The sequence below is a fragment of the Sipha flava genome, unplaced genomic scaffold, assembly GCF_003268045.1.
Source record: "Sipha flava isolate LNK unplaced genomic scaffold, YSA_version1 32_pilon_pilon, whole genome shotgun sequence".
NCBI classification, from domain to species: domain Eukaryota; kingdom Metazoa; phylum Arthropoda; class Insecta; order Hemiptera; family Aphididae; genus Sipha; species Sipha flava.
The window spans coordinates 3,103,959-3,176,047 of record NW_020273018.1 but is presented as its reverse complement, the minus strand read 5'-3'; the positions used below and the strand labels follow the sequence as shown (position 1 = coordinate 3,176,047).

General features: G+C 28.5%; 3 protein-coding genes across 3 annotated transcripts; 1 reads left to right on the top strand and 2 right to left on the bottom strand.

The window, feature by feature from the left end:
- Window positions 1–22,680: 22,680 nt before the first annotated feature.
- LOC112687015 lies at window positions 22,681–25,289 on the bottom strand. Its single transcript, XM_025559523.1, has 2 exons — window positions 25,135–25,289; window positions 22,681–24,558 (listed from the first exon to the last, which is right to left on the bottom strand). Exon 2 carries the CDS (start codon window positions 24,154–24,156, stop codon window positions 23,467–23,469), a length of 690 nt encoding a protein of 229 aa, XP_025415308.1. The 5' UTR covers window positions 24,157–24,558; window positions 25,135–25,289; the 3' UTR covers window positions 22,681–23,466.
- Window positions 25,290–26,587: 1,298 nt separating this feature from the next.
- Window positions 26,588–60,748, bottom strand: LOC112687013 (uncharacterized protein KIAA2026-like). The gene is made up of 13 exons (XM_025559520.1): window positions 60,660–60,748; window positions 46,975–47,099; window positions 44,619–44,671; window positions 31,794–31,906; window positions 31,559–31,727; window positions 31,407–31,495; window positions 30,263–30,450; window positions 29,921–30,187; window positions 29,664–29,801; window positions 28,973–29,122; window positions 28,836–28,908; window positions 28,456–28,776; window positions 26,588–28,151 (listed from the first exon to the last, which is right to left on the bottom strand). Exons 3-13 carry the CDS (start codon window positions 44,663–44,665, stop codon window positions 26,692–26,694), a joined length of 3,015 nt encoding a protein of 1,004 aa, XP_025415305.1. The 5' UTR covers window positions 44,666–44,671; window positions 46,975–47,099; window positions 60,660–60,748; the 3' UTR covers window positions 26,588–26,691.
- Window positions 45,158–57,652, top strand: LOC112687016 (pickpocket protein 28). Its single transcript, XM_025559524.1, has 8 exons — window positions 45,158–45,256; window positions 45,318–45,521; window positions 46,666–47,149; window positions 47,205–47,475; window positions 47,568–47,627; window positions 49,300–49,495; window positions 56,636–56,727; window positions 57,424–57,652. Exons 1-8 carry the CDS (start codon window positions 45,177–45,179, stop codon window positions 57,540–57,542), a joined length of 1,506 nt encoding a protein of 501 aa, XP_025415309.1. The 5' UTR covers window positions 45,158–45,176; the 3' UTR covers window positions 57,543–57,652.
- Window positions 60,749–72,089: the final 11,341 nt, after the last annotated feature.

The following is a 72,089-nucleotide window of genomic DNA, read 5'->3' as shown; positions in this document are numbered from 1 at the left end:
TTTAGATATATTATAGATTAGTGTTAGAACTGTTAGAAGTTTTGTAAATCTATTTTGCATTTGTATGCATTTTAAATTTAAATTTGTATTATAAAAATAAAGTTTTTTATTATAAAAAATATTGTAAATTGTAGCGTTTTACTTAATGCTCCTAACAATGGTTAAAGTTTTATTTTATTATTGATGAATCAGTCCCGGTTCGCGCTGCGCCCGACGCACACGTATTTATTTAACTCCGTTAAATCTCGTTTTCGTTCTTGTTCATCGCAACCGTTTATGTCCAAAGTGATATGTAAAAATTGCTAACTTTAATTTCAATCCAAATTATTAGTTTAATTTTAACTTGTAAGTACGCCGTTTCGTGTGCTTTACAAAATGTAATTTTATTTTAACATATACTAAAAGTGCGATTATCTAACAGTCGCGCCGTCTTAGATAACGCGTTCGCGTTATCGCGGCATCGAGTGCGTCGCACAGCGGTTCGTGACCTTGCTCACGTAAGATATGCCGACCATTCCAAAATCAAATCGTGCACAAAATAAAACAATTAATTGTAATACCAATAAAGTAAACAGCACTATACAGCCTGCTCGCTTATCAACTTCTGCAATTTCTAGTAATTCCATTAACTCTAGCCGCAGTACTCAAAGTAGTAATATGAACCGCCAAGCAAACGATGGCTGGCAAACGCAGACATCCAAATCCAAAAGAAATTTGTCAAGTTCCTCATCGGACACTTCTTCCACCAAAACTTCGCCTACACTCGTAGGTCCACAAAACAAAAAACTTTTTACTACACGCAACCGTTACGAACTTCTAACTCAAAATGAACCGACAGTCATGGATACCGGTTCAACCGCTGTTACCGGTTCACCAGATGTTGCAGAAGAACCAAATAAAGATATACACATCAAACCACCTCCCCCGATATTCATGAAAGGTATCTTAGACTATCCGACCTTCTGCTCTGTACTAATCGAACTAATTGGTGTCGATAACTTCTTTTGCAAGTCTGCTGGTGACCGCCTAAAAATTCAAACCGCAAACCCGGATTCCTACAGAATACTTATTCGCTATCTTAAAGAAAGCAATGCTGAATACCATACATATCAGCTACGAGAAGATAAACCTTTACGTGTAGTTATTCGTAACATTCATCAGTCTACACCTACACAACTAATAAAATCTGAACTCGAGATTCGTTGTTTTGAGGTCAGACAGGTCTCGAAGGTGCTACATAAAACCACCAAATGTCCACTCCCTCTATTCTTTGTTGACTTAGAACCGACTGACCATTCAAACGATATCTATAAGCTCACCTCTCTCCTTCACACCAAAATAAAAGTTGAAGAGCCTTTCAAACCTAAAGTGATCAGTCAATGCACTAACTGTCAGGAATATGGTCACACTAAAACCTACTGTGGCTACCACTCACGCTGCGTCCGATGTGGTGATCATCATCAGTCTTCTTCATGTCCAACCTCACGCTCAGACCCACCAAAATGTGCACTCTGCTCTGGAGATCACCCTGCCAGCTACAAGGGATGCTCAGTGTATAGGGAGCTTCAACGCGGCAGGAAACCTACCACCAAGAGTAACTTTTTAGCAGATAATATTAGAAATCAGAATACAAATGTTAAAGACAGCCACCCACTAACTAAAACTTCAATAAATCAACCCTTTAACCACGTACCCACATACGCTCAAGCCACCTCTGGTGAATCTACCAATACAGATCCTAACTCCACTTCTGAGCTCAAAAATTTCATTGGTGAGTTCAAATCACTTATTGAACCTCTTATCACTCTTCTCAATAAATTAATCACAAAATTACTCGATAAAATATAAATGTCTGCTAATAATATCACTAACATATCTACCCTTATCCTTCAATTCAATGCAAATGGCCTAAAAAATCATATTAACGTTCTTGAAACTGTATTATACAATAAACGCATAGACATTGCTCTTATAACCGAAACACATTTCACCAAATATACGCACATTAACATTCCTGGTTACAAAGTATTAAAAACAAATCACCCTGATAACACAGCGCATGGTGGAGTTGCCATAATAATTAAATCTTCCATTGTCTATCAACCTCTTCCAAATTTTTGTCAAGAATATCTTCAATCATGTGCTTTAGTTACAAAAATTAATAATGTCCCCGTTACCATAGCAGCTGTCTACTCTCCCCCTAAGCACAAAATTACTAATCAAATTTTTACAGACTACTTTAACTCAATTAACAACAATTTTATAGCTGGAGGTGACTATAATGCGAAACACCTGGCCTGGGGATGTCGTGTTAATAATCCACGTGGAATAGTCCTCCAAAATTTCATATCAACTAAAAATTACAAAATTCTTGCTCCTCCTGGCCCAACCTATTGGCCGACTTCAACACGCAAAAACCCCGATATCTTAGATATCTTTGTGACCAAGATACCTAGTAACTTAAACTGCTACACCGAAAATCTCCTTGAATTAAATTCTGACCACTCCTCAATCCTGTTAACTATAAGTGCTGCTCCTCTAATACGTCTTGAATCTCCTAAATTATTTAAGCCCTCTACCGATAAAAACAAATTTCATGATCTTGTTAACCAACAAATAAAATTAAATGTAAAACTAAAATCAACTAATGACATCGATCATGCTGTAAATAATTTTACAAAACTTATTCAATCTGCGGCATGGTCTTCTACCCCAGAAACTCTAACTTCATTTCACAACCCTCTTCTTCCAGAATATATTCGCTGTATAATAGTAGAAAAACGCAGAGCTAGAGCTATTTTTCAACGAACTCGTCTTCCTTCTCATAAGCACAAATACAATAAATTAACAAATTATCTTAAAAAAGTTCTGGCAAAACATAAATCTGAAACCTTCAATAATTTTCTTTCCAATCTCTCACCAAAAGATGGCAGTCTTTGGAGAGCGACTAAAAACATTTGTAAATTCAAAACCTCCAATTTGCCAATTAAAAATCCGGACGGAAGCTATGTCACCTCTGACGCTGATAAAGCTGAACTTTTTAAAGTACATTTATCTGATATTTTTCAACCTCACCCTGATATTTACTCTCAAACCAATACTAATATTGTGGAAGATTTTCTTAACTCCCCACCGTACTTGCCATCTAATCCTATTAAACATTTCACACCCAACGATATAAAATATGCCATAAATAAATATTCCCTTAAGAAATCTCCGGGTTTTGACCTGGTTACTGCCGAAGTAGCTAGGTGTTTACCTAATAAAGCCTTTATCCATCTTTCACATATTTTTAATTCCATTATTAGACTATCATACTTTCCCATGCTGTGGAAATTTTCTATCATCATCCTAGTACCCAAGCCTAATAAGCCACCTGACTCAATAACCTCTTTTCGACCTATAAGTTTACTCCCTTTTTTCGCTAAAGTTCTAGAGAAACTTATATTAAAACGTATCCTTCCATCTATTACTGAAAAAACCATCCTTCCTGATACACAATTCGGTTTTCGCTCTTCTCATTCTACCGTCCAACAGGTTCACAGAGTCGTCGACGCCATTTCTTATTCACTAGAGAAAAAAACTATACTGTACAAGCGCTTTTCTGAATATTGCTCAGGCCTTTGATAGGGTATGGCATGATGGCCTCCTGTATAAATTAAAAAAGTTTCTTCATCCTATTTACTTCGCTATTATTAAGTCGTATCTCTCCGATCGCCACTTTCAAGTTCGTGTCGGTGACGAATTTTTTTCCATAGGAAATATATCAGCCGGTGTCCCGCAAGGTGGTATCCTCTCCCCTACCCTATACAATATATTTGCCTCAGACCAACCAACGACACCTAATACACTAGTCGTCGATTATGCAGATGATAAGGCAATCTTTTCGATACACTCTGATCCCGTCATAGCTTCTCAAAATCTCCAATCTCACCTCAATCTCATGGAGAAGTGGTACACTGACTGGAGATTCAAAATAAGTCAAACTAAATCGGTACATGCGACGTTCACCCTTAAACTCACCCCTTGCCCTGATGTCTTTATTTATAATACTCTGATTCCCAGTGCTTCGAATGTTAAATATCTTGGCTTAACCATTGATAAAAGACTGACCTGGGCACAGCATATTAAGTCCAAAAAAATTAATCTAAACTTACGCCTTCGACTACTTAAAAACCTCATCAACAATAATAAATATACTCACATCAATACCAAATTACTAATTTACAAATCTCTACTAAAGCCTGCTTGGACATATGGCCTACAGCTTTGGGGAAACGCAAAAAAAACTAACATAAACAAAATCCAAACATTTCAAAACATCGCACTCCGCAAATTAGTAAATGCCCCTCCCTATGTCTCTAATTACACTATACATACAGATCTTAAAATGCCTACAGTCTCAGAAGAAGCTAAAGCATATTATAAACGTTTCCACTTCCGCACTTTAACCCATCCCAATCCTCTTGTCAGAAATCTTGCCAATCCTACTATCCCTGGTAACCCGCCGAGACGGTTAAAACGGAAATGGTGTCGTGATCTATTGTTGCCTAATATTAATATAAATATTAATTGAAAAAGCTGAAAATATAAAAAAAAAAAAAAAAAAAAAAAAAAATATAAAAAAATTTAAGGCAAATTAAAATGTTACTAATGGGTGGCTGCTTTTCTCAAAATTTTTCACGTCTTATGTACAAATTTTATTAAGGATACGATGTATTTTTTTTAACTATCTGTATATATACTAATCTCATTCACATCTACTTATTGTGCCACGTGGTATAGATCGTAGATCGCATTTAAAAATAAAAAAAAAAAAAAAAAAAATTATTGATGAACGATGGTTTATAATTAATAAAAATTATCGTTGTAGGTTTTTATTCAAATCCAGTGAACAACCATTGACATTTTTTTCAAAGTAGGCTAAATAACTTCAGGCGAAAAAAATAGTCTAAAAATTAAAATGGATATCCACTACTATTGTCTATATATTAAATATTTAGAGTAGGTATTTTGGAGGGGTATTGTAACTTTTTCATCTATTATAGGAGCGGCAAATTTTTGGTGCCTATAGCCGTAAAAAAGATAAATCCGCCTCTGGTAAGGCTGCCAAATAAGAACATTTTAGGTAGATTTTGTCTTCGACCGTATAAGTATTTATCATTTTTTTATTTTTTTTTAATTCTTCGAATTTTCTTAAAAAAAAGTCCCTTGTATTATTTTTATACTGAGCATGACTAGTTTCCATGAGTCTAATGAGCTTATTTGGTTTTAGTGATGCATTTGCTAATGTCATACCACAAATAACACATTGAGGAACATCCTTTCCATTCTCGTTTAAGTATGTAAAGCCATATTCAACGTAACTATCTTTATATTTTAATATTTTTACCTTTTTGAGTGATGGTTCATCAACATTTTGAGTAGTATCCAAATTATGTTTTTTTGTAATATTTGAGTTTTGATTATCAGAAGTCGATGTATTGTGCGGTTGTTTGAAAAAGTTCGTCATTTGCGACTGTTTACTCATATTAGAAATATTTTATAATAATACATAAAGTCAAATAAAGATAAAGTGTATAAAAATGTGAAATACAATATAAAAATGCAACTTATTAACCTATATTTTACAACGGCGCACGGCACGGCGATGTTAACGATGAACTGTGACATAAATATATAATAACATAATATGTGCAGTGTGCACTGCGGCCGCGGCGGTGGCCTTATCTTAGGTACTTGATACTTGATACTTGATAATCTATATTCGACGTTTATTATAGATTCTTTAATAGACGTCATAGAGTAATATCGCTTTAAAAATGATAATAGTGTGTTTTCCATTTTAATATAAATAATCTATACTCGTAATAGGTATGTAATATAATAATATTTTATTGATTTTATTTTTTTATTATTTGAGCTTTTAATTTTCGCATTGATTTAAATCATTCGATTGCGACCCCCAGGTTGAGAAACACTGATCTAAACCATTATACAATTTCTTGTTACTTAGTTTTGCCTACCGGTCAAAAAATTATGAACATGGAAGAACATATCGCTATTAGAAACCATTTGATAGACCACAACTATATTTTGCCTGATGGGTTTGAAAATAATGTTGAGGAAGTAGGTGTATCATTGGATGAAGATGTCGAAGTGATTGCAGTGCCAGAAATATATCAAATCATTCCTGGTGTTCAAAATCGAACACGTATTTATGTGGATAATTTAGGATAAAAATATTATAAACGTTATGCACGTGGTAATCGTGTATATCTCATATGGGGGGGAGACAAAAATAAGATTAATTAATGAATGCTTGTGCATATTATTATAATATTAAATTCTTAAACCTTTTTTGCGCTTATTGTACTGGTTCTCATAACTGCTGTCTAGATATTAGTATAAGTAAAGTCTTTACATTTTTTAATTAGTTTTCAATTTATAGCACATATCAAGAATTTATGCGTTAAATATTTTATTTTAAATAGGTAATTTCAAATACTTTAATAATCCTAGATGGTGACAGATATATAAATAAATAATATAGATATTGCTTAAATACTTGTGAATCATTTTTCGGCATATAACTACATGGAATTAATGATATTGATTCTAAGTATATACTGGAACATACATCTCAACAAAACTATGATACACTGTCAATTGTATTATTATACTGTGTTATAAACTCAAATACTCATATGATGATGAATTATGATTGAACATGCCTAGTCAACTGTGGAGAAAACTAAGTTCAACATTAGAATATAATATTGGATATAAACAAATATAAATACAAATGTTCAAGTGGTGCATATATATTTATTTATTTAAACAGAACATTGTAGACATTTTAGATATGGAAATTAATTATTTAATTTTAATTTTAAATTCTTTCAACTACTAAGTCAGTATGATATCCAGCCAGTATTAAGTCAGGCCATGGCTTGACTGGCCTGTAGTTTCATTTATGGATATAAATAATGTATAAATCATATAAAATGGTATTTTATGTATGTACTTTGCTTTACTTTATAATATATTTTATTTCATAGTCTAAAAATTATTTTACTATTATAAAACAATTAATAAAGTATATACCAATATTTTGATTAGGTGACACTGATACTGATGCTCTCAAAAATATATTAGTGTCTCTAAATGTATTTCAACAAGTATTGTGGACCTTATGGTGATAGCTGATTTGATGTTGCATCATGCAATAGTTTTCTTTTCTGTTAAAATTATATCTTGTGCAAGACTATAAATTCTGAATGAAATGGATTTTATAGGACTAGGTATAATACTAGGTATTAGTATGAATGTGATGTCAATTTTAGTCATATTTGTTGAAATACTTTGGCATTTTACTAACTTTATTCACATGTTAAATTGTTTTAGTTTTGAATGTTCAATATTTATCTATTACTGTTACACATGTTATTCATTTTTTTTTTAAATATATATTTATACAATGTATTCTGTTCAATAAAAATAACTTTGGAGTGGTGTAAATTGTTATGACTCTTATTTGAATTATTAACTGTATTATTATAATAAAAATGTTTATACATAGATGATGTGTCAAATAAAATAATTACAAATTTACTTTTTTAATAAATACTTAATACTTATACTTGTATTTTTTATTTTTTTGAAGTTTTCATTAATAAATTTCCAGAATTTGGATGGTTGATGTTTGAAATCTTCCTGGATATTTTTTAAATAATTTTGGTAATTTAATTTAGAGAGAGCTTTACACTGGCCACGTAAATTTAAGAATTTATTATAATCATTAATGGCACAAGAGTTTTTAAAGATTTTATGATAATTTACTTTTTAAATATTAAATTTTTTAGTTCAAAACTAAACCATATAGGATATTTTTGACGAGTTATAATTTTTTTTGGAACAAATATATCAATAATTTCATAAATAATAGAATAAAATAAATTTGTAACTTCTTTTAAAATTTGAAGAAATTCCGTGAAGAATCTCCGTGACTGGTACAATACAACATCAATTGATTTATTTCGGGCATCACTTGATAGGAATAGCGTAAACTAATATGATATCCAACATCCGGAACGAATAGGAACTCACAGAAGTAACTTCATTTACATTAAGATTTGAAAATATTTCAATCCAATTTATTGAGCCTAAGCATTTAATGATATCAGGGTAATTACACGAGTAAAAATCTTAAGTAAATAAATTATAATCAATAGGCTTATAAGTATTATTAGGAATAATTATAAGATGGATGATGAACATCACAAGGAACAAGAATAATCGTAAATTTAGAAACTATAGTATTATCAATATTAGAAAGAACTAGATCAAGAATGGTGTTATTTTTATTTAAAACAGTATTGAATTGGGATAAATTTATAAATGAAATTGAAGATAGAAAGTCTACTGACAATTGATTTAAATTTAAATAGTTAGGTGAACAGGAAGGAGAAATGAATTGCCATTTTAAGTTTGGCGTATTATAATCACCTACTAAAATTAAATTTTTAACGTAGGGATAGGAAATTAATAGATCCCTAATAATATCGAAGTGTTTGTTGTATTACGTTATTGGTGACCGAGGAGGAAAATAAGCAATACCTAAAATATATTAAACGAAATTAATTTTGACAATAACAAATAAATGTTCTACGGAACAGGAAGGGTAACATACGAGAATAGTATTTATTATTTATTACAATTAGCACACCACCACCTCTTGAACAATCGCATATTGTATCTCAAATACTGTTTAATATAAATACTACGCCTGAGTTATGGCTTATAGGCTTGATCTTTTTTCCATTTATAGATATGTAAATATAATGGATGATATGGTAATAGATAAGTTTTTCAATAGTGGTAAACTGGTAAAGCTAGACGACTAAAATTAAAAATCTAATTTAGTTGTAGGTTTAGTTTATGGTTTTTTAATTCATATGTTAATGCTATTATAGTTTTTTTTTGTAATGTAATATGTAGCTGATTAGTGCTCCACTAAAAAAATAACTGGATATGCCACTGAATGTTATATTAATGTACTAGACTCCATATTTCCAACTAAGATTTGCTTATAGGGAGTAGGTTTTAACACAAATATTATAATTTATATTTAAATATTATGTATGTGATAATATTAAAATATCAATAAATCAAATCAAATTTTATCCTATTTTAATACTTTTTCATAAAATAACATAATGTTCATATTTTTTTTCTTCATCTTCTTAGTTTAATATATATTCATGATTTTTACAAAATATTTTCATAGACTGAAGTTAATTAGTTGATGAGTTATTTCAATTACCTACCTTATTATTTTATTTATGTTATTAATCATTTTTTTTTTTTACAATTTTATGTAATTGATACATTTAAATGGTTCTTATTATTGTTTATTAATAGAGCCATTGTATTAAATGGTTTATGTGATTTTACTTTTGTAGAAGCACTGGTGTATTTCTCTCGAAAATATTAATAATTTCTAATAATATCCAAGCAGATGTGAATAATTTCAGTGGAAATTTAATTTATTTTAACAATTTTCTTTTAAATTTGACAAACAATTAGAAATTTTACATTTTCATACGTGTTTTGTCGTACCTGATGACCTTACGAACATTTTTCACATAGATCTACTTATAGTATTTTACAGTATGACCTGTCGTATACACCACGTAAAGGCTTGACATATATAACAGATATATTTCGATTATTGAGCTCAGACCGTCAAAGAGTAAATATCGATACCCTTTGGATAAAACTTATTTAATTCTCCTTTTGGTGACCACGATAACGAGTACTGGACAAATTAACAAGTACCACAGGATTTATAATTTATAACTCTAGGGCGGGGGTCTTCAACCTTTTTATGCAGCGGGCCACATATTATTTTTTTTAAATCTTGCGGGCCGCATTCGTTGTAAAAACATGTATTATATGTATATAAAAATTCAGTTTTATTCTTACAATTTTTAAAATTAGGTAGGTACATTTAAAATTACAAATTAGTAAATTTAATAATTTAAAAAAATTGCTTTTGGACCATTTTTCTTGAAAAACGCGTTTTTCATCCGAGATATTACGTTTTTTACTCACTGACATATTGTACAAATATTACGAAGAAAAAGTATGAAATTGATATTTTTACACATAAAGGAGAATATTGTGCTTGATGCTGTGCCGCGACCGCTCCTACGAACACGGCGGTTGTCGGCCGCGACTCGCGGGGTGTTGGGATAAGGTTACCCTTGTTTCACAATAATAAAATATAACAATAAGATTTAGGATTGCTAAAATGTACATATATTATACTAAAAAAAAAATTGGGCGTCTTTACATATACAAAAATAAATACATAGACATGCGCTGCAGACGCGCTAGTCAATATAAATAATAATAATAATAATAATAAAAATCTTTCGCGTCAGCACGATATTAATGTACTTTGACGTAGCCCCAGACCGTGCGGTTTCATCCACGCGACCGTGTTAATACACGTGTGACGGACCGGAGACTACCGGAAGTCTTCTGAGATATGCCATCAAAACACCGACTCCAAGTGAAATCGCTCGTTCGAACTTAGGACGTCCGCGACAGCGTCGAAAGATGGCGAGCTATGACAACGTGATCGTCCAACGGGCGTAAAAGTGACGGAACTGATAAATTGTCGACGATGAAAACACGCTCGAGAAAAGCCCAGACGACTCGGCAAAATGATAATAACAAAACAAGTTTTTGGGCATGACAAAAACGGCACTGACTCCAAAGGAAAACGGAAAGCACACAGCAACAATCCCGAAAGCGTCGTGTCATCGAAGTGAGACCACGATTATCGCGCGAGGGAATCAAAGGTAAGCGAAACACGCGTCACCAAAGCGGCATTCGTTGATGGAACCGGTCTTCTTGTGATGGGTAGGTGGGAGAGGGCGCGCCACGAAACTTCTCGAAGCTTCGGGAAGCTCATGGCGCAAATGACATGCGTTTGGCGCACATTTTTAAAATAATGGCGAGCCCGAACATTGCTCGTTTCATAATCGACTACGAACCAACAGACAATAATAATTATAGTAATTATAGTAATTCAATTTATATTATTACATATTTCTGATAGCGATAGCTTAACTGTTATAATTTTATTGAACTAGAAAATGTAAATGCTAAATTTAAAATGTGATCGCGGGCCGGGGGTTGAAGACCCCTGTTCTAGGGTATTTTTACTCTCGAACAACTGACTACGATAACGAGTACTGAATGATAAAATATATACAGAAACATCTTGTTACTTTATAAGTGTTTTGTTGCCACAAACGCTTCTGTACACACACTATTTGATACTCGCAATTTACTAAGAAAATAATGAAAAACAAACATTTTATAGTTTAAAACCAAATTAGATTATAATAACTTTAAAGTCTCACAATAAAAGACACAATTTACTTTTAAATAATAACTTGTCGTTAGCCACGACACCCCGCGACTGCACGATCACCGTTGCTGTTGCCTTAAATAGGTTTTGAAATTTATATGATGGCAATCATTTATTTTTGCCTCGTATGTAATTTATTACGAACTATTAAGTTTCAAGATATAATATTTTGTGACCATTCATATATGGAACAATACAACAGACCCATTTTTAATTTTTTCAAAAATATTGGTTTTGAAATTTGAATTTGAAAATAAATAAATTTGAAATTCAGGGATTTTTTTTTTATTATGTTAATGACACTGTAGAGATTGGATTGGTGAGAATTTTTTTTTTTGACGTTGGGACTAAAGAATTTGGAAACTTGATTTTTATTTCTTATCAACGAGGAGAACTGACCCAAGCCCCGGCGACGACGACGCGTCGTCGTTATCGGTAGACAGTGATGTTATATAAATAATAATTATTACAGTTCGAAGAAACAACCTGAAATAAGATAATCCATTATCATCAATTGATTTTATATCATTCACACTATTTTATGCTGTCCATTATAATTTGCTATTATTTTGATATTCACAAAATATGAAATCACACGTAATTCAAGTACTCCAGAAAATTATAATAAATAATAATATACTATATACATCAATACTAAATTCTTATGTTTTTTTTTAAATACTAAGTAACTACAGGGCAGTACAGTAGTTAACTGATATTTCGCCGGAGCAAAATTAATAATATGTCAATGTTATCTAAAGATTGGACTACTTGGTTTTCTATTGGAATAATAGTCCAACGCTTAAAGTTTTTTACTAGTTATAATCTGCTAAAACTACCTTTATAGGTTTCAACACATAAAAGAAAACAAAAAAAAATTCGTATTGCTATTACAATGTTTGAACACGCCTTATGAAGTCCACGTTTAGTAATAAAATTTTATATTTCAAAATTTAAAGCGTTAGATAATTCCTTAGCACTTAAAATTATTTAAATTTTGAAACTTTTTATTTCTGATTATAGTTCAAAGGTATCCAAGTCTCAGTGGCGTGCTCACGGTGGAGGGATCTGGGTGTCATATCTCTACTTTGGATTTTTTTGTAATGGTATATTATTTACATGAAAAAAAATGTAGGGTTTGTGACAAGTCAAAAACGAATATCCCCCCTCTTCAAAAAAGCTGAGCACGCCACTGCCAAGTCTTGTTAATATTTTAAAGCCAAATCAGCAGCACATTGGTTATTTCTTACAGGCTAAAAGCACTGCATCAGTTCAAGCAGAATTGATAAAGACTGCTATTGCTATGGCTTATAAATCAGGATTAAAAGTATGGGGTGTACTTGTGATGGCAGTTCTACTAATTTATCCACAATGAGTCAACTAGGCTGCAAACTTAATGGTTATTATGATGATATTGTAGAATGGTTTTATGTACCTGATGTAGAATCTAAAGTATGTACAGTAATATGTAATTATTGAATATAATAATTTAAAAAATGTATATTCTATTTTATTTTTATATAGCTCAAGAAAATGTTGGTTTAAATTTAGCCAATAAGTTAACTGCATCTCATGTAGATTGGAAAAAAAATATAATGAAAGTAAAACTTGCTGCCCAAACATTGAGCTCCTCAGTAGCTGATGCTCTAGAATTTTTCAATCAATTTAAGGCTTCTGAATTTAAAAACTGTTAAGTCTAATAATTTATTATTTAATATATTTATTTCTCTAGTTTGTTAATTATTCTACTAGAAGGCCAAGAAACAATCATTTTTATTAGGACAATTGATCAAATATTTGATTTTTTAAATTCTCGAAATCCATTTGCCAAAGGATTCAAAAAGCCATTATATCTGAATGATATAGAAAAACAAAAATCTAATGTTCTTCCATTACTAGAATATTTGTTAAAATTGACTGATGTTAAAGGCACGCCACTTTGTCTTACTCCAAGAAAGACCTTTGTGATTAGTAAATTGATAAATAATAGTTCTACTAATAATATTATTCTTGTTTATCGTTATCATGCGTAATGAATAATATTTATTATTAATGTTTTATTATTTTTATTTATTGGTAATGATCTCTTTTGTTAATAGGTTTTGTAGTTGCAGTTAAATCAATTTTTAGTATTGCTCATGAACTCTCTGAAACTTCTAAGTACAAATATTTACTCACATATAAATTTTCCCGAGACCACATTGAATTATTTTTTTCAAAAATTCGACATCGCTTTGGTAATAACAACAATCCTAATGTAATTGAATTTAGAACAGCAATGAAAAAATTGTTACTTAAAAATTCAGTTTAATCGTCTTATGCTAATAACTGCATTCTTATGTACAGTACCAATACTAATAGTATTTTTGAAATTCGTTGGACCAAAAAAAAAAAAAGATTCTATAGATACTGAAGATATTATAGTTGATGAAGTTATAGATGATGCATTATTAGACTCAATTCCAAATGACTATGGTACTAATTTAGTGAAGGATAATATACTATATTACATAAGTGGATTTATAGTTAGAAATATTTACTTGAAAATTGATTGTGATACATGTATAGAAAGTCTTATGCATGTTTCTTCTGATTATAATTATTGTCATGAATATTCATTTTCTGTTTTAACAGATGTTAAAAATAGGGGAGGACTGGTAAAAAGCTCAATAGATGTAATTAAAATTATAAAATTTGTTGAAATTACATTGTCCAACATTAGTAATAAGTTATTACTAATAACTTTACAATTATGAATTCTTGCATAAGTTCTAAAATAATAATTTATAAAAAAAATTATGTGTTTAGTAATAATATTTTTCGTAATTTAAATTGCTGTGACAATTTTTTGGAAAGCCATAAACTTAATTTAGCCACTCTAATATGTAAACAGTACTTAAAAATTCGCTTACATCATCTGGCTAAATCAAAACTATCTAATATAGTAAGTAAACATCAATTATTTACAAAGTTGATTTTGTTCAATAATCAATCGTAATAATTAAGTATTAATTACACAAATAAGTACATTTGTTTGATTACTAAAAGTAATCATAAATACCTTCTATTAATATTGGTATTTTATACATTATAAATTGTATTGTTTATTATTTATTTGATTGTATATGTATTATATATTGTTAACTTATTTCTAAGTATATTAAATGAGAAAGTATAAAATACATACTTTTCTATTTTTATTTTTTCCAATTGTTCAAAATGCCTGTCCTGTTCCGTCTCCATTAATTTTTTTAATGATGGTTTTTTCTTTTCAGAGACAAACAAATGGTTTTTTTTCTAGTTTTAATATGATATATGTTTTTATTTGTCTTATATATTCCATTGGTCATTTTTACCCGTTTATAACTCCTTAGGTTTGAATTTTGAAAAATGAGGTTGTGAATGGATATTTTATTCATTATATGACAGAGTATGCATGTTAAATTTGAAAAGAAGCCGACCGAAAAATAACGCTTTTATTTTTACTCCTTTTAATCCCCTTTGGGTTGGAATTCGCAAAAGCTGTTCTTAGCAGACATCTACATAATATATACTACCTACCTACCAAATTTCAGGTTCCTAAGTTAAATAGTTTACGAGATTTAATCGAAAATACTATTATACTATATATACATTTATAGAAGACGTATTTTTATACGTTTTTTTTTTTTTTTTTTTGAGACAAAAGGTAGTCTAAAACCTGCTTAGCAATGTTCTTTTTAATTCAAAAAAAGTTGTGGTGATTGGATAAGTAGTTTTAGAGATCATGCGTGACAAAATTCGAATTTTCACATTTATGTATAGAAATAAAATTGTATTATGCCAACCGACATAATGGCGGCAAGCTGCTACGTGATCTTCACTGATAACAATGTAAATAATATACAAGTTCCTTATCTAGTGTAGTATAGAAGTCTGTGGTCAAATAGTGATGTCAAACTGTGAAAAATATTTATCATACTATGATATTGCTACTGTGATAAAAAAAAAAAAAATACAGTGAAAATAACAGTGATTGCTACTGTAAGGCGCCCACCAAAGTAACATAACGAGTGATATGACAAGTAACGTGTTAATAATGTGTCATTCGTAAAATTTTATTTATAATCAGTGTTAGGACTTATCTAGATAAATTATCTTTTATCTTATTTAAATAAATAACGCTAAGTTATCTAATTACTTATCTAGAATAACATTTTTAATTATCTATATAATTTTATCTAGATAATTGTCTGTATTCTTGCCAAGATTAGAGTTATTTTTATTCTTGTACTGAGACGAACCCAGAAAAATCAGAGATCATCAAAATTGGTCCAGCCGTTCTTGAGTTATAAATTCTATAAATAACCTGACTTTCTTTTATACATATAGATTTTGTATTCATAAACATAATTCGTGTAATATTAATAAGTAATTATTATTTCTTGGTATGACATTTTGTTTGTATTTTCATGTCGACTAAATATTTTTGGTATTTTTAAATTTAATTTCTTATTTTTCCATGAAAGTTCCAAATATAGTAGGTATTTAATTTTGGTATACACATGTAACTCATACGCTGAATAGTCATTACTTCACTCTTGGAACCCGTAAAGTCGTAACTACTTATAGAATAATGAAAATCATCAAATTAATCAATGCTAAATCTGAATGGCTAATCATATAATGTTATTTTATTTTCGAATATTATGTTTTCTCATGGCACTACTATGATGATTGCTGAATAAAGTTAAGTTTAAAATGTTAATTTTAAGTAAAATAATTATTCTTTTCAAATAATAATTTTTCAGAAGCAACTCAAGCACACTAAGGAACATTATTGATTTATTTTATATTTAATCAATGAGAATATAGGTACCATAGTTGATTTAGGATCTAGCAAAATATTTTTATTTTAAACAAAACAACTTAAAAACTTACATATCCATCTAAAATTATTGATAGTAAATTTTAAAAAGGCTGTGGTTTTACACTTTTACAAAATTAATAAACACATAGATTCATTATTTTATAATCAAAAATTATAATAAAAGTAAACACAGGTTGGAACAGATCTAAAATCTTGATAATAAATCATAAATTTAAGACAATAACAATTTTAAATTAAAGTATAGTATAGATAATGTAAATATAATTATTATATTTTACGTACTTAAGAGCGACGTTTTACACGTATTGATCAGTATTACAAAATAAAACGTTTTAAATTTTTGTTTTGTTAAAAATAAATAGTATATTTGAAAACTATTTATATACTGTGATAACGAGTTAATACCCATTTATAACACATATACAGCACATAATATTCATAAATAGTAATATCGTCGTTTTAATAGACTAAATATGAATTAACCAATGGCAATATTAAAAATCTATTTTACATTATAAATTGTACACTTATATTATCATGCTTAATTCACTCATTGCGTTAAATTTACATATTTGCAATTTTGAATTGTGTCGTTAATACAACATATAACCTTTTTTCGAAAATTGTCTAGTAATTTTGTTATAGGTAACAGCTAAAATGATCATATATTAATTAAAAAATGCTCAGCCACGTTTAATTTATTTCAATCTGAATAAATTCTTAAGATATACTTAGTCAATAGTCGTATTGTAAAGATAAATAATATAAGAAAAAAGTCTGTTGTACTTTGGATTCGAAATCGGAACCCCTGGGTTCAAAGCCATATAATATGACCACTGAACTACAAAAATAGCGCACTCTGATATCTAGCTCCCATACTACTAGATTTCTGGCTCCCCGGTCGGTTATTGGGAGCTTCCATACATTATCATTGTATGGGCTATCTATGTATATTTAATCAATGATTATATGGAAAACAATATTGTTAACTTTATGTATTCTGTATTCATCCTGATACGTACAGAGCAAATTTCATTTTCTTTTTTTTTTGTGTACCATTTTAGTGATTAACTACCATTATATATTCTACATTATATATTAATACTGCTTAATGGTACACTACATTACTACAATAAACATCAAACACCTAGGTACCTATTGATAATAATGATTATAATTGAGTCTTCATAGATATTATTAGAATATGAAATATTGACCAAAAAATAACATTTTTTGAAAATATTTTTTTTTTTATCTAGATAAAAATGAAATTATCTTTTATCTTTATCTAGATGAATTTGGACATATTATCTCTCATCTTTATCTAGATAAATTTTGCATTATCTATTCCCAACACTGTTTGTAATTATAACGGAAAATCACTTATTCGCGCTCACCAATTCGACATGTCATATCATGTGTAATATTTTTGTTATTTGTCGAGCATAATAATAGAGTTTGTACTACTTTTTGTCATTTGTCACGTAGAGAAGTGCATAGACGTCGATAGGTTGACGACGTGTGCTACGAAGTAAAGTCTTTTTTTCTGAATATCTGGTCCAACTAACCTAAGTAACTCTTCAAATGTCGATTTTTCCATTCTATAAAAACTTTTAAAACGATCAGGATCGTCTAGCTCTTTAAATACGGAATATACACCACGGGGATAGCAATTTTTACGCCAAAATGGATGGACCCAATATTTGCAAACAGTAGAATCTTGATTGTAATTGCGACGTCTCAGTACAGTAAGTTCTGTCGAGCGCCCGTTGACGATTATCTTTAAAAATACATGGGTCGCCAACCAAATACCGAGACCCTTTTTGGGGTTGGAGTAAATGGATTTAATATCGTGGTCAGTTAGACTATATTAATAAATAAAGGAAAAGGATTAATGAAAAAAAAGATATTATAGAGAAATATAAATATATTATAATAAAACTTTTACATGGTGGAGGAAAGCTCGTAAGGGCGTAAAACCTCCACCTTTTCATAGTATGAATTTAAAAAACAGAGAATTTTCCACACGCGGATTTATAAGATTAGAAATGGTGTATAAAATAACACTGACGAATACCGGCCAAGGTATAATAATAATAAGAAAATAGTTTTGATTTTTAATTATAATACATTACCGACCAATCGGACAATTGGTCGTCGTCCCAAGACGCACCGGCATGGTCCGGTCTACTCGTGCATGTTGTGGACGACGGAACATCTACACAAAAAGTGAGCCAGTATAATACTTTTCAGAAATATACGAAAACTGGCTCATTGAAATAATAATAATAATATTATTATTTAATTATAATAATTGGCCGATACTCGTTATCATGCAATTATTACATGACCACCCACTAACATACCACACACAAACGGATAGAGAGGTGTGCAATTACAGAGGTTGGAGGGAATTCCAAATGTGTTTTCGTCCATCGATGTTATAGGTGATGAAGTAGTCGCGCATTTATTTAAGATGGTTATTACTTATTGAGGAAAACCAAACACGGACACTAATCTATTTTGATCGTTACATAATTTAAATAATTTACAAAATGTATTGCAACAAGAACGTCTTCATCCTTAGACGACATTTTGGCAAATGAAAAAAAAACATAGAAATGACTTGTCATTAGAAAATCATGTAATTTTGATGCGAGTCACACAAATCACTTGTTACTTATTGGTCATATCACTCGTCAGATCACGCATCATGTTACTTTGATAAGCGCTGCACCTAACTGCTATTTTCTATTTTTCACGTACCTATGGTGAATCACATGTTTATACTATCAGAATATCACAGTAATCCATAGAGTTAGAATACTACTCTATTTACTATTTAGTCGTGATATCAGATAATATTTACCTAATGTAAATGTGACATAATATTAATCATTATTCATTAACTATGAACAATGACTAATATAATAAATTAACAAATGTTATACCTAATATCAATAAATATCTAAAATCACGAATTTGTATGTTTTTTATGTGTAATTTTAATGAATGGTATTTTATCTAAAATATATTATCTATTAATAAAAATATTACATTATATTTCAATCCATGTTATAATTATTTATTAATAGTAAATCATGCTCTATGTAGTAAACTATTTCCATTTCCCACTATTTTTCGTATCTACAGTCTTAACTTCAATTTATCTACTCTGTTACTATATAATGCACACAAGTGTATAGTTCTATTGTAACAAGTAGCAAGTAGCTACTAACAATGGTCGCATATCACTATCTCATAAATCACAGTGTTCAATATTTTTCATAATTAGACAACTTAACAGATTTGTGATATAATTACAGTGTGATAAAATCACTGTTAGATTATGTATGTGTAGTAGTCACTGCTATTGCTACTCATTTGATTACTGTGAAAAGTAGCAGTGATTGCTACTTTTTAACATCACTAATGTCAAACGGTACAAGAGTTGACATTGACAATCACGGGGTGGTTCCATATTCACCATTGCAGTGTAAAATCTACAAAGCACACATTAACGTTGAGCTCTGCAGTTCGGTGAAGTCCATAAAATATATATACAAATATATCCATAAGGACAGTGATATGGCTGTATTTGCTGTTCAAAATGTTAACGAAAACGATGAAATAACACGATCAGGCACCAGAACCGTAACCGAAAAGAACTGGTTAACCTGAGGTAATTTGTGATTTATTATACGGTATACCTTAATGTAACAATATGGTTCAACCAATCAGAGATAATTATTTTAGAGAATAGTCATATAAAAAACGAGTGCTTCATGCCAGTGAATGTGGTTGGCATCCGCGTTACTGTGCATGCATTAGAACTAGATAATCCGCGATTCGGCACCATCAGTGCACACGCAATCATTATCTCATATCACATAATTTCATCATAATTATCATTATTATTTTATTATTTATGAAGTTTTGATTATATACTTAACTAATGTGAGTAATTTGTTTAAAATTCATTACGGATCATGAATGAAGAAAGTTGGTGAATGACCAAATCTCTGGGGACAAATAAAATTAATAGAACTTGTCCATCAAAAATTGAAATTACGACTTTGGAATCTGACGGAATCTTAACTATAATTATCATTATTATTTTATTATTTATATTATTTAAAAAATAAAAGATTCCTCATTAGTTTTCCTACATTAAATTGGAAAGTCAAACAATTTTTTATGAGCGTTTGAAGTTAAAATTTTTTTTTCTAATAGTGTTCTAAAATGTAATACTGACACAACTCTAAATATTACTGTTTTAATCAACATATCACACTCTAGTCAGTGGTTGAATTGGGGGGGGGGACGCAGAGGGTCTGAGCTACTCTTCATTTTTCTTCATATTATAGCGTACCCCTTAATTTAATTCATCAAGGAACGCAGGGGACGCAGCGTCCTTCAACAATTATATGAATATGAATTTGTTTCTAAGAAAAATTAAATAAATATGAAAAAAAATTGGAAACGATTAATATTTTATTTAATTTTTGGTATTAGTTCGTAATCTGTTCATTATTATTAGCACATATGTATATTAGGAACGCAATAATAACATATATAATAATGTTATATAATTTATGTAACACGTTTCAAGTGTTTCCACTGCGTATTAATTCGTGGTATAAGCTGCAAAATTGCTAAAAATATAATTATTACGAAAACTTCCCTGGGTGTACCGATATAACGATCCTTAGTAAACCATTGACAATAATAATATATTGACTCCGTATTTTGAGAATCCGTCCGTTGTTTTAGTTATCGACGATTAACAAATGGTGATCGTTTTCAAGGAAAATTAAATATTATTTATATTTTATTTGGAAACGAGGTGCGCCACGAATGAGTAATCGGTATTATGTTAGCTTGTCGCGTACTCGCGTATGTAATTTATAAATTGTAATTTTGTTGAAAATAGTAAACACCTCAACCGCACTCCTACAGTCCTACATGTCACGTCAGCAATAAACAAATAAATATGAATAAACGTCAAAAATTGTCCATATCGGACTTTTTCAATAAAAAGAAAAACAATAACCAAGGTAATTAAAACACTTTAATTTAATAATAAATCATAGACGTGCGCAGATTCCTGTTACCGGTGTACTTTTATTTTTTTTTGATAATCCACCCTCATAAATCCCGCCTTAAAAAAAAAAAAAAGTAGAAATAAAATTTATTAGAAAAACTGATGTACAATCTGATTATCAATCAACGTCAGTCCCGGCAATTTTTATTTTTTTGTAATTTGATAAAATTTATAAAAAAAACTTGATTTTTCAAAAAAAGTTATTAGCCCTTTTTACTTAAGTACCTAGTACCTACCTAAAAAAAAAGTTAATAAATACAGTTAAAAGTTCCTTAAATTTTTTTGGTCATACATTTTAAAGCAATACTTATACATAACTATGATAAAAATAATTATTATTTAACTCTCAGCAAATCTTAGTCCTAAAAATAATGTGACGGGATGAAATAAATTATTTGACTAATATTAAACTTCAAATATTAAAATTAATATTGACAAAAAAAAATTAATATACTAATTAAAGAGTAACATTTATAATCTATAAATTTAATATTTACTTTTTGTAGGCAACAGTAAAATACATGAATTATTTTAAATTGAAAGTTAATTGATTAATTAATTTTATCATGTGGCTATATATTTACATTTTAGATTTTAAATTTGCTAGACGTGTTGCTGTGTTGATAGAATTAATACAAATAAATACCTATTAGTATTGTTTATTATTTGTTATAGATATCTGTGTTAATCATTAGATATATTTAATTATATTGTAGATGCATTTAGGTGGTGGGGGGGACAAAGTCCCCCACGGTTTTTTTTAGATTAATTTGCTTTGGAACGCTAATTGTTCAGCTACATTTAGAGTCCACCTTTATTTTTTTTTCCAATTCAACCACTGACTCTAGTTAAATTTATTTAGTGCAAAAACATCACAAATTGAAATAAGGCAGTCTTGAATTTTTACCTTTTTGACTGAATGAATTAAAAAAGTAAACTACCATAAAATAAATATGGCTTTCTTGCTTTGAAAATTAGCTACAAATTTAATAATACAATACTGACACATAATTTTAGTGGCTATATGAAAAATTATATTAATAATAATAAATTAATATTATGCTTACATGTTTTAAGCCATAAAACATATAAATCTATATAAAAAATAAGTATAAGTATATTATTTTAGTTTTAATTATATGTGCTTATTAATTATGCTTATTTAAAAGTTGTTATTTGCATTTTGCAGCTCATATGTCATCTAAGGAAAGTTTGAAATATGTATGAAATAAATTAAAATCAGTTTTATTATAATACCACATTATTTATTAATTATTGCATTAAAACCAAAATAATTGTATTTGGTGATTGACCAAAATTTTATTGTTGATCATAAATATGATCAAATACACCATGAATGTTAACAGCATGATTGTCATCATCGAGCCCTTCTCGGATTCCATTTACTTCATGGAGTGAAGGCTTTTGGAGTTGATTTTTTTCAATTCTTTTTTTCTTTGTTGAATACAATTTGTGTTGAAGATCAATATTTTTTCTAATATTTATTTTTTCTTCAGTCTTATAATGGATTCTATCAGTTTTATTCAAAGTTTTTAATATATCATACATTTTCTTTTCAACTAAATTTGCGTCTTCTTTACTAATCTGTCTTGCAACACACAGTTTTTAGATGAGTCCTAGTTTTGAAATAATATTTCCATTTGTTTCAGGTTTGCATTCTTGAGAGACTTGTATAAATGACAGTAAATCTTCTTTCTCTTCTCTAATATTATCTTCTAAATGTATTTTATTATCATTCTTCTTGTTATTATTAACATTAGTTTCATCGTTATTATTACTAATATTATTATTGCATATACTGCCGACTACTTTATAAAATTCTAGTGCACAAGAATGTATGTGTTTACAGATATTCATTTTTATAATATTATCTGTGCAAATACATATGAAAGTATGTACACAAATTCTACATACTGGACATTTCAAGCAAGAACTATTACAAATCCCTCCAACTTTAGCAACATAATATTCTTGAGATTTATCCGATACTGATTTAACAATCCATAATTTTTTATTTTCAAGAACTCAAATTGAACTTGTTGTAATTGATTCACCTCGCGTATGACTTTCACAAATTTTTTTCTCTTTAGATGTCATAACATTTTTCGATATTTTAATTAATCTTTTAAGGATTATGTCTCTATTTATCTTCATAACAGAATTTATTATCTTATCCAAACGTTGACATTTTTTCCCTTCTAAATAATGCTTTAAAACTTTATGAAAAGATTCAAGATACATATTTGTGTTGATACCTTTTTTTAATCGATAGCAGTAAGCCCAAACTTCAGATCGTTTTGAGTAACTGTCTTTAAAATATATTCCAAATGCATGAGTATCTTCATCCTTTAATAAGTCATTTATAACTTGATCTTGACATGTTTTAAATTCATCAACTGATGTTATTTGTAATAAAACCCGCAATGTCTTATATACGAGGAATTTTTTTTCGGCCCTCCTTTTAATTTTACACAAATGTTTTCGCCAGTTTCGGTCAACGTGCCATATACACAAAAGTCTGTGTGGAACATCTCCCATGACGATACTCCAAGCATTGTAATACGCAGGTGCATCATTACACATGAAAACTTCAGGTTCAATTACACCTACCTTTGATTTCATTTGGCTGAAGAATAATTTGAAAATCGTCTCATCAGCTCGATTAGAAAAGTAGTATGCAACAGGGCATCCAGTTCCATATTCGTTCACAGTCATGAATGTATGAAGTTGAAAATCATATGCATTGGTGCCATGCGTACCATCAATATATATTTTATCTGGACCAAATTTAATGATTTGCTGAGCCTAGAATTTACTCATTATCATAAGGGCAAAGTCTTTTACTTCTAAACAAGAATTATCATCATCATTAACATCTTGTGCTTTATAATAAATTATCGGTGAATCTTCCCCAAGATTTCTCATTTCATCAACCCATAACGACACGCTGACAGCATCATCTATGTGTCGTTTTGTAGAATATGTGATATTGAAGTCGCGTGAAATGTTACATAAATTGACGCTCTAGGAGGAACAACCGTTGCTGTGTCTCAGAAACTATTCCATCACGAATATCATCTAAAATATGGTCCCACGTGACCCCTTGTTGTAATTTGCCTAGTGATAAAAAAAAATTAATTAAAAATGAATCAAAAATAGTTTTAAAGAATATTATTTCGTCCCTCTCGTGTCGATTTATTTGTCAAGTAAGGAAAATTAAAAAGGTGATTTAAAAACCGGGAATGTTCAAGGAATTTGTTTCTTTAAATTTAAGAAATCGTATAATAGAAACAAACATTAATTGTAATACAATCAATATTACTAAAAACAACTAGGTACTTTTACATTTAAAGAATTTTATTTTATTAATTTAATACATTTTATTATTACTGTTAACATTTTATGTTAACATGTTTTTAAATTCATCAATATTTTGGTTGTATAAATAAATAAAAAGGTTGACGAAAAATATTGACAAAACGATAAATCATTTTAAATATGTATCTAAAAGTATAAAATGAAAGAAATATGCCCTAAAAACTAAAAATTAATATTAAATTAAATTTTAAATTTGGAGTTCCTGATTTGTACATTCCAGATTTGTGCAATTCAGGTTTGTACATTCCAAATTTTTAAATTCTAGGTTTATACAGATCCCCTTATTTTATTCAATTTTAAAACTCTCATTCTTACTTGCGATCATTGTTTTTGTTTCTTTATCCAATCGTATACGCCCAATATCATGTGCATGACCACAATGAGTACCTACTCCAAAACTTGACTTTTATAGTTGAGACTCTGTCAGATTCCAAAGTCGTAATCTCAATTTTTGATGGACAAGCTCTATTTATTTTATTTGTCCCCAGAGATTTAGTCATTCTTAAATCCTTTCCTTTCTTACGATAATGCCATTAACGATGACAGAAGATATGTTTTTTAGTACTACCATCGGGTAAATCTCTTTCAGCACTATCGAGTACATACATATTGACATTTGTAATTTTGAAACTTTGGTGCAACAAGTTCAATACTATGAAACTTCCTGAAGTGAGCACATAAGCTCTTTTTCAAACTAAATGATTTATTACATTCCTTACACTTTAAATTATTATCCATTTTAAACAAATTTTAAATGAATTTTAAACAAATTACTCAATACTTAGGTATATAATCAAAACTTTATAAATAATAAAATAATAATGATAATTCGCGGTAGCGCGTGAAAAAGGGGTTAAGTCAACATTTTGTGTAAAATGAGTTATTTACATCAAAAAATGCAGAAAAAAAAACTACGTACATTGTGTCAAAATATATGTCATTTTGCATTATTGAATGCGTTATTTCAATGTGCGTTTAGTGTTAACTCAATTACTATGTGCTACAAGAGTTATGTCACCAATAGGTACATATATCTTTTAACACCGAATTTTTTGTGGTGCACGAGGAGTTAAGTTTGGCATAAACCTTTATACACGGAATAATATTGATCACTGTTAAAGATAAGTCAGCTGTTTAAAATAATAATACCAATATTACAGCAAAATAATAATGTTAAGTGGTTACATTATGAAAAATCTTCTCCACATACTTTGTATTATAAGAATGAATTAAATAGTGAAACATAAAAAAATATTTTTAGAAGTAAAGCTCAGTAGAAAAGTAAAAAAACCTGTTTAACGTTTACATCTCAGAAATGCTTACAACGAATCTCTTCCGATTTCGGATGAGAAAAAAAAGATTTGATGGACATGCTACCTTATATATCTTCAGTCTACCAAGTAGTAGTAGTAAGTAGTAGTAGATAAGTAGTAGTCCATAGAATTTAGAACAAATTTAAATAACAACAGCAGAATAAAAACAACAAACATTTAGATTTAATATAAAATATATTAATTATAGCACCTTGTTTTATTAAAATAATTATTATTTATCATACAACTCGTACAAAAAGTTAGTTTTTAATAAAAATAGTCATTATTAACTACATAAATTAGTATAGGAAATGTTAAAGTTAAGTAATTCAACATAGATTAAATTTGATGAAACTAATTTTGTTTAATAAAAATAATAATTTAAAATTAATCAGCACAACAAAATCTAAAATTTAAACATAGAAAAATCATATAATAAAATATTATAACATTTGTAAGATCTAGTATATTTATTTGATTTCTAAAATAATAATAATAGTAAAATAGAGATCATTTGTAAAACAGGATGATACTATAAATTATGTTTTTATAACATAACTTAGACAAAACCATATTCTTTTGCTACCTCTACTGATAAAGGTACCAACCAGTAATCAGGTAATCTGTTATTATGCTCCTTTAAGTATTGATTCATCAACTCATCAGATACAGGATGATATTTACCATTTGGTAAATCAATATAAAACTTTACTTCACCATCATAATTTGATTTTGTTATAACTTTACATTTTACATTAACAGTTTTAGAATTATTCTGATCACTCTTAGACCCAAAGTTTTTTTTGGTAGAATTAAAATACACAGGCATTGTAGTTTGTTTCTTTACCACAGTGACTTGGATATCTTTAGGTAGATGAATATTAGCTGGTATTATAGAAATATTTGGTGAAAGCTTTGGTATATTAGATTTTGTAAGTGGTGCTTGGCGTTTAACATAATTGGTATTAGTAGTATAAGTGGTATTAGTTATTTGCTTTTTTCTGGAAATACAATTTTGTGATCTGTTAAAATTATTCCTTAATCTTGAAGGTTTATTAATATCTAAATTCTGAGTTTTCATAGAGCACCCAATAAACTGTATATCATCATCATCATCATCGCTAATAAGAATTTCTTCATCATCTTCAATTGAAATAACTTCATCATTTTTGTTAGATTCAACAGAATTGCTTATTGTAGAAATACCTTTTTCGTTATTCTTGCTAAGAATTTCACAACTGTACAAATTATCATCATTTAATGTTATGATTTCTGCATCTTTTAAATCACCAATATTAATTTTTTTAGTATCTGTTTCTTCTTTATTCGTACTGCTATCTATTTTACGTTTTTGTTTATTGCTAGCAAGTATTTGATTATTTTTTTCTTTCTCGCTGTCAATTAGTAAAATAACTTCATTACTCGAAACATCATTTTGATCATTTTCAACAATATGATTTGGCTTATTGCTTACAATTATTTGATTATCTTCTTCTTTCTTACTATCAATTAGTAAAATAACTTCATCACTCGACACATCATTTTTATAATTTTCAACAATATGATTTGACTTATTGCTGTCAAATATTTCTTTATCTTCTTCGTCCTCACTGTCAATTAATAATATATCGTTCATATTCTTTTCATTAACCATGTTATTTGAACTAAAATAATCACATTTTTTATTTACTAACTTTTTTTTAACTGAATTTAGATTTTTTTGGAGTTCAGTAGGTTCAACTTTTTCGTTGATGTTTGACAATTTCTTTTCTTTTATTAATTTTCTTTCGAGTTCTTCAAGTTTAGTCGCTTGTTTAGTTATATTAGTCTTAATCTGATTTATAAGACCCCATTCGTCCTCAGAGTCACTATAGTCATTATAAGATTCATTTGTTTCACTACATTCTTCATCAATTTTACTTTCATATTCATCAGAATAAAGTATAAAATTATTACTATTATATTTTGGTTGAACAATAGATCTTTTTCGTTTCTCCGAAATGATTTCTTTATTGACAACTAAAATTTAAATGTCAAAATGTCATGTTATATTAAAAAAACTTATACATACAATGCATGCAGTAGTGTTTTTAAAACAAAAAGTATGCATAAAAAAAAAAACTTTGTTGATAATTTTAATTATTAAATAATATTGATTTTATCAATCTATAGTTATATAGTAATACTTAATTTACTTTAAAAGTTTTATATCCCAATAGTATAATGGAATTAAATGTTAACCAAACATATTTTTCCATACATTTATTTATAGAATAAATTGGCTTAAAAAAACTAATAAAAATAAATAAACTATAATAATTACCTTGAGATATTGATTTTGATTCTTTTTTTTCCCAACTTATTGCTTTATTCTCATCATTTTCATATCTCTCTGAATAAGATTTCCATTCTTTATACAATTTTATTTTAGAGTTATTGTTTAAAACAATTAGATTACATTCTTCTGGTTCAATTTCTCTAATGAATTTTTCTAAAGCACTTATTAAGTTATTAGGGACAGATTTATTTTCAATATCAAGTTCATTTAAGAATGCTCTTAAACCTTGAACAGAATCGGCTATAATTTTAAAATATTTTCCATTTGGTTGTACTCGTAAATTAGAAAAAAAAATATTAGGAATACCTAAAAAAATTGAAGTAATTTAATTCAATATTTTAAATTATACGAAAAAAATTTATTACTAGATTTGGACAATAGTTCTTCATTCTTTGTGTCTTCTTTAATTTTTTCTGTTTGAAGAAATTCAAGATTTGGCTAAAAATAAATAAAATAATTTTAATTAATAATAATAACAATAAATAATTACTAAAGTCATTACTTGATCATATGGAATAAAATAATAATATATCCTCAAATCAGGCATTGATTTAAAATAAAAATATTCTTCGGTTTCCAAATCATTCTTCCATATTGTACATTGTCTTTCATTGCAATTTAATATAATATCATTGATGGTCTTATATTTATTCTGAAAAACAAAAATAATAGTTTGAATTATGACTATAGCTTCTAATATAAAATCATTATAACTCTAAAATCAAGGCCATATCTGGGAGTGTCCAGAGTGTCTGGATACCCCCGAAATTTCTTCAATATTTTAAAAATGTTTAAAATAATTATTTACTTTTAATACCAACATAAATATTTTCAGCCAAAAATGACTTAAGCTCCAATTAATCATTGACTGTTTTTAGATATTTTTATAGCGTCTAATAATAATAATCACAGACTTCTAACCAACGCGCGTAGTATATAGAAATCTGACGTGATAAGATGGCAAAGTAATTTTGTTTATTTAATTTTATTATATTTTAATAAAAAAAGACTAATAAGTCTTATTTTTAACCAAATATCATAAGTCATCTAAATTCAATATACATGTTTTGGATTACCCTTGAAAAAATTTCTAGATACGGCCTTGTCTAAAAGAAATAAATAACTTAATACAAATATAATTTAAAATCAATATTTTAAGGATTTTATATTTATTTAATAATTGATGAACTTACAGTAACATAATCACAGAGTCCTTTTACGAGCCAAACCTTAACCAAATATGATAGTTCACAATAATCGTTTACAATTAGAGGATTTTCATCACCTACAACAGCCCAAAAATCTGGATGGATACCCAGCAAATTCATAACCTAGAATATAATATATTTTTACTATTTGCATTACTACAAAAATTTACAACATAATATTTTAAAATAAAAGTATTTAAAAACTATTAATTTATAACATTTTTTAAATGAATAGTTCTTACATTTACTTTATTTCGTTCTTTTGCATGATATATTTTATACCATTCTGATAATCTGTTGCTAAGTTTTTCAGACCAAACTTTATAAGGCATAATTTGATCACTAGATTTTATATTTTTTTTAGTTGGCATTAATAAAAAAGACATGATTTTGCTCATAGTTGTTGATTCTTTAGGCATTACAAACATTCTTTCAATTATACCTTGATTTATTATGTCAATATCAAGTTCTTTAAATATAATTGCCAGAAAGTTACCTATTTCTGGTAACTAAAACATTATTTTTTAAATTAGTTCAGATTGACACAAAAATATAAGTTTAGCATATATTAAAAAAAAGTTTACCTCCCACATTGAACTAATATATTGATAATGATCAATAAAATAAATTTCTGTTTCCCAACCTGTTAGTTCTTCTAATACATGGGCATTATCTACACCATTAGTAGAACACAATATTTTATAATTTTCGTTTTTTAATCGTTCAGGGTGACAGTGTGCTACTGATTTCAATAATATCGAATCATAACAATCTAAAATACAACATTCCATAAGTTCTATGAATCAGTGGCGTATTTAGGAATTTTGCTAGGGGGGATGAAATATATAATAATACATCCTAACACCCATAAATTCGTACATAATATACATTTTTAAAATCCCTTAACTTGTTACCTATTGAGGTTAGTGTGGATCAAGGCAAAATAAGAATTAATCTTTATAATTACCTCATCATTTTCCAAACAAATTTTTTTATTTGTACTAAAATAAGAAAATAAAGTTTATTTTTGTTTTTGAGTATTACTCATATTGTCTTAAAACTTCACAGTTACAACTTACAAGACGCAAAAAATAAAGTCGAACAATAGTCAATTCGGCAGTAAGTCAGTACTCGGAATGGCGCGGCGTCGCTATCCGTCAACGTCCAACGACCGTACATATCTACTTTTAACGAATCACAATATCATACGATAAAATATATATATATATATAGCTATACATTAGCCATAAATCTACTAGTAACAAATTTTCTAAAAATAAACCCGCCCGGCCGCCTTATGGTTAATCCACGGTCCTCATGGTCATTTTGTTTTGTTTACCGATTGCTTATCGGGTTTATTATAAACACTCTTGCATGAAAAATAATTCGCAGAAACGTACAAAATACAGTACTCCATAATATAGGTATAGTTTTTGTTGCCTGATAGTCGTACATGCCGCCAACGATAAACGATTAGTGGCGATTAGTATATCAGACTATCAGAGCGGTACAATTACCACGACTAGAACATTTAGAAAACAGAAAACATACATGCTTGAAAGTAATATCATATTAAGAATATTAGAGAAAATGAGACAACTTATAGCTACCTAGGAAAAAAAAAAGGTCAAGGGGGGGGGATCTATCCCCCATACCCCCCCCCCCCGTAAATACGCCACTGCTATGAATTAATCAAAAGCAATAAAAATAATATTGTATACTACATACCTTTTGGGTACTGGACAATGGATATTGGTTTTTCATCTAAGTCAAGCAATTTGAAGGTAAGTTTAATATCAGCTAATGCTCTGTAATACCTAAAAGCAATGATAGAATAAGTAATTTGGATATAAACCCTAGAAAATAAAAGAAGTAATTACTCATTTAGGCAACTAATTTCTTTTTCTAATAGTTCTTCAAGTTCTAATGATTTAATTGTATGATCACTTTCAGTACCATAAAACTTGTAACAATTTAAAAACACAAGTCTTATATCTTTAACTACATCAGTTATTGAACAGTACTTTTTATCTTGAAAATATTTTTCAACTTAAAAATAAAAATAAAATAATTAAATAGCAAATAAATATTTTTGATAAAATATAATAAACTTACTGGTTATAAAATCTATATGATCATCTAGGTTTTTTTTGTAATCAATATCTATAGATTTACTTGATAAATCTTTTAAAATTGGTGGAGCTTTCAAATATAATTCTTTAAATATTCTAAAAACCCAAAAAAATAAAACATGTTTTTAATATATTAATAAAATCTAAATATGCCATTTATTAACATCAATAATATTAATAACACATATAGTTAAAAATAAATTACTGAATAAATTAATAAAACAACACAATAATGGAGTGAGATTCAATAACTACCTACAAATATTTTCTCGATATGCTCAAATTCTACTATGAATTTTAAATCACTTTAGTTTTTATATTTTTCTAAAATCAACATTATCAAATTATCATTGTGTTAGTGTATGTGATCGTTAACAAAACTTAACTCTATTTTTCAAAGTATTGTTATTTATTCAATTATGATTAAGAGAATGAAAATGTATAAACTTTAGTTGTTATACTTAGTTCTATTAAATCTGTTCAACAATATTTCAAGATTAAGATAAGAATAACATAATTTTAATTTAATTTAGGAAAATAATTTCTATAATTTTTATATTAGCGTGGTTGCGTTGGGTCTCTATTTTAAAAATATATTTCAGGGACCAGTGACAACCGGGTATCCGGGTGGTCCAAACCAACACTGGATTATAACATAGAATATACAACAGTTGAAGTCAACATAATGTCAGGTTACTCAGAGCAATCTAAATAAGAGACCATATTTACAAAAAAATTTATAAATTATAACACTTCACATGAAAAACAATTCTAAGTAAAACTTTTTATTATAAATTAAAATAATATAATAACTTCAGTAAAATAAATCTAATTTTCCTGTGTGGTTTTCAAAGGAATTGATTGATATTGTGTTTCAAAAAAGAAAAGCTCATGCCACTTAACACATAACCTACTTGACTATCATAAATTTTCTCTACTGCATGCACAATATAAGTTTATGTTTAAACAATGTTATAGGAATTTTATTGAACGAACTAAATTAAACTTTTATTCAAATCCGATTAATTTTTGGAATTTTGCTAAAAAGAATTAGTCTACCCAAGTTATCCCTAAAGTAGTTAATCTGAATGAGAATACCAGTTCTAATGATAAAGAGCCTGCTAATCTGTTTTTAAAACATTTTAGTTCTGTTTATACTCAGTCCAGATCGATTAAGAATCCGTTTCTCCTTACCTGTACCATGACTGTCCAAGTAACTGTTACATTGATGTCAGTGATGTTGAATAAGTACTTACTAAATTACATAATAAAAATCAGAAGGACCTGATGGTATTTCTGGTTTATTTTTGTAAATGATACGTTCATCAATATATTATTCATCATGGATTATTTTTCAAAAATCACCGAATGATTGTTTTAACCCGGATTTATTAAACTTAGTGCTGTTACACCAATATTTAAGTTTGGTGATATTAACAACGTTATAAACCTATATCAATATCAAGTCACATTGCAAAGGTATATGATTCTTTAGTCTCACGTTCCATTTCGCCCAGGGACTGGAACCGTACCTAAAAGAACCAGTTTTGGAACCGGAACCCTTTGAATATTGAGAACCGGAACCTCACCAAAACCTTAATTAAAATTAATTTTATAACTAGAACCTCACCGGAACCGATAATTTTTTGTAAAGGTTATTTACGGTTAATTTCGGTATTGTTATAATTGCATTATTTTTATTTATATCTATCATTAATAGGTAATAAGATCTAAACAAATACGTAGATCTATTATTATTATTATCGGGATTCATAATATTCAAAAATAATCATGCAAATACTTACAGAGTTTAGATGTGTCATTAAACTAGTAAAGTATACAATAGTTCTATATAACAACTGATAATGTAAAGGTAGCTCCACACTATGCATATTTCGCGTTTCGTGTTTCTCGTTTCGTATTAAGGGCTTATTTGAGGGGGGGCATTCGCGCAACTAGGTCTAAAATATTTGGGGGGGGGGGGGTTGAAGCCCTACAAATAAATTTAGTCAATGTAAGCCATGGGGGGCTTCGCATTGCCGCAGCCATAGAACAATAATTATTAATTGAAATAAAAACAATCATAAAATACTATTACCATACTATATTATTAAAAATCATGTACCTACTTTTATGTAGTATGTTTTACATAAAATATGACATAATACCACCGCAATATTCCACTGTCGTCCGTCATATTTATTAGATAATAATATTATTATTAATTATGTTGGATTGTAGGAATTACAAAATAAACTATAATAATATTTTATATTTTTACAATTTACTTTTGAATGATTCTCTGCGTCATATATTCATATTATTTAGTATGTATCTCACTATCCCATGCTTAAATTATCATTAAATTTTAAATAATCAAAAAATTTGAGGGGGCAATAATACATTTTGAGGGGCTAAGCCTCCCTGAGTCCCCCCTTAGTTGCGCCAATGTTCACAACCAAATTTTTTCATACATTTCAACACTAGATATCCAGCGAAATATGTGGCCGAACCATCTTCTAATGTGACTGGTATTGTGTTAATATCCTCTGGAACTGATACATCTGTATCATATACACTGCATTCTGAATTGGTATCTGAAGATTGATCATTTTGATATTATTTATCTGTTCTCCCTCCATTAGAATTAACACTTGATCGTTTGTTTGATAATCGATATTTTCAATAATACTTTCAAAATTCGCCCCTATAGAAGTGAATAATGAAAATATACAAGTACTTCTAAATAACGTTCTAATCGTTCTAGCTGTAGGATTCTTATATATATTATAATATTCATATACTCATATTATTTAGTATGTATCTCATTATCCCATACTTAAATTATCATTAAATTTTAAATAATCAAAAAAATATGGGGGGCTATAATACATTTTAGGGGGGACTAAGCCCCTTAAGTCCCCCCTAGTTGCGCCGATGCCCCCCATTAAGGTCCGCTCAAACCGAAGCGGTAGCGGCAGCGAAATTTAATGTCCATACGTTTTAATATGAGCGCACTCGCTATCGCGAAATTAATACCGCGACGAAAATGTTACCGTAAGATTGAGTGCGATATTTTTATTTTTCGCTGCAGACACTATATCTTTCGCTTACCGCTGCGATAATCAGTTGTAAATTCCCAACTATGAGTTATCTACATTTTATTATTAATATATTATATCTATAGAAAGCTTATCATTACATTGTATGATATATTTTGACTTTATATTCAAACATATATCTATTCATCGTAATCGTACACCTTGCAGTTGAATCTAACGTCGTGGTGTTTGAATGAATGATTCTCTTGTTTAAAATTTATTATTTATAATAAAAATGACCAATAAAGTTGAACAATTAATAGCTATTGTTAAAGAATATCCCATCATATATAATATGACACTTCCAGACAGTGGCGCCGAACTCAATTTAAAATGGAGTGACAAACTAGTAAAAAATTACCAAACACCCACCCACCCAAAATCCAAAAATTAAATCTATACATTATACCTTATAATGACTCAACCTCAACATTATCATCAGGCATCAGTCACGTAATATAATTTAGTATTTGTACAATTATTCATAAATAATAGGGTATGGCATAGTTCACATCCAGTAAAAATTTATTTTTGATATTAGATATGTTTTTTTTAGAGTACTACAAAATCCATTTTTTGTTATCAAAAAAATATTAATACCTATGAAAATGTTTGTACATTTTGTTCTTATATATTTTCGTAAGTGTAACAAAAACTCTTGTATTAATGTATTTGGATCGCTTTTCTCTGTTAATTTCTAATTTAATTTTGGCTAAACTAGTTTTCTTGTATACATTTTTTTTACATATTGATTTTTATAAATCAAAACTATATACATATGAAGTATAAATAATAAATACAGTAAGGAACTGAGGAAAATTCATGATTTTTTTCTGTAGAATGAAAAAATATAGGTAGATATAATATGTAATGATATAATTAATATAATTAATATAATTTAATAAATAAATATATTTTATAAGTTAACAATAAGTAACTATAATGTAACAAATAATTACTAACTTAATCAATTAATGAAGTAATTTACGAAGTACATTGCAGAGAAAACATCTTTTAAGCCAGTAATATGACATACATTAAAAATTGTTTGTATTGGTGTCAAATCTTCATATTTTTCAGGATCAGAAGGTCCAAATTCAGATTCCTCAAAATCTTGATCATCATCGGTATCTTCAAGAAAAATATTATCTGATACATTGTGAATTCTTTTTGAAAGTTTTATGAATTTTTCAAAATTAAAATATGCATTTGCAAATTGAACATATTCCCGTCTTAGATCTATGGCAGACACAAATTTTCCATATATATATATTCAAATCCTTGGAATGCATCCACAGGCAGGTTTGAAGCATTATTTAATACATCCTTTAAATGTTTTTGTTGAAAAAGAGAAATATCTTTAAGTAATGGAGTTGAACTTTCATTGAATCGTTCCTGTATCTGTATAGAAACAACAACCGATATAACATAATATGATTTTATTTTAAAATTTTAAACTGGATCAGCAAATTCTTCATCAAATGCAATTTCACCAGGCATTTTTATTAATGCGTCTTACTCTAGAATGAACTAAAGGTGAAAACAAAAGATTATCGTTTTTTGATTCAATAAATTTGTCTTTTTCTAAAACAATTAATTCAAATTTACTGTAATTTCTCAGTTCTTTAATATTAAATAACACTTTTTCAATAGCACCTATTAAATCTATGTTTTTACTCTGTAAATTTCTTATTACAGTTTGGGCTCGACCTGTGCTGACGCATATCGCTTGCTAGCTATCTTATCAGCGGTGCAATTACATAGCTTATATATTTATTTTAATATAATACACGACAATGTCGTCTTCTTCGGGAGGCGGCAATAACGAACTTCCAGATCGCAAAACCACCAACCTCAAGGTAACCACAACGAGGAAACAACCTGTTCTGCATGAATTCTCTATTTATTCGAAAAAGGGTAAGAACAATAAGTCAAATAAGACAATTCAAATCCAGTTTCTCCTAAATCGATACGCAATTAATTCTATTGACAATAATCATTCTACCTCGTATGGTCATGGCAATGATAGTTCAGGTATATCAATTGTAAATAATTCGATCACCGATGCCAATTTATTCTCTTTCTCGGATTCCTATCAGAGCCCGCTATACGAAATAATTGACGTTATCGACAAAAATTTGCAGCCGGGCAAATTGCACCCTATGAAGATAGGCAAACTTATACACGGAAAGGTTACTGGTGTTACGGAAATCAAAGCTTTAGGCGCAAGAGTAAGACTGACATTCGACAGCGTCACTAACGCCAACACTTGTCTCTCAGAAAACCCACTTAAGAGTAATGGCTTAACTAATTTTATTCCTTCAACATTGGTTTACAGTCTAGATGTTATTCGACTAGACCAGCTGATATCAGAATCGGACTTCTTTGATGGTCTAGATCCAGACCACTGCGTTGCATCCTTTAGTCGCATTATTCCACATCAAGCTAATGATAGCATGCGTACCTTCTTCAACTTGGTAGAATTAAAATTCTTATCACCTTCTATACCTGATTTTATTTCAATTTACAAAGTACGCATCAAGGTTTCCCCCAGTATAAGATCACCGGTTCAATGCTCCAATTGTTTAAGATTTGGCCACACAGGACAATACTGCCAAAGCAAACCTCGGTGTTTACATTGTTCTGAAGCCAATCACAACCTCTTATCGTGCCCCACGGCTACCACCACGGACCCAATCTGCTTCTACTGCAAGGGCAGTCACATTTCATCAGACAGAAACTGCCCAGAGTGGATCAAACAGAAGAAAATCAAAAAAATTATGGCTGTCGAAAATTTAACCTTCCCAGAAGCTGTTTAATTCAACAACAATAATTTTGTAAGTAAAGCTCACACTTTTTCTCAAGTTGTCTCTCATGATCGCCCTACACCAAATGTCTCTTCCGGTACTAATGCACCCACAATAATTCCTTGCAATCTCACTAGTAATTCCCCCTCATTTCTAGATTTAAATTATAACAATAATTTAATAAACCATCAAAAAAGAAAGAGAAAAAATAACAACAATCAAAGATCTTCAGCCTTACCTCGGCTCCCAATCGCTATCTCCTCCCCATTAACTCCTAATGGTAATTTCCTAGCTTACGTTGAATCCCAAAATAACGGTGACTCTCCAGATCTCCTAGTGAGCTCAGCTCCTGCGCCCCTCCTATCAGAGGTGGTTAAGGCCTTGTCAAGTCTCATTACTAATATCATTGATTATAGAATAGATAGATAGTCAACGCAATGTTAATATTTGGCGACTACTCGTAAGATGCAACCGCTATGGAGCGCTGGCGTCGCTGTGATGCAAGGAGGTGGTACCTCTCTCATAGGTAGATGAACGACGAACGCGGTGGGAGCTAGATGCAAGGTGGTGGTACCTCTATCATAGATAGTCATGAAGACGGGAAGTGGGTCGGCGAAAAATACCGTCTTTCTATTTATAGAATTATTTTTCATGTATAATGAAAAATTGAAGTACCATTATATTTATTCCCATTATAATCGATAAAATTAGTAATTATTATTTTATTATCATTATTTCGTTAATATTTTACGATTTACTCTGTGAACATTATTACAACATTATTAGCAACTTATTTTGTTATTTGTATATTATTTATCAAACACATATAAACTAATTTTTGGTTTTGGAGTTTTGGTGTAGGTACCTATAATAAACAATATAGGTAAATCTATATAAAAAACTATATCACTAAGTTCATGTTAAGTACTAATTAATTAATTATAAAAAATAAATAATACCTATTTAAAATTTGTTTTAAATATTTTTATTAAAGTATTTTAATAATGCTTTAATATATAACAAAAAACGTATTATTTATTACACTGGAGTAATAATAGTTGGATACTTTATTTTTTTTCTTGCTTAATTATCAAAACGTATAATTAGTATGGTCATTACACCAATAAATTTCCATAATACCTATGTATGATTATTTTCAAACAATCATTATATTTGGTTTATCTCTACGTCTACAGAAAACTCAAGTTTGTTCTCAATTGAACAGGAAAACCTTCACAATAGGTGCATTTGTCAAGAGCATTTCCCCCCCGAGAGCTTTACAAATATATTTAATAAAATCCGTTTAGTAAGCACTGCTATTCCATATAAATATAAATCTGACCAAAAACAACAACCATCTATATTATTAGGTTTTAACCAAAATGATGCATCTGAACAAGAATGTCTTACAATTTCAACTCCAGTAAATACTTATACACACACAAAATCAGACATGGTAGAGTTAGTTTTTTCTAGCCCCTCTTCATCGTTATCTACTCCTAATAAAACTAAAATTACAGATATAATACAAATGCCAGACTCAAATTTAAAAAGGAAATGTGATTTGTTAGAAAAAGATACTCCTAGAAAATTAATTTTAAAACAAAAATTAAAACAAAAAAATAAAATTATTCATAATAAATTCACACATATTTCAAAATTAAAAAAAGAGGTAGATGTTTTAATCGCTATAATAATTTAAAAAATTCAATAAATTTACATAAATTTTCATCAATTAACTCCAAAGCAATTGTGACTATGCAATTAAAAGATAGACAACGTCCATGGACATTAAATGAAAAAAAATTTGGCTTTAAATTTATATTATAAATCACCCAGTACATATACATTTTTACGTTCCCAAAAAGTAAATTTACCAGGACTTTCAACAATTCGTCTTTGAATAGGTCAATCAAAATTCTTACCAGGTTTTAATCAAATATTTTTCAGTCATCTTAAAAAAAAAAATTGAATCAACTAATTATAAAGAAAAAGTATGCACTGTTTGTTTCGATGAGATGTATATAAAAGAATTTATAGAATATTCCAAAGAATTTGATTTCATTGAAGGTTTTGAAGACTAGGTCAATATGGCAGGACAAATAAAAGTGCTAACTGTGTTCTGGTGTTTATGGCTCGAGGTATTTATTCACCGTGGAAATTTCCAGTCGCCTTTTTTCTTTCTCATTCTGGTGTTGACAAAATCAATTTCAAAAATTTAATAATTGACGTCCTTAAAAATTTATTTGAAGTAGGATTGTGTCCAAAAGTTGTTGTTTGCGATCAAGGCACAAATAATCAAAGTACTTTAAAATCATTAAATATTTCAGAAGATAGCCCATATTTTTATGTTGATAATAATAAAATATTTTCTATATTTGACGTTCCACATTTAATTAAAAGTGTAAGAAATAATTTAATTGAAGCCTGTTTTATTAAAGGTGATATTATAATCTCATTTGATGACATAAAAAAATCTTATGAGTGAGACATAAAAAAATCATAAAAGTAGGTCTCTCATTAAAATAACAGATGCTCATATTTATCCAAATTCTTTTCAAAAAATGCGTGTTAAATTAGCCACACAATTACTAAGCAATTCAATGTCAGCAACAATCCGAACTTGCATACAAACAGGACAACTTCTAAATAGCACTGCTTCAAACACGGCAGATTTTATTAAGTTCATTAATAATTTATTTGATTGTTTAAATAGCCGGTCTTTATATAGCCATAATCTACTCGTATATCTCTGCGCATTAACTGATTCAGGTACTGTAAAACATTTTTTATTAGAAGCTTCGCAATACTTCACAGATTTACATAAATTAAAAAACTGAAAATTAACACAACCCTATTTTAAAGGTTTTAAGCAGACCATGGTGTATTGCAATTTTTTGAAGAAGAAAAATCTAATGCTATAGTATTTTTAATGACCAACCGTTTGAATCAGGATGTATTAGAAAATCTTTTTAGTATTTTTCGACAAAAGGGTGGTTATAACAAGAATCCAACAGCCAGAGCGATTAGGATTTCGATAAGAAGTAATTGTATTTTTTCTTTATGCACATCTACTAGAACAAATTGTGAGAAACTGTTGAAAAACTGAGTAATTTCGGTAAAATCTGTAAAATTCCGCCGTAAACGGATTTAATCATATCATTTAAAATAGTAAATCATTAGGTACAAGTGCTAGGAATTAAATATCAATAAAATGTATAAATAACTCTGACCACAATGGCGCAATGCAATACTGAGTTATGAGCACCCGTAGCCCGCCCCGCCCAGTGCGGCAGCCCTCGACGCTCGTTCTGTATTTATCTATACAGATTGTAAAATAATTATTTTTTCTATTATAGAACGCATTCTATCGGCAGCTAGAACAAACATAATTATAGTAGCCTAATATCTCTATACCATGGACTATCTATCTATTCTATAATCAATGCTAATATTATTTCTAACAATCAGGAGCATATATCTCCTGAAACTCTATCTAATTTAATCGAGTCATCTCTTGTCAATATCCTATGCAATCCGATCTTAGGATCGGATTCCTAGTTATTTCCTATCCTCATGTCTAGTATCAACGATTCATCCAACATTCTTCTTACTATCCTTCAATGGAATACCAGGAGCCTTTCTGCACGTCTAATAGATATTCCGCATATATTTTCATCTAACTCAGTTTCAGTTTCCCTCTTTTCAGAGACATGGCTTCTTCCTCATAGACGAATTAACATTCTTGGTTATCGTCTAGTTAGCGACGATAGACCTGATGGCTATGGTGGCGCCGCCATTGCTATTAAAAATTCCATCAAGTTTCGAGTGCTTGACATCAAACCTGTATTATATCAGCTACTTGCTAGTTATAACATTAACCTAGTGGGAGTGAAAATCCTACGTAACAATAACCCGGGATTGGAATTCTGGTCTTGTTATATTTATTAATATTGTTATATTTATATATATTGATTCCTCTTTCAACCGACAATGCTAATATAATCAAACATACGTTAAATTTTATTCTGCAATCAGGCTTCCGAGTTTAAGAATGTGAGCTTTACAAACCTTAATTTATTTCAGATTCATGTACATAATTGTCAAGATATCATAATGTAACGTTAAAATCTCATTAAAAAAAAAAAAAAAATTTCTTATTACATATAATTTTATATAAATATAGTTTTTTAACAGCGAAACTTGTGTAATTTTACAAATAGATATAACTATTTAATATGAACTCAGTTGAATTTTAAGTATACTTTATTTCATAATATTCAATACATAAGTTCAACAAGACGATCTATAAATTTTTTATATTTATCATTCATCAAATAATAAATAATAATGAATATAGGCTGTAAAAATTACGGTGTTGCGCTGGTGGCCGACGTCGACACAAGTTATTTTTGATTTTGGTCAAAATAATAATTAAAAGATGGGGAAAACATGCACAATTTAATTATTAATTAATATAATATATTATGTTGTATTTATTATTTTGTTAATGATTGAAAATGGGTGTTGCTTAGTTTTTCCAACGGAATGTTTGATTTTAACAATGCTTTGCATAAAACTTTGTTAAAATCAGATTTTCGTGATGATAGAGTTGTAATAAGCGGTTACGTTGTACTATTTTTTTTTAGCTTGACGATTAGCAATTCCAGCATGTTTCTCAGTTTTTAAATGCTGAGTTACGTAAAAACGTTTGTCACTGTTCACCTTTATTTCGCACATTTTACAAAATAAAACAACTCCATCGGATGCAAATATTTGTTCACTAAATTCGGCCACTTAACTGTATATTCTATTAACTAAGACAAAAAAAATAAAATAAACTATAAATTCGATTCGTCTCGACTTTTGGCATTTTAAAATTAATAGAAACCGATAAAAAAAAAAAAACCACACGACTAAACCTTGTGCTCGGACTCTCAGACCGTTTTTGTATCGTGCTGTCACGACAATCGCGACAGTCATTAAATCATACTATGAATACTTGGAATTACCTACTAAATGCTTCCCCAAACAATAGTTCTTCGGATCTGTCATCAGAGTATTCAAGAATATAAGGATTGTCAATTACTCAAGGTTTTAATTTAATTTAGCTAGAAGTATTACCAGCTTATCGCCTATCGGGATGTAAAGTAAGTAGTAGTAAGTAGTAACTGCACAATATTAAATTATTAGAGTACGACCTATAATTTCAAACAGGTTTTTATTTTATATTGGCGACGTTTTTATAAAGACATATTTATTAACAAATATATTATGAAATATACTCAAAGCCCGAAATTTTCATGAAACGTTAATAAAAAAAAATATATATGGCAAGTAAAATGCAATTTTATTCAAAAATATGCACATTTACGTAAAAAACCTCAAAATATGCGAAAATATGCAAACTAAAATTTCATTTTTGAACTCATCCGATGGTGATTCAAATTTGTAGTTCATCCACTAACTTTTTGATGCACTCATTAAAAACATGCAAATGCATGAACTTCCGGGCCCTATTTATTACCTGTAAATTATATTACATTTTCATATTTGGATACTTGGTTAATATTGAACGCAACTGATCTATTGATATTGATCGTAACAAAACGCAAGCAATTATTAAAAATAACATTAAAAAATAAGCTCAAAAGGGTGGTTTGAACTCCCATAACCCCCTCCCCCTCGTGGATGCGCCACTGATATCGATAATAGTGAATAGCTTAACTTATTTAATGTCAAAACTGAGTATACACAGGTAAATTTAGTAGTTAATATTAAAATTAAATTATTTGTAATATTTTAATGTTTATTTTTAGTCGCGATTTAAATGTACCCAAATTATATTTATTCTTTGTTTGTTCCCCCTTAACTATGTCTTTTAGAGACCTACTAAAATAAAAACTAAAAAAAATAAATTAGAATACAACTATTACAATAATTCAAATGTACCTGGCCGGGTAATGCTGAGTGCCTGCTCATAAATGTTAATCTTCCTATCACTAACCATTATTAACTATAAAATTTACTTATTTTACTAGCTGCTGTATAGATTATGAATTATTTAAATAAATAAAAAAAAAATTATATCTTGAATTATATACAAACCTAATTTGAATAACTAGGACGATAATAACATATTTATTATAAAATGATTTATAAAATTTATAAATTTAGAATATTTAATATCCTTTTACTTATAATTTAAGAAAATTAAAAATTGAACTAAAATAATATATTTTATATTAATGTTAATTCTATTTGATACGTCAAACTTGCTATTTCATTAAAAACACTCATACAATAAGTAATAAACAAGATCAACTATGTCAAATTTAGGAAGTGCATAAATAAATGTAATGTTTGAAGTGCAGACCCCCTCTAAATTTACCTTTTCATATAAAAAAGCTAAGATTAAAGCCCTTCTCTCCTAAACTTAAAAAACCAAGAAATTTTTATTTTTTTTTTATAATTTAATTTAACAGAAAAAATGTCGATAAAATATTGATAACAAAAAATACCTAACAAACAGTTGCAAAATTATAAGACAATATTAAATAAAATAAGTTTTCAAAACATTAATAATAAGTACAATGACAGTAATAGTGGTTATTAAAAATTACTAAAATTTTTAAAAACATTTTATAGTTTCTAAACAATAGATATATAGTTAACTAATTATTAAGAAAATTTAAAGCATTAGTTTTGAAATAGAAATGTGTAATAGAAATAATATTGGCTAAAATAAGAGTTTTAGGGAGGAATGAATTTGTACAAGTATTTGTTTTATAAAACGGAATGTAAAATAAATTTAAATTACGAGGAATAAGGAAATTAATTAGGGAAAATATCTCAAAAATGCATATTTCCCATTACTTATCATTCATCGTTTTCACTTACTTGTAAATTGTAGAAATCTCGTCATTTTTTTCTTTTACGCCATTCATATTCACCTAAAACAAATATGTATAATATTATATTATGGTACATTAAGAAATTGTGAGGGCTTTAATATTTACAATAATAATATATGTATATTAAGTTAAAAAGCTATAAAGAAAAAATGCAAACTTTAGGTTAACAACAACAACAACAAAAAACATTTAATACACTGAAGTATAATTACATTGAATATTATTTTAGTAAATACACCAACACACTATACATATTCATTATATAAAAGCTATTAGGCATGTTTATGTAATAACATATATATTGTTGGTGATTAATGCTTTTGAACTGTTCAACTATTAGCTACTTTCTTTCTGAGTTCAACAAAATATTCTTTCCAACATGTACTCTAAAGATTTTGAACCATATAAGTATCCACTAAGTAGATATAATCGTAATAATTTTAACATTAAATATAAATCAAAATGGATCATAAAAAATAATGACTCTAATATGCATGTAAAACCAAAGACTAATAAAATGAAAAATAGTATTAAATGGAGAAGGATGTTAAATGATTATTCACAGAATTCTACTTTACATGGACTTAGATATGCTGGTGATAATAAACTTAGTGCAAGCGAAAGGTGAAATTAATTTTAAAATATTTCAATATTATTAATAATATTATTTTATTACTATTTTAAGGAGTTTTTGGATAATATCCTTTGGTTTAGCTGTTATAACAGCAATTTACTTTATAGCAAACTTGGTTCATAAATGGCAAGATATGCCCGTAATCATCAGTCTATCTCCAAAAGCAACTCAACTTACAAGCATACCATTTCCTGCGATAACAATATGCAATATGAACAATGCAAGAAAATCGGTCGCTCGAAATATTTTAGAAAAGTAATGTGTTACACAGTTATATACAAACATAGGAACAATTAATATTTATTAACTTTCATGAATTTCATATTTATATTCTTAGGAAGACCAGGATCTTTACAATACATTTTTTAATATTTATTTATTTATTATTAATATTTTAGGGTAATAAATCTGCACAAAAAGTTTTACATGAAAACCATACATTTTTAAAACTAAAAACAGTTAATGTTACTTTAGAATTTAGACTCAAGTTTTTCAAACATATTGATTAAGTAGTTACTAAAACATAATATCTAATAGTGAGAAGAACCTAACTAAATCCATGCACTTTTTTTTTTACCAAATAATTACCAAGATTACTCAAATCTATTGATATTCTTGGGTCTCCAAGTTTTAGAAATTGTTTAATTTTAATTAAGTTATTTATAAACTTTATTTATCAAAAATATTAATTTAGAAATAATGATGAATTTTCTTTAGCTAGTATTTCTAATATTTTTAATAACTATGTTTTGAAGAGCGATAGGCTGATCAAAGAATTTTTTACAAAGTTGTAATTACAATGATGTAGAGTCCTGTTCTATGTGATTATTTTTTAATTCATTAAAGTTTGAGTTTCTATACTAGTAGGATATTCTTCTTCACGTTCATTTATTTTTGACCAGCAATTATTATTTATAATTTATTACATTAATTTATTGCATAAATTATTAGACAGTAAATATTTTTATTTGAAAATAAAATTAAAAATTAAGAGCTCATATAAAAAACTATAACTTAAATAATTTTTATTTTATATTTATCACAGCTTTTGTAATTTTTTTGAAATTGTTTTCAAAATAAGCATGTAACATGAAATAAATACTGATTGATGTTTGGTAGGAAAAGTACAATACAATGGAGAATTATTAGTATTTCACTACTCACTTATGAAAAGAAACTGTATATTTAAATACTAACATATGGCTAAAATTACAAGAGATTATATTTATATAAGATAATATAGATATTAATTACTTATATATTTATTACATGCATTTATTATACTGATACTATATGCGTAGTAACAATATTAATAAAAGAAATAATAATGGAATTCATAAAAGGGTGTTTTACACTAAATTTATAAAACACTAATAATATTAAGTATATTTGTGTGTAGCTCTTCTAAACTCAAAGCAGATATTGATCGTCGTTTATTAAGTGATTTTTGTGATGAAGATACACAATCAATGGATTCTTCTATGGACAATTTCACTGGTGATTGGGATTCATTAAAAAAATTTATGATTAGAGTATCTCAGCCTTGTCATGAAATGATAATATCTTGTCTATGGGCAAATAACCCTAAAGATTGTTCAGAACTATTTAACCCTTCATTAACAGATGAAGGTATCTGTTGTTCTTTTAATAAAGTTAAGTCAGATTACATATTTCGGAACCCAAAAGATATATCTTATTTAAATGTTACCTTTCCAAATCCGTCTGCAAATTGGACCCCTGAAAACGGGTACCCACCAAATACACCAGCTGAATTTATACCTTGGAGACCCTGGGGTGCAGGTAATCATCTAGGATTAACTCTTGTTTTGGATGCTGAAATAGAGGAATATTACTGTTCATCAGAAGTCAGCTATGGATTTAAAGTAATATATACAAATAATAATCATCAAATATTAAAATTAGAAAATTGTGTTTTAGATAATGTTACATAGTCCAGTAGAAACTCCAAAAATATCATCATTTGGAAGTTTTGTATCTCCAGGTAGAGAGACCTCAATAGAAATTCACCCTACCGTAGGAATGGCTACACCAGCATTAGCTAATATAGAAAAAGAAAAACGTCAATGTGTATATTCAGCCGAAAAACAATTGAGGTTCTATAGAACTTATACTCAACGGAACTGTATAATGGAATGTGAAGCAAATTTCACTCTAATGTTTTGCCAATGTGCCATGTATTACATGCCAAGTACAATATATATTTTTTTAAGTTTTAAAATATTATTTATAATATATATTTATATATATTTATTATATTATTTGTTACATTCAATTTTTTAGAAGACAACTACTCTAGAATTTGTGGGAAAAAAGATGAAGAATGTTCCGATAAAGCTAAATGTAAATAACATTTTACTTATTTATTCTAAATTAATAATATACACATGTTTGTTAAATATATCTTACTCAGATAAAAATATTTATCAAGAAATGATAAAAATAACTTTATCATATACAATCTAATGAATTAGTAAATTGAAGTCTGTGTAATATAATACATAATATACATATATGTATCAAAAGGTTTTTTAATATGCCTAGCTGTCATTGTCAAAAGTTGGTACAATTTATTTTACAGGTACTTGAGATTTCTTTGCTTGCTTTTTATTTGCAAAAGCGTGGAAAAGCCTGACTCACAGAGATATGTCGATATAATTGGGATTAATGCTCGCAGAGCAAATAAAATTCTCGTTATATCATCAAAAATATATTCCCCCTTGGGAGGAATTCCCCCCGGTTGGGAACCACTGATATAGAGTATGACTTCGGAGGAAGATACCAAGAAGTTGAGGATATGAAGAGACCAATGATAATAATCGGTGATGTATAGGTGAATTTGAGAACTTTAAATATTTAAGATCAATTGAATAAAAATATAGGGACTTAAGCTTGGATTTAAAACAGGATTAAGTGCGGTTGGATGAAATGGTGATGAGCATCAGATGTTTTATGAGATAAGATAATCCAATGAGGCTAAAAACAGGAGTGTAGTGTGACTAAATATGGTATAGAGGGGGTGGCGAACCTATGGCAAGTTGACCAAATTTTAATAGCACATCATTCTATTATTTTGATAATCAAAAAATAATAATTGAATGATTTTAAATAATCGAGTCATTCGATTATTCCCATCACTAGAAAATAGACGGAGATGAATTGGACATGTAATGAGGCAAGAGGAAACAAAAGCAGTAAGAGTGATTATGAAAATGAAGACAAAAGAGGAAGAGGAAGACCAAAAAAAAAGATGGTTGGATACAATTGATGGTGTGTGTGTGTGTGTGTAGGTTAAGTGATATAAAAAATTGAGATGTGTGGAGGTTTATTACTAGGGTGGCTGACCCCAAATAGTTGGAGAAAGGCTAAGGAGAAGAAGAACTATAAAATATGCAATATTAAAACATTTTACAAGTTGCCTTATCTTTGATTATTATTTTATTTCTTAATATTACTTTTTAAAAATAGATGTGATGATTAATAATTACTTAATTTGTATTAACTTAAAACAAATAAATACAAATAAAATAAAAATTTGTAAATTATTAATACATGTAAATTAATAAATAAAAAATAAATGCTTAACTGGAGTAAAAATGAATCGTCAAATATACAAAGTCAATAAAATTTTAAATATTTAATTTTACAATTTTATAATTTTATTGACTTCATACAAACTTAATGATACATTTTTATCCCAGCATTTTTTTTTTTTATAAATAAATAAACTATTTATTTAAAAATAAAGGATGTAGCAATTTAATAATACTGAATAGAACAGGCTTTTAAAAAGTATTATAATATTTATAGTAGTTCTACAAATAGTATTAGTAGACAGAATAGTTAGAGAAAAACAATTTCAAAATAATGTATAACTCATAAAAAATAAAACTATTTTCATTTTTACATTAGATTAAGTTAAACAAACATAGGTATATCACCTTATTTTTATATTCTATGATTTAATTATTAATTATTAAATTTTAATACATGCAAATGTATGTTTATATTTAAGTGGCAATGGAACTACGTTATAGTTCAGCCTTAATGAATATGAATAAATTATTAAATGGGACACATTTACCAAATTGTACTTGCTTACCGGGGTGCCATTGGATTGGATACAATAAAGTGCAATCATCTTCTCCATTGGCAAACAGTTATAAAATTAAACAAACATTTCTAGTTGGCAGAAATTCTGCATATTTCAAGTGAGTTTACATTCTTTTATTTTTATTAAATAAATAAATACCACTTAATGTACAAAATTCACTCAATTAATATTAAAATTGATTATGTACATTTGAAACTGCAAAAGTTATAATTAATTATCTCAAGAATTAAATGATTCTGAGTGAATGCTAATATAAAAAAAAAGAAGATATATTTGTTATCTTTAGTACCTTGTACAAGTATGAATAATCAATAATTGCAGACATTACAATGTTATACATGACATCAGGACTAAATATTTTTGTAAAAAACACATTGAACTTAAATATTTTTTACTGTTGACAATAATGTGAGACTAAGGGGGAAACCCCATAGTTCATTTTAAGTCCTTTAAAATTTTTTGTAAAATATTCATATGCTATATACAGTCAAATTATAACAAATTTCAATGGAACAAGAAAAAATTATTGTTAAATTGATATTCATTATAACAAGAGCATAAACCAACCAAATTCATTATAGAGAAATTCAATGAAATATAAATTCATATTTTACAGTATTATATTAATTATAATACATTCTAATATAAAAATATTATTATATCATTTATAATACAGTAGTATAGTAATTTTATTTTGACTGTCAACTTCGTGAGTTTCGTTTTAAAAATTCCACACCTTCACTAACAGTTGTGTTTGTGCAAACACGTCATTATAAACTTTAAGATTAATCATTGTAGTATTAAATATGGTTACTTTTGGGATTTCGAAATTATTCAGGGTGGTCAAAAATTCAGAAATACTTTTTCTAATATGGAACTTTAAAGAATTTTGTTATGCCTTAGTCCAAAAGTTGGAGTTTTGAGGTCATGTTTACCAAAAAAAATTAAATTCATAAGTTGGTCCAGAAGGAGGAGGTTGTATGGTCATTGAAATTATCAACGAATAAAATAATTTTTCTGCGTTTTTTTTGCATGTCATGATTGAAGGTTTCGAATTATTTGTCCTACAATTTAGTAATCATCTACGATTATTTGTTGCTTATAAACGACAATGGAAAAGATTTAATATGTTCAATGCATCTAGGTATAGTGTATTTACTTATCTATAAAGGGTCGTAACTCCTCTGAATCATTTATTTTTCTGGCAAAAATTAGTTATTTGCTCCTTACGTAGTTAGTATTATACTATAAACTAACCAGCGAGAGGGTGAGGCAGGGAGGGCCAGAGCCCCGGGGCCCGTACGTCCGAGAGGGCCCGACGTCGTCTTAGCCTTTTATACAATATTTTTATTGAACTAAAATATGTACAAGTAGTATATATATCTTAGTCAAACAAGTACAAGTAAAGAATGCCCCGGGAACCTCAAAAGCTCTTAACTAACATTATCTCAAAAAAAAAAACGATTCTGAGTGATAAAGATAGGATGAATCGGTTTATAATTCTGAATATGATCGATAGTATAAAACATGGGATCCAGAGTTTTACATTTGAGTGTGCCATGTCATTTTTTGGAAGTTATTTTTTTTACATAAAAAGTCCCCTTATAAACCCTATAAGTCTCTCTATAAACAAAATCAAATTGTTATTGAACACAAAGTTAACGATAAAAATACAATTTTACCTAGTGTCTGTGAGTTGCTTGATTAACATCACGTTAAATGAAATCAGAATTACCAAAATTATTATTTTGTTAGTTTATGAATTACTAAGCAAAAAATGTAGCGTATTTTCATCGTGTTGTAGAAATTTAATATTTAAACTATGAAAAATTGATATGTATGAGGGACTTTGTATTATATATTCAAAACATTTTGTCAAACGAAAATTATTCTATTGACATTTTAGAAGAAAAAATCTTTTGATTATTATAGTATCTATAAAAAATGGTAATACGTATATAAGCATTCAGTGAAAATTTCAATTCTCCGCTATTATTTTTTAGTTATGATTAAAACAAAAAATTTTTATGACTTGTAAAATCAGCCCCTCAAAATAGTACAAACTAAACAATACATTTTATCAAAAATATCTCATAGAATTGTAATGATTAAAAAAATCCTCCAAGTTGAAAACGAATACACAGACAAAAAAAAACACATATAACATGGTAAAACCAATATATTCTTCATCTCATTTTGAATCTAAAATATATATATTAATATTACAATGTGTATATCGCAACCGGGTGCCTATAGACATAAGTTAAAATTGGTATTTTTCAGGAAAGGGAATTCCAAATTTACACATAACTCAATGTTTAAATTAAAAATTAACCTTTTGTTCAATTACTTTTTAAGTTGTACTAAATCTTATTATTTTTTTTAACTATAATATAGAAATTAATATAATTAAAAATTTCTAAAACACAGATATTTAAAAAAAATAATTTGAGTTGAGTGAGTTTATATAATTTGTTTAGGAAATAAAATACGACTTGTGTCCAGAGTTGGGCAAATAAAAAATTATCCATCGATTTTAATAAAAATGTATTCTTTATTCATTTTTCATTTGATTATTCTAGATTATTTTCATTCGTAATTTAAATTTTAACAATTATTCGTTTATTCATTATTCTTCACAGTGCCGTAGCAACCAAACGTTGCACCCGGGGCGAAACTTCAAAATGCACTCTTATCTATTTTTAATTTAAAAATATTATGCTTATTAGATATTATTTTCAATGATTGCTTAAATTAATATGAAGAATGTTAAATATTTTGTAATTAAAATATACGACATTGACCGTTGTAATTAACATTAAATGCAAAATTTTAATTTTTGCGTTCTCTCAGGAATTGCGCCCGGGGCGTAGGCATCTCTCGCCACCCCCTTGCTACGGCTCTGATTCGTCATAGTCATCTTTATCTCAAATTATAAAATTATTATTAATAATTAATTTAAAATTCTAACTTTATTGTAAATTGAAATTGGTTTGTTCAGTGTCGATCTGATTCATGATTGGGCCTCCGTCAAACAATTTACAATGGGCTCCTAAACGACATAATATTGAAGTGAGATTCAATAAATACCTACTAAAAATGTTTTTTCTCGCTACCCTTTTATTTAAATTTATTTTTGTTTTTTATATTTTTCCAAAGTCAATGTTATATATAAATTGCGTTCGTGTATGTGACCGTTAACAACACTCATCTTAATTTTTCAAAATATTTATATATTTTCGATTTTGATCTAGAGCAGTGGTGCCCAACCCACGGCTCGCGGGCTACATGTGGCCCGCGAAGGTATTCTATGTGGCCCATTACGAATTTTCTAAAATAAAAAAAATTTTTTAATTAATTATTTTCATATATTATTTTTATTTAAATTATTCCAAAAAATACAATTATGTATACCTCAATTCATAATCTTTTCAATAGACAGTAAAAGATAAGAAAACAAGTCCAATATATAAGATTATTTTAGTACTTTTTTACTTCATGGCCCGCTTGAAGATAATTGTTTACCCAAGTGGCCCGTCAAAGGAAAAAGGTTGGGCATCACTGATCTAGAGCAGCGGTTCCCAAACTTTTACAATCACGGAACCCTTAAAAAAAATAGTTTGTGTTTCGCGGAACCCTAATGCCTTTCTAATTCCAATTCAACTCTTATTTTTCTAAAAAAAAAAAAAACTAATAATCTAAAAAATGTTTTTAATGATACCGTTAATATTGTTAATGATCATTTTTTATTAAAATTAGTTTAAAACACAATTTTTTTTAAATATTATAAAATAATATTTTTTCCGAGTATAATATAAAATAAGTTTCTCGATAATTATATGCATCCGGCGGAACCCTTAGCATTGTCCCATGAAACCCTAAGGTTCCGCGGAACACACTTTGGGAAACGCTGATCTAGAGAACAAAAATGTATAAGCTATCCATAGCGGTTATACCTAGATCTATTAAATCTAATCAACAATATTTCAAGATTAAGATAAGAATAATTTCATTTTAATTTATTCAAGAAAATAATTACTACGATTTTTCATGTAAGCGTCATTGCTTTGAGCACAGGGGCGGATTTAGGAGAGATTTAGGAAATCAACTGATCCACAATTAATATTTGTTGACAAAATTGTCCACTGAAGACTTCTTATATTTTTTAAATGTGCTAATTATTAGTTGAAGTTAAAATCAAACTGGCAAATGCCTCAGTCCCTCCCCCCAAATGACGCCACTGGTTTAATTGTATAGTAAAATAAATATCTTCATGTCAGACCCCACGTAAAATTCCATAAAATAAGATAAATTTTTACAATTATAATTATAAATAAACTTAAAAAACAAATATTATATGATTAGATTTTTTTTTCGTTACAAGGAATACACTTATAATCTACTTTCAGCTCTAATAAGTGGCTTTTTGAAATAGCCAGACCCATAGTTCTTTAACTATCTAGATCCGTCCGAGTTAAACCTATATTTTAAGAATAAATCTCAAAGCGCCCGACTATTACCAGGTATCCGGGTGGGCCAGATCAACACTGGGTGCGTTTATTTTTTATTATTATATTTTCTGCTATAGAAAATGTCAAAACCAAAAATTATAAATAATATTTTTATCTATGAGAGGGGCTAATTAATCTAACTAGTTTAGCACTCGATATCTACATGTTATTTACCCGCACATAAGGTTTTACTGCTTTAGTAACATTTTTGTAATTAATTTAAAATAAAGTCTAACTTGATGCAGCCATATTATAGGCGCTGAAGTTTTATTTAGTATAGTATTTACAATATTTTTTTTTGTTGTGATTATTATTATTATTATTTACTTTGTTATGTATATCATATTTTTATCATAATTGCATATTATTCAGAATAATTTTTATTTTTTATTCGCAACTAAAACTATTTAAAATAAAATATTATTTTTTATTCATGAAATAATTAGTTATTCATGCTTTTGTTTTTTATTCATAATTTTGATTAGTTTTTGTCCAACTCTGCTTGAGTCAAACAATAATATTTATATGCCATTTTCACGTCAAAGAATCTCCATAAAATATTACAAAAAAAAAATACTACAAAAAAATGAATATCACTCCGACGGTCTGATACGACGATTTCCAACGAACAATCAAAACTAACCGCCGTAATAATGAAATTGGAAAAACGCGTTGCAATATAATGACAAAATTAAATAATTTTGAAAAGGTTAATGAAAAACCTATAATAAACAAGGTACAATAAATTCAAGTTATCTACCTACTCAGTGCCGGCCCGATGGTTTTCGAGGGCATCGCCCATATGCGCCAATATAAAAAAGGTATGTTTTTACAGACAGCTAATTTGCGCCAAATTTACCTATGTAAACATTTTAAATTAACGACTCAGTTAATTCTTATATTTTAAAGACGTCGTATCTATAACGTATAATAAAGTTATTTTTATAAGTTTATAGATTTTAAAGCTTTGTATATTATTGCGTCAAAAAATAAACTAACAAATTTTATATCGGTTTTATTATGATGTACGATATTATCGTACTTCGTTATCGGATATATAGGTATCGTTATTCGTCAAAAGAACGATCGCAGTGTGATTTCATCAGATATTTGTTACGTTACACTAAATACTATTCTCGAATTTATTAATTATTTGAATTATAAATCGTAAGAATAGAGTTCACGACAAGCACAAGAGGAAAGAAAATTGTTGTTGAAAATGGCTATAAGTATATTTTGGCGTATACATCTTCTAAGAATGTTGAACATGAATATTTAATTGATTATTATTTGAGAAAAAAATATATTACTTTATTATAATTATACCAGGTAAATTTGGCGCGAATGGGCTGTCTGAAAAAACATACTTTTTTTTATTTTGGCACAAATGGGTAACAGCCGTTTTCGAGGCCCTGCGAGTTTCACGGAGCCCCTCTATAAAATTAATTTATTATTTATATAAATCTATATATATTTTTTTTTTTTATATAATAAATATATACTAAACCATATTATGAACCATTATCGACGATAAATAATTTTACAAGTACACTAGTCACTAGTGTATAATACTGTTTAGCTATGTATAATTGGTACCGTCTTAATTTTCATCGATTTCGACATTTGATAATTAATAATGTTTATCAGAAAAATATAATAATAATTATTTTCCATATGTTTATTATACGATAAAATGATTTAAAAAACGGGTGAGACTTATGTCATATAAGCTTGAAACCAATGTACCATTCTTCTCAGAACAACTACTCTGAGTGAATTAGTTTACATTTCTAATGATGATTGTTATATTATATTATATTATAACTAAATTTATTTTTAAGATAGCTTAAACTTTAAATGTTCTTTCTTTTATATAAAAAAAGTATCACCAAAGCAAGAAAATTGTAAATGAAAATTTTTATTACAGTTTCAAATTTTTTAGAGGGACCAAAATTATAAGATTAACATTTTACGAAAAAAAGTTAGGAAAACGTAAAAATATCAAGTAAATAGTACAATGAATTTTTTTTTTAATAATACAATCTTAAAAAAACGTGAACATTTCAACTATCTAAGATTATAATTTTTTAACTACGGACTTTACAAAATTATATTTCATCTAAAACTAGTATCCCATAAATGTTGCCTTTTATTTTATAATTATTTAGAAAACTGTAAAGAAATCAATCATTCTTCCTTTTGATGATCGGAGCATAAGCAAGCCTCCTGGTAGAAATTATGTAGACACGTACAAAAATAATATATTAAAATATAACCATTGAAACCAATTTCTTTTCACTTAGAATCTAAAAATGATAAATTAATGTTATAATATATTAATCTAAATTTATTTAATGACACCAAAAAAAAGATTTTTGACTTCACATTTATTGAATATGTTTGTAATGCTTATTATCTTAATGCATATCAATACTTTCTGGCTTCCAATTTCCAACATAAATTTATGACTAACCACACAGAGTTTTTTAAGTCCAAAACAAGAGGGCATTTAATAACACAATTTACAGTTAAAAACACAATTAATATTTAGTTAAATATAAACAAATACAAATCATACACTAAAAATAATAAAGATAGTTAAATTTTATCAACATAATTAGATGGATTATAAAACTGTAAATTTTATATATTAGCCAAATGTTGACACTATCCAATTAAAAAAATTACATAATATTACATAATATATGACTTCATTTTTAATTTAGAAAAAATATGGCAGTGATTCATTTTTTCTTTGAAGAAACACAGTTTACTGGATTTACCAAAGGAGAGTTGTTCGGATTCACTGAATTTTTATGTAAGTACAATATATGTAGTATATATTATAAACATACTAATAAATAATTTTAATGAAAATACAGTAGAACCTCTATTAACCGTTCTCATTATTTTCGAAAATTTGTATGTATCAAAAGTAAAGGCAAAGGCAAGTAGTATATTGTATGAAGGTTAAAGATAATTTTATTTATCATGGTTAAAAATGAAAAAAATTGATTTAATAAACAATGTGTGGACCCCAGTGTAGACTATATTCTAGATTTATGGAAGCAATTAATATCATCCTGTGCTTCTGTGAGCAGGAATATTTTGAATTCCATGATGTCATAAATTCTAAGTGAAGTGAGAAAAATCATTTCATACTGCAAAAAACAAAGACTGATTATTTTAAATTTATAGCTCTAATAATTTTAAAACATGGCAATATGTATTTATACAACATAGTTGAAATAAAATATGATAGTAAATAAAAAATCAAAATAAATTTTTTTTAAATAAAAAGTCTTGAATAACCGTGGTTTTCATTGATCTATATGACTCCTCCCAACCATTACCCCAGATAATCGATGTTCTACTGTAATACTTTTAAAATTTTAACTGAAGAAATTGAACCAAAATATACTTGTTTCTAAAAAAATTGGAACTTCACAAACTTTTATTTGTTAAAATAATTAAATATCTTGAGTTATTTTAATGATCTTTGTTTTTGTTTCAGCTAACACAGGAGGACTTTTAGGTTTATTCATGGGTTTTAGTTTCCTCAGTGCAATTGAAGTAATATATTTCATTTCATTGCGTTTATGGTGTGCAATGTCCAAAAAAAAAAAAAAATAACAGATGGACCAAATCATCAAAACTAAGAATATTCTCTTCTTATTATTTTTACTTTTTTGGACAGTTTAAATTATTATTATCACAACCTTTTTTTATCCCTATCACTTATATTCAGTCATCTAATTATCTTCGTTGTTTTACTTCATTAAATTATATTTAATTACACAAATAACTTATCGAGTAACTTATAATTAAACCATAACTCCTAAACTAATCTACGTTTGGAAATTATTCTTCACTGACTTCGTAAATAAAAAATGTAATAAGTGGAATATAGTTTAACCATTTTTTATTGAAATTTCATTTAAAAAATTGTAGTTATTAAATATTATAAAGATTTAAAATATTAGAAAATAATGAAAAATACTACTCTATTCAGGAAATTTAAGATTAAGTTAGGATAACTTGAAATAAAATTGTATTAACATTTAAGGCATAAGTATATTTTCTAGTTTTTTAAAAAAATTTATTAAAATATTATAGCAATATTTTCTATTTTTTTTTTTTTAAATAATAATTTAACCTATACTAAGATTAATAATTTTAAACGAGTATGAATACAAAATATTTTATGTCTGGGTAGATAACTTCTCAATTAGGTACTTCTTTTGTTTTAATATTTTTTCTTTTTTTTTTTTTTATCAACATCCAAATCACAGGACAATAACTTTAGTTAATATACAAGGAACCTAGATAAATTTATGAATCAATAGCGTGTTACACACATTTTATACATAATTATAATTACCTACATATTTTGATATAACCAAAATATCAAGTAATGTCTAATTTAATTCAATATACAAACATAGTACATCAAATATTTATTAGGTTAAAGGTTGCCACTAGTGCTTTCAGTAATATTCACTGAAATATTTAATTTTAATAATATTTACAAATTTAAAGCGTTTAGGAATACATTGTAAACCCATTTCAAGGTTCCAAGTAAGACTAATTACTTAGTTGCCACCAATCATAACAAATATTAAGAATGTATCACAGTACAGTAATTAGATAGAAAAAAAAAATATATCTGATTACTAGGGCTAGGGAATTCATGCCCATAAAAACCTTAAAATATGTATGCATTTATGCCCTAAAGAATCAATAAATATGCTATTAAAATATGCATTTCAAAAAATGATATTTGTAATAGATAATTAATTAAAACAATTTAATTAATAATAAATAATAATAATATTTTTACATATGACAGATATGATAATCTGAGAATAATTTTATTTTTTTCAGATTTGTTTTCATCTTATATTGAGTTTTTGTCTACAACAAATTTAAAATTGTTTTAAAAATAAATGTAATTAAAACATTTTTTCTATTTTTATTATAGTACTAATTACCTTGAGCATTACATTGGACTATAAGATATTTTCTTAAGTTAGAAAATTTAAATGACCGCTTGCTATCAGCCAAAATACTTTTATACTTAGAAAAGGAACGTTCTACGTTTACAGAATTGATTGGTGCAAACTTAAAAAGTGGATAGTAACTACTACTAATATCTGCAGGGGCAATCATTCCATAGATTCATTTTTTCCATTTAAAATTTTGATATTTTTTGTAGTTGATAAAATCCAACCTTTTTCTTCAAAACTTTTTCAATTTTGTCATCAATGGCCTTAGCATGTGCAGATCCTTCAATTTTTGTAGAATGTATATTTTCTTTTGTAGTTTTAATTATTTTAATGGATTCAATTAGTGCCATACCTTGGATTTCAAACCAAGTGATGGATGAAGAAATAAATCCTTAATTTTTTTATAAAATTAAAAAACTTACTCCTTTGTATAAATAATTGTCAAATATGCACTTATAAATGAAAAACGGTCAAATATGCAAAATATGCAACTATAAATTTAAAATATGAACTTGTATTGCTATGAAATAAATTTCTATATTACTTAGCTATGTTTTTGATGATTATTTAAAAACATGCAAACTCTTAGAAGTCCCGAGCCCTACTTATTACTTACTAGTATGTTACCTATATTATTTTTAAAATTCTTTACCATTGACTAATGTATGTATATATATATATACAAAAATTACATATGAACCTAATCATCATAACTATGGAATCTTCTTTTTTTATTACTTTTACCTTATTGGACAGTTTAAATTATTATTATCACAACTTATTTCTATCCCTATCACTTATATTCACTCACCTAATTCTCTTAGCTGTTTTACTTCATTAAATGATATTTAATTATACAAATAACTTATAATTAAACCATAACTTTTAAACTAATCTACACTTGGAAATTATTTTTCACAGGCATTTAAAAATAAAAAATGTATTAAGTGGCATACATTTTAATCATTTTTTATTGACAGCTCAGTTAAAAAATTGTTATTATTAAATATTGTTAAGATTTAAATTATTAGAAAATAATGAAAAATACTACTCTAATAAGGAAATTTAAAATCAAGTAGTATGTAAACATATAAAATATATACCTATAGGTATATATAATATATATGTTTTACACTCATATAAATTACTTGAATGATTATTTGTATCGTTAGCATTAAATATTTTCAATATCAGACATCCTTATTTATAAAAATAAAAACTTTTGTAAAATTATGTTATATTGCAACATTATTGTTAAAATTTATCATTTAATATTATATAAAAAAAAAAAAATTAAAAACCATTATCCTTACAACCACTGATCCCATTATAAACCCCAAGGCAAAATTCTAACGAACCTTACCATGCCCACCACAGGCATAGGAGCAGCTAGGGTACAAAATCTGGGGTAGCTACAGCCCTCCTACCAAAACTTAAAATAACCTATAGATTACCCCAACTTTTATATACCATATTAATATATTTTAGATTCTGAGTTGGATTTACTGCAATGTGTTTTTTTTGTATGTGACACTATTGTGGGTTAAGTATAATGCATGCAATATGCCATGTATAACATGGAATATTTATGAGAGAGTTAAATCTTGGTTCGAGGGGACTAAGCCCCCCTAGTTGCGCCTATGACCACAGGAATAATTAAGAATGTCTGATCGATGGATGTTCTACGTTGATAAGTACGCAATAAGTAATTTAATGTTAAAATATTGTACAATCATAATCTTACTTGGTAATTTAATGAATTTCGTCAAATATTAAAATCAACACGGGTACAGGCACAGCGTTACGACTTTACGAGCATCATTAAACACGAATGATTACATTAACCACAGTCAATTATTGATGAGTAATTAAAAGATTAGCGTTGACATTGCGTATCCCAGACAATGATCACATGCACGAACGAGACGTCTGGAGGAGAAAGTGACGAAGGGACACTGGGGTCTACTGACTGAACGCTACGGAAACGAGCACCAAATCGTATGGAATCAAAAACCCATCTGATAATGCTTATCTGGGTCGTCGACCCGCCGCTGAGCACTTGCTCGGATAAAGATGTTTGGGCGGGTGCAGCACCAATTTTTTTTTTGAAGTGGAGATGGCGCTCGGCGCTCAACGGATCGATCAGCAAAGCGTAACGAACATAGGATATGCAGCGAGAGAACGCAACTGGACAGCAACCAGAACCCATCAATTTCTGCGCATTCCCACCATTTAACAGGCAGATCGTCGACCATCGTACGCGGTCGTCATTGCCGACGCCGCCGCCGCCGCCTCAACGACTCGCAGTTATCGCGTGGCGGGGGAATTATACATGCGCGAACGAGTTGTGTCCTCTTACTTGAAGAAGTGTAGCGATGCTCAGTTGGTAGCGGTGTTGTGCCGTTGCCACGGTTACGAATCCGACTGAGAAACGACCCACTGTGCTCACGCCCGGTATTGGTTGGGCTGGAGCGTCAAAAGTTACGGGTACGTGCTGATACTGACAATCGGTGCTCATTGCTCATTAATGCGACACAACATGAATGCGTAACATTCAGTTATCTGTTCTACGTTGACTTAATACATGCCTTCATTGATCGCAGTCACAACCATATTATACTGATGGTATTATAATAGAGAAGTCACGTTACGTACAGTTTTGGAATAATGTAGTTTTGCTCTTTCGGTTTCACGACTTGTCCACTTACATAACTTTTTTTTTTTTTTTTGTATTTGAGTATACCCGTCTTTTTTTCTTGCATCAATGGTACAAATTATTTAAATACCGATATTTTGGAAAATGTGTACTAAAAAAACTTTTCTTTTAGTATTTTTTATATTCATTTGAATTGTAGCAATATCAATATTTTTTTTTATGTTATGTAGTCAACATTTGAAGCAATTTAAATGTTAACTACTTGTAATTTTGAGAACCACTGAAAACTGTTATAAACTAATAGGTTACGTATAAATAATAAGTTACTATATTAGTCATAGTAAGCAGTGACAGTGTTGGTGCATAAATAGAACCGCCGTAGAACAAATATGTCAAGCACGTTAGATCAATGGCATTTTTGCGCCAATGACTTCAAATGTACCTTATATTTGCACAAACATTTCCATCAATTATCAAATCTAAGCCACGTCCACACCAAGGAAACATTGTCACATACATTAACAGATACAAATTTTTAAAATGTATCTAATAATGTTGGCAATAAAGTTGGTAAAAGCACACGTCCAAATCAAAAATATCAAACAAAATACATTTAGTCTAATATGTCCGAAATTAAAAAAGTGTCATATTTTTTCACTGATTTCGTTCGAAATAAATGTTTCATATTATGCACGTTGTTCTGACCTTTATCATTAAATATGATTTAAATTAATATTTTATCAAACATACTGAATTTTGGTAGTTTATTGTTCGGATATTTATAGAACACACGCAAATGGATAATAATAACTATTTAATCTATAGTAATAATATTTAACCAATAAATATAATCGGAAATTTGTAAGATTCCGTAACCAAACCGTGTTTTCATCACGACGATCGTGGCGTTAATTTCTCTGAGATTGTCTTTTGTCAGGACCGGTGTTAGGATGAGGTGAAACGGGGCATTTTTTCCAGGGTTTCGCGCTTAAAATTTTCTTTGAAAAATATTTTTTACGAAAATATCAAAATAAAACGTGAAATATGTGGATTACGTCTGGTGATTATGATTTCTAGAGAAATCCGTTGGCGTGTAATAAAAAACCAATAAACAAAACAACAATATTATGTCATGTGTGCACTAACGACGACCCGTACAGCATGCCGCACATTATGAAAACCGGGATACATCGGAAATGTATTTCAGGGCATTTCTTAAATTTAATCAGTCATTATCCGATATCGCATGCAGCTGTCACCGAGTCTGATTACATGTTATCGTCTTTAATTGTGGCCTACAGCTAATGTGACTATTATTATGGATAAAATAAGTTTTGCCCAGGGCCTCGCAAAAGGTAACGCCAGCCCTATCCTTTGTATTAAATTGTTCATCAGTTACTGATAAATATACATCTGTTGTATATTTATAGCATTGATTAAATATTTATATTTATTTATATTTAATATTTAATCAATGGTTCTAGGCAGGGCCGGATTTAAGGGATGGCTGAGTGGGTTGCAGTCCAGAGGCCCCCAAAATTTTATATATAAATTAGGATACAAAAATCAATTTAAAGACATTTTTCTTTAAATTAAATACTGTATGACTTTTTTTTTATCTTTAAATTAATGCACATAATTTTCATTAATTTAATCTCTGAGTAATTAAATTTATGGATTACAGAATTATAATTAATGAAATAAAACATTGGTTTAATGAAATTTATTTAGCTTTAATATAATATTATATTATGCTATATTTCTATGAATCGATATCATAGGCTCCAAATCATACCCGTTTTTCCTTAGTATTATATACCTTTTTCATTGATATTAGTAAATATTTTTCTGAGTGTATAATTAATATTATTAATTATAGTTTTATTTTTTTAATACAACCAATCAATTACAACATAATAATCAACAATTTATTAATTCGCCTGAAATTTAAATTATTTTAAAAAGTTTTTATAGCATTTGCATGTCACAGTTTGTTATAATTTTATCAATATTGAGTTCTTGTATTCGTTTGTTTTCTATATTCAAAATGCTTATATTTTTCAATCAATCTTGAGATAAGGAATTACGAAGATAATTTTTTATTAATTTATGCTTAGAATAGCCGCGTTCTGCAGACGCAACAGTTATTGGTAATGTTAAAAATAAAAGACATGCAGTTAATACATCTGAATAGCTTGAAGATAAATTCATTTCAATAATAAATATACAAAAATCATTTATATTTTTAAGGTTTTGAGATAAAATGATTGTTTTTAAGCGTACAACTTGCCGCGTGAAATCTACAGTAACGTCGCCATTAGTAATAACAGGTTGGGTCCTTGCGAAAATGACTAATATTACACAAACTATGTTGTTATACTTTATAATATTATTTACGTAGTTCATATAATTTGTACGCCAATTAAGTCGAGGCCCTCAATAAGTGACTACAATCGATAATAGCAACATTACAGACAACAAAACTATAAATAGGTACAAAACTTCTAAATTGACTACTAAATACGTAAATTGAGTACCAGGTACTATTGAAACGTATATTATATATCGTGTATATCGTATATTTATATATGTATATTGTATATCGATGAATTAGTATATAGACTATTCAAAAATTGTTCAAATTTATATATAATATATTATTACACTATTACTATTTACACTTCATTGTACAATATTAATCTTTTTCATGTTTCGCTCATTTATATTTTACAACCTTTAATGACTTGACAATGCTATGTCAATGCATTTTAATATTTGGTTTTAGAGTGCAAAAATAGTAACCAGTATGTATAGTCAGGGACGGCGCTAGGGTAGGGCAAATGGGACATTTTCCAAGGCCTCGCACTTTTGAGAATATTATCAAGGCCTTGCGTTTGACTCCAATAAAGACATTTAAAAGTAAATTTGTAATACAAAAAATATAGTAAATAAATTGGCTTCAGAAATAGATATCCCGGTTATTTTTAAGCGTTGTCGTATAAGAAAGGATAAAATATGTTTTGTTATGAACATAACGATAAACCAATTTTAAATGAGGTAGATCGCTTTCATATTGATTATTTTCTAGTTGTTGTATCGATCAATAGAATCTATTAATAAACGTTTTGAACAGTTGGAATCATATTCGAATAATTTTTGTATCAAATAGGTAAAGTAAAAATTATGGAAGAGGATGAACTACAAAAATATTGTAAATATTTACACTTAGTATTATCCGATGGTGATCTGAATGATTTGGAAGGACTTGACTTATATTCAGAACTACTTATTTTTCGTATGATGATTGATGACAATGCAACTCCACTTAAAGCTCTAAGTATTTTAAAAAAGACGAATGATTCATTTCCTAGCATATCTATTGCTTTAACAATCATGTTAAACAAACGTGAGATGAGCGAGGATGTGATTTTTCGGCTGCATCCGAATTGGGTCCCTAATTATTTTAGGTACACTCAGAAAAATATCTTTCAATGTTTTAATGAAATGGAATCATTATTTTGAAGTTCAACGATTTACCTAGAATTAATACTGAATTATATTAAATTAATAAAATTTTCTTTAAAATAAATACATATTCAATACATATCCATAATTTAAAGATGACTAAATCAAATTAACAAAAAAAAAAATGTTTGAAATAATGAAGTCTATAGATTCGTTTCAAGCATACATCCTACTTAAATGTAAAAAGAATATAATTAATTTAAAGAATAGTTTGATAGGTTTAAATACCTCTAAGGCCCTATGTTTTAATGATAATAAAACATTATTTCTAATAAATGTTTTATTCTAGATTAATACTAAATTTATGTAAAATAATGATTTTTTCTTTCAACCAATAACCAAATATATCTTTAGTTTAATTAAATGAGTATTTATTTGTGAGCACTAGATTTGTCTTAAAATCAATACAATTACGTCTAGTGATGGGAACAATCGAGAAAAAATAATCTCATCGAATGTGTTCAATCCAATGTGTATCTTTTTTCTTTAAATATACATACAATTTCTCAAGTAACGTATTAAAACAATATTCAGACATTCTGAAATATTGATAAAATTTAGTTCCATCTTCAATCAGTTCCTTATAAAGTGTCAAAAACTCTCCTTCACTGTCTCTTTTTTTTGCCATGCCTCATGCACCCATTTTCGTCTCTTCGGAGTATTTTCTTCTTGTTCGGTTTCCTCGTCCAAAATAATCGCAATAATACATAATTCTTCATCAGTGAAATTCGCCATATTCACGTTGTAATGCTTAGTATTATTTTAATGTTTTAAAAAAAATATAACAAAAATATACATAAAAATACGTGATGTGTAAACGCGTGTTTGGTATAGACTCAACACGACTGTCCCGATTTCTCGAAACTGACCGGTCTCGGTGACTGATATGTGTGAAACACACTTGACTGATCAGTCAAAATCGTCGGCGACTTGACTGTCTTTGATCGGATACGTCACTGTCTCGTGACTGATATGTGTGAATCGACCTTAAAGGTATATTATTCACATACATCAGTCACGAGACGGTTCAGTTCCGGGAAGTCGGGTCAGTCTCAATCATGGAAAATAACGTTTCGCTAAATTTATATTGCGTCATCTACACTCATCAGTTTTCTATCCGAATCCGATCCGTCAGTATCCGTTCAGTCACAGATCCAAGAATTTTTAAATTCTTGTCAACGATATTTTCTGTTTTGACGGACGAGAATTGTAGGCGAAATGGATGACGAACAACATTGAATGTGTTTGACGCCATAAAGTGCTGTACGATCTTTCAAATCCAAAATATATCGACATAATATGTCGATAATATGTCGATATATGATAATATGTCGATAGAGTTCTTAACACTATATATTATATAGTGTTAAGAACTCTTTTTTGTCATGCCTCATGCACTCACTTTCGTTTCTTCGGTTTCCTCGTCCAAAATGATCGCGATAATACATAATTCTTTGTCAGTGAAATATGCCATATTCAGTGGCTCCGATCCTTATATTCAAGTATGGCGACTGCCATAATGAATTATGTGGTTTGTGGGTGATGGGTAAATAATTTGCTTACTGCATAAATGCATAATAATGCCTATTACATTGCTTACAACTAATCAGTATGAACATGATATATTTTAATATTAATATAAATAATGGTAGTAGACATAGGACTTATTGGTGAGGAGGGAGACTTGAAAATAAATATAATTTAATATATAAAGTGAACACCTATATCGGCTATATTATAAATTATTGATGTCACAATATGAAAATAGATATAATGTTTATTATGTATTAATATCAATTTTGAATACAATATTATGGTAGGGTTTTAGCCCCCCACCGTTTACATCAATTGGTAAGTGGGTAGGTACTATTAAAATCTGATATTCGCCATACTGTATTTTTTGTAGTTTAGCGCCACTGGCCTTATTCACAATGTAATTTTAATATTATTAAATTAAATAAATATTTTTAAATAGTAATTTTTAAATACTATTGCCATACGAAATAAATAAATTAATTAAATATTATTTTTTAATTTTTATTTTTATCCCTATAATTATGTAAGTCTTCGGCAAATAGATTGATTAATTCCGTGTACAGTATAAAAGATCAGATTTTTTTTGAAAAATTATATTTTAATTTTAATATTTATATTATCATATTATTAATAGATATATTATGGTAATTTATTTGTATGACGTAATTTCATCTTATTTCTAATGTAATTGAAATTTTAATAAAAATGGAAAGTACCTTGTGGATTTGCATAAGATTTTATAATTTTAAAATAAAAAATTCTTACTTTAAATTTGAATTTATATATCTATACCTATATTATTTAGAATAAAAAAATAAAGGGGGCCTTTTTTAAGATTCACTCAGGCTCATCTTTGGGATAAACCACCACTGTACCTACAACATGTTCTATTGAAAGATCATTTAGTACACTTCGTTGTGTAAAAGTATGATTAAGGTCCACAATGACAGAGACAAGATTATCAAGGCTATGCATGCTAAGTATCCACAGACAGAGAATTCATGATATGAATTTAGTTGACAATGTTATTAATGAATTTTCCAAAAATAAACGCAATTTGGAACTATTGTTTTAAATTTACTAAAATTAATTATTTTTGTATAATAAAGCACAATGTTTATATAACATTTTTTTAAAATTATATTAATTATCAAATAACTTATTTTATAAATAATAATTTTATAGGTTTAACAACAATGCATGTACTTAATGAAATAATATTAATACATGTAACTTTATCTATGACAATTTAATATAAAGGTAAATATTATTATAAAACACAATTTCCTCCCTCGAGATTTCTGAAGATGGACGCCTTTTTTGTATACATTATAGAAATTTATATTTGTACTTTTACAAGCCTAATGTTAAGTAAAAAGTTGAAGCTATAATTAATAATTGTGATTGTGACCGCTTGATTGATTAATGATAATTAATGACAAAAAATGAAAATTTAGTTATTATATTATATAATAAGTAGGGATATAGTAATAAGATTGACCGTTGAAAGCATTGGCTAATATCTATCTATAATTACTCTCCAATTATTTGTATACAAGGTAAAATATAATGTCTAATTTTACATACGACGACGAGTGTGGTGTTTTATGTATATTATATTTTTATTTCGTAGTTTTTAAGGCAGCTCCACACTGTGCATGTTTTGCGTTTCGCGTTTTGTGTTTTCACGTTTTCGTTTAATTTCATGAATAGTGTGTATTGCTTTTTCACGAAAAAGTTTTTCGTGAAAACTGTTTCGTTGTATTTCGCGAACGAGGCAGTAAATTGACAAAATCTAAGGACTCGAAACAATAATTTCGTATTGTATCGTATCATTTCCTTATGTTTCGTGTTGTTTCGCGTTGCATTTTTTCGTAAACAAGAAGTTCATATCACTAGATTAAAATTAAATTAGGTATAAAATATAGGTAAATTAATGTTATCAATTATCATCGTGTGGAATCACATAATTTCATTTAATTCCAATTTTAAAAACTTGGTTATTCAATTAGTTGTCATCATGGCGTCCGAGTGGAATGATAAACTAAAGACCGTCCAGTGAGAGAACGCAGCTACTTCGCGCATGTGATATTCCCCCACTATACGACGACCAGTGTTATCGCTATCGATAATGGTCGTCAAGCGAGCCGCTCGTACTGGTAAAGTGGTGGGAATGCGCAAAAACTGACGGGTTTTGGTCGCTGCCCAGTTGCGTTCTCTCATTGCACGCGGTGTAGTTCTAACATTTATTGAGGAATTTAAAAAGTACCGGTGTTTGTGGGATCCGAAAGATTTGATAAGAATATAGTATATATTCTATATTATAGTTTATATTCAATATGGCCACCGTCTTCAACAATACACGCTAAACAACGCTTTCGGACCGTTTGGCAGATGCGTTCTAGAAGAGCTTTGTCGTCACTGATTACATCAAGTTCTTCCGTGATGATTGCTTTTAACATTTCGATAGAACGCGGCCGACGGGCGAATACCCTGTCCTTCAGTATGCCCCATAAGGCAAAATCACAGGATGTAAGGTCCGGCGATCGCGGTGGCCAGTCAACTATTCCGCGGGGTCCGATCCATCCCGGAAAGTTTTCATTGAGAAATGTTCGTACTTAGACTGATGCGCAGGTGCGCCATACTGTTGCAATGTCATTTGATGACCGGCAAACACTGGACTTTCTGCAAGTTCAATATTAAGATCTTGCAGCATTTCTAAGTACGTCATACCATTTACTTTTTTTTTTAAAAAAAATACTACCCAAAGATCATGTGTGCACAAATTCCAGTCCAAACCATGATTCCCGAGATATTTAGTTCTTGTTGTAGAACTAAATGTGGGCTCTCAAACGCAATTATGTCGGTTTATACGCCCGTTTAGTTTAAAAATAGCTTCGTAGCTCCAAATTACAGTACGAAAAAATTCTGGATCAGCTTCAGTGCGTATCACATACCACTCGCAAAATTCGAGGCGGCGGTCCGGATCATCTTCATTTAACGCCTGCAGTAAATGTGGGCGGTACACTTTCAACCCAAGGTTTTTCATCATTCTTGCCATCGAACGCCTTGATATGCCTAAATCTGCAGACACACGTACAGTAGATTTTGCCGAATTTTCGACATACGACTGCGCAACGGACATCATATTTTCATCTGTGACTGCTGTTCGAGGACGGCCAGAATGTGGAGCATCAACGACTGAGCCATGTTTTTCAAATTTTTTGACCAGTCGATACACTGTTTCGCGTCGCGGGACAGAGCTATTTGGGAATTTCACCTCAAACTCTGTAAAATCGTTTTGTAATCAGCATCATATCAGTGATATGTCGATACAAGAAATATGCGTTCTTCGAGAGAATATTTCAAACGTAAATCCATTGCTAGTGTTCGTGATTGCGTACTGGTTACGTACTACAGAATATGTGGACGTCTTCCTAATTATGTTGACTTCCAATTACCTGTTTATCGCAAGTCTATTTTTGTTACACGCCATGTAGTAGTCATAAAGGTATCACAATGACCTTTCGCGATAGCGTTGCATGACTTTTGCCCATCCCGGTATTTATAATGATGAGACTATTACTGATCCTTCTTTTTTCAAATGCCTCAGTTGAACGGTTATTTAGTGATTTAAAAAATATTAAAACCTTACATCGCAATAAATTGCAAACCCAATTAATAATTGAAATTCTTAGAACTAAAAACTCCATAACTGATTGTGTCATTTAAACCAACCGATTCAATGATTAAAAGTAAAATTTGGGACTTGTCATAATTTTATTTTATATTTTTATTATGTTTTATTATTTTTACAATACTGTTTGTATTTTATTATTTTAAAGAATAGACAATAGACTGTTTGTAATTCGTTATTCCTAAATATATTATTAAAATATAATGTTAAATTTATTATTAGTATGAATAATAATACTTATAAAAAAAATATATATAAGATAAAAAGTATTTTGTTGTTTTATTTTTATTTTTTTATTATACTGTAATTTTTTGAAAGAATAAACAAAATACTGTGATTCGTCATTCCTAAATATATTATTAAGATAAAATTTAAAACGTTAAATTTACTATAAGTATGAATTATAACAAATAAAAAAATATATATAAAGTTAAAAGTTTTTTTGTTATGTTTTATTATTATTTTTTTTTTTTTATTATACTGTTTGTATTTTATTATTTTAAAGAATAAAAAAAATTGAAAATACTGTTAATGTAAATATAGTGGAATACTAAATAGTATAAATTATTATGCATATTGTATCCTTGTTTAAAATTTAAAAAAAAATATGTGGTATTGTGACGGTATTAGATTTTTAATAGCGGTAAAAGGGGTATTTCTGATAACGTAGTTGGGTAATTTGATAATTTGTAATCGGCAACACTGGAGTGTGTGTTCTAGAGCTCTGCACGGTCCGGTCTTTTTCGGTCTTTGCGTATTGTAATTTTATATGGTTCGGTCCGGTTCGGTCCCTTCCTCTAAAAAAAAAAATTGGTCCGGTTTGGTCCATCTTCAATTCAAATTTGGTCTCGTTCGGTCCGGTCCCGTGATCTTTACTAAATAAAAAATAATTTCATACTATTATATTATTTTAATTTAGATTATAACGTTTTGGGATACAAAAATAGCTCATCGCGTTTTTATAATAATTATTATAGTCTTGTTGTTGACATAATATTAACCCATTAAACAGATCTACAAATATAACGCTGGGGCACGAGATAATGAATTTACCTGCATTGTGTTTTCAGTATTTTTTCCAGATGAATATAAGTAAGAAAATAAAACCAAGCAATTATCACTATCACTACCAATTCTGTGTGAATGATAACGATGAAATAATATGAGATAACTATGTCTATATTTCTAGAAATTCGAATTCCCACATCATTTATAAAACTATTTTTGGATTCTACGATACATTGCCTATAAATTCAACATAAAATTGAAGACAATTCATTATCACAGCAATAGTAATAAATTAAATATTGTTGTGTCTCTTGGAAAGGACACTGTGTAATAATAGTCAGTGGCGCAACTGGTGAGGGGACCCCGGAATTTCAATTTTATTTTATCGGCATTCTGGGGTCGGTCTCGGCACCTTTTGACTATTTGACGCTTTTAATTGGTTCATTTGAATTTCCGCGCGAATTTCTTTTGCGTTTATCGATAATATCATTGATTATAAATACTATTATTTATAATCAATGATAATATCAACCATATTTAATCAAAGATAATCTGTATATATAAAACAGTAAGCTGATTGACTGCTATCAACGCACAGTTCAAACCATTGGACGAATCTGGTTGAAATTTGGCATACAGATAACTATTATGATATAGACGTGCGCTAAGAAAGGATTTTTTGAAATTTTGAATTTAAAGGGTTGAAATCGGTTTAATATTTTTTTGACCAGGTCGATAACTGCGCTATTGAA

Coding starts and splice junctions, on each gene's coding strand:
- LOC112687015 (XM_025559523.1), bottom strand. CDS start 24,156: ATGACTGTGAACGAATATGGAACTGGATGCCCTGTTGCATACTACTTT.
- LOC112687013 (XM_025559520.1), bottom strand. CDS start 44,665: ATGAATGGCGTAAAAGAAAAAAATGACGAGATTTCTACAATTTACAA. Junction 29,123..29,663: donor GACTCTGTGATTATGTTACT/GTAAGTTCATCA, acceptor TTTGTTTTTCAG/AATAAATATAAGACCATCAA. Junction 28,152..28,455: donor ATCAAAATCAATATCTCAAG/GTAATTATTATA, acceptor TTTAAATTTTAG/TTGTCAATAAAGAAATCATT.
- LOC112687016 (XM_025559524.1), top strand. CDS start 45,177: ATGTTAAATGATTATTCACAGAATTCTACTTTACATGGACTTAGATAT. Junction 45,522..46,665: donor GCTCGAAATATTTTAGAAAA/GTAATGTGTTAC, acceptor ATTTGTGTGTAG/CTCTTCTAAACTCAAAGCAG. Junction 47,476..47,567: donor TGCCATGTATTACATGCCAA/GTACAATATATA, acceptor TCAATTTTTTAG/AAGACAACTACTCTAGAATT.